Genomic DNA, 71287 nt, shown 5'->3' with positions numbered 1-71287 from the left:
TATGTGGTAGCATGTTCGCCGTTAGCATGTTAGCATTTAAGCTAATTTGCTCATGTCTAAAGGCAAATACACACATGGCATGATGTAGGGAGGTTATAGGACAACCTTGGCACTTTCTAAACTTGGGACTCTCTTGCTAGGTGCTAGCATGATGGCTGTTAGCATGTTAGCATTTAAGCTAATTTGCTAATGTTTAAAGGCAAATACACACATGCATGATGCAGGGACATTATAGGACATCCTTGGCAGTTTCTAAACTTGAGGCTGTCTTGCTAGGTGCTAGCATGTTCGCCGTTAGCATGTTAGCATTTAAGCTAATTTACTCATGTCTAAAGGCAAATACACACATGGCATGATGTAGGGAGTTTATAGGACAACCTTGGCACTTTCTAAACTTGAGGGCCTCTTGCTAGTTGCTAGCATTGTAGCCGTTAGCATGTTAGCATTTAAGTTAATTTACTTATGTCCTTAGGCAAATTCACACATGCATGATGCGGGGACGTTATAGGACATCCTTGGCACTTTCTAAACTTGAGGCTTTCTTGCTAGGTGCTAGCATAATGACTGTTAGCATGTTAGCATTTATGCTAATTTACTCACATTTAAAGGCAAATACACACATGGCATGATGTAGGGAGGTTATAGGACAACCTTGGCACTTTCTAAACTTGAGGCTCTCTTGCTAGGTGCTAGCATGGTAGCCGTTAGCATGTTAGCATTTAAGCTAATTTACTCATGTCTAAAGGCAAATACACACATGGCATGATGTAGGGAGGTTATAAGACAACCTTGGCACTTTCTAAACTTGAGGCTCTCTTGCTAGGTGCTAGCATGATAACTGTTAGCATGTTAAGATTTAAGCTAATTTACTCATGCCTAAAGGCTACTAAGCACATCTCATGATGTGGGGAGGTTATAGGACAACCTTGGTACTTTCTAAACTTGAGGCCCTCTTGCTAGGTGCTAGCAAGATGACTGTTAGCATGTTAGCATTTTACCTAATTTACTCATGTCTAAAGGAAAATACACACATGGCATGATGTGGGGACACTGTAGGACTGCCCCAAACTTTTCAGGACCTGAGGCTGTTTTGCTACGTGTTAGCACGGTAGCTGTTATCATGTTAGCATTTTAGCATTTTAGCTAATTTACTCAAGTTTAAAGGCAAATACACACTTGGCATGATGTGGGGACACTATGGGACTGCATCAACCTTTTCCGTACTTGAGGCTTTCTTGCTAGGTGCTACCGCGGTAGCCGTTGGCACACCGGGCCCGAGGTTCACAGCACAGGTGGCCAGTCCATCAAAATTTCCGCGGGAATTTTCTAGTTATGGACTGGCTCAGTAGCCAGCCCATAGACTGCTACTTGCAGTAGCAGTCTATGGGCTGGCTACTGAGCCAGCCCATATTGTTATTGCTGTTTAGTTATTATTCCGTATATCTTAATCTTCCACTTTTTGCGCGCGTAATGCGGCCAAAACCGCAAGAAGGACCCCCACACATGTTACACCGCCGGAAACGTGGCGCTCGGGACTACAGCGGTATTTAATTTTTGGAAAGTTTTGTGTAACCATGGCGACGCTATTAACGAAAACGTTAAAAAATGGGCCACTTGATTAGGGAATCGCTGTTCTATTTTTAGAACAGCACATAGAAAACGAGAATTTACACACTTTTCACAGCCTTTTAGCTCAGCCATACGGCCACGTAGAAACGTGATTGATGGCTCATTTTTGAGATAAACGTCTGAACTCTCTCTGTGGCTAAATGCTAATTGCTAGCATGTTAGCATGTTAGCATTTAAGCTAATTTACTCATGTCTAAAGGCAAATACACACATGGCATGATGTAGGGAGGTCATAGGACAACCTTGGCAGTTTCTAAACTTGAGGCTCTCTTGCTAGGTGCTAGCATGTTAGCCGTTAGCATGTTAGCATTTAAGCTAATTTACTCATGTCTAAAGGCAAATACACACATGGCATGATGTAGGGAGGTTATAGGACAACCTTGGCACTTTCTAAACTTGAGGCTCTCTTGCTAGGTGCTAGCATGATAACTGTTAGCATGTTAGCCTTTAAGCTAATTTACTCACGTTTAAAGGCAAATACACACATGGCATGATATAGGGAGGTTATAGGACAACCTTGGCACTTTCTAAACTTGAAACCCTCTTGCTAGGTGCTAACATGGTAGCCGTTAGCATGTTAGCATTTAAGCTAATTTACTCATGTCTTCAGGCAAATACACATATGGCATGGTGTAGGGAGGTTATAGGACAACCTTGGCACTTTCTAAACTTGAGGCTGTCTTGCTAGGTGCTAGCATAATGATTGTTAGCATGTTAGCATTTAAGCTAATTTACTCACGTTTAAAGGTAAATATACACATGACATGATGTGGGGAGGTTATAGTACAACCTTGGTAGTTTCTAAACTTGAGGCTGTCTTGCTAGGTGCTAGCATGTTAGCCGTTAGCATGTTAGCATTTAAGCTAATTTACTCATGTCTAAAGGCAAATACACACATGGCATGATGTAGGGAGGTTATAGGACAACCTTGGCACTTTCTAAACTTGGGACTCTCTTGCTAGGTGCTAGCATGATGACTGTTAGCATGTTAGCATTTAAGCTAATTTGCTCATGTTTAAAGGCAAATACACATATGCATGATGCAGGGACATTATAGGACATCCTTGGCAGTTTCTAAACTTGAGGCTGTCTTGCTAGGTGCTAGCATGTTAGCCGTTAGCATGTTAGCATTTAAGCTAATTTACTCATGTCTAAAGGCAAATACACACATGGCATGATGTAGGGAGGTTATAGGACAACCTTGGCACTTTCTAAACTTGAGGCCCTCTTGCTAGGTGCTAGCATGATAACTGTTAGCATGTTAGCATTTAAGCTAATTTACTCACGTTTAAAGGCATATACACACATGGCATGATGTAGGGAGGTTATAGGACAACCTTGGCACTTTCTAAACTTGAGGCTCTCTTGCTAGGTGCTAGCATAATGATTGTTAGCATGTTAGCATTTAAGCTAATTTATTCACGTTTAAAGGCAAATACACACATGCATGATGCAGGGACGTCATAGGACATCCTTGGCAGTTTCTAAACTTAAGGCTGTCTTGCTAGGTGCTAGCATGTTAGCAATTAAGCTAATTTACTCATGTCTAAAGGCAAATACACAAATGGCATGATGTAGGGAGGTTATAGGACAACCTTGGCACTTTCTAAACTTGAGGCTCTCTTGCTAGGTGCTAGCATGATAACTGTTAGCATGTTAGCATTTAAGCTAATTTACTCATGTTTAAAGGCAAATACACACATGGCATGATGTAGGGAGGTTATAGGACAACCTTGGCACTTTCTCAACTTGATGCTGTCTTGCTAGGTGCTAGCATGGTAGCCGTTAGCATGTTAGCATTTTAGCTAATTTACTTATATCTTCAGGCAAAAACACATATGGCATGGTGTAGGGAGGTTATAGGACAACCTTGGCACTTTCTAAACTTGAGGCTCTCTTGCTAGGTGCTAGCATAATGATTGTTAGCATGTTAGCATTTAAGCTAATTTACTCACGTTTAAAGGTAAATACACACATGGCAAGATATAGGGAGGTTATAGGACAACCTTGACACTTTCTAAACTTGAAACCCTCTTGCTAGGTGCTAGCATATTAGCCGTTAGCATGTTAGCATTTAACCTAATTTACTCATGTCTAAAGGCAAATACACACATGGCATGATGTAGGGAGGTTATAGGACAACCTTGGCACTTTCTAAACTTGGGACTCTCTTGCTAGGTGCTAGCATGATGACTGTTAGCATGTTATCATTTAAGCTAATTTGCTCATGTTTAAAGGCAAATTAACACATGCATGATGCAGGGACGTTATAGGACATCCTTGGCAGTTTCTAAACTTGAGGCTGTCTTGCTAGGTGCTAGTATGTTAGCCGTTAGCATGTTAGCATTTAAGCTAATTTACTCATGTCTAAAGGCAAATACACACATGGCATGATGTAGGGAGGTTATAGGACAACCTTGGCACTTTCTAAACTTGAGGGTCTCTTGCTAGGTGCTAGCATGATAACTTTTAGCATGTTAGCATTTAAGCTAATTTACTCACGTTTAAAGGCAAATACACACATGGCATGATGTAGGGAGGTTATAGGACAACCTTGGCACTTTCTAAATTTGAAACCCTCTTGCTAGGTGCTAACATGGTAGCCGTTAGCGTGTTAGCATTTAAGCTAATTTACTCATGTCTAAAGGCAAATACACACATGGCATGATGTAGGGAGGTTATAGGACAACCTTGGCACTTTCTCAACTTGATGCTCTCTTGCTAGGTGCTAAAATGTTAGCCGTTAGCATGTTAGCATTTAAGCTAATTTACTCATGTCTTCAGGCAAATACACATATGGCATGGTGTAGGGAGGTTATAGGACAACCTTGGTACTTTCTAAACTTGAGGCTGTCTTGCTAGGTGCTAGCATAATGATTGTGAGCATGTTAGCATTTAAGCTAATTTACTCACGTTTAAAGGCAAATACACACTTGGCATGATGTGGGGACACTATGGGACTGCATCAACCTTTTCCGTACTTGAGGCTTTCTTGCTAGGTGCTACCGCGGTAGCCGTTGGCGCACCGGGCCAGAGGTTCACAGCACAGGTGGCCAGTCCATCAAAATTTCCGCGGGAATTTTCTAGTTATGGGCTGGCTACTGAGCCAGCCCATATTGTTATTGCTGTTTAGTTATTATTCCGTATATCTTAATCTTCCACTTTTTGCGCGCGTAATGCGGCCAAAACCGCAAGAAGGACCCCCACACATGTTACACCGCCGGAAACGTGGCGCTCGGGACTACAGCGGTATTTAATTTTTGGAAAGTTTTGTGTAACCATGGCGACGCTATTAACGAAAACGTTAAAAAATGGGCCACTTGATTAGGGAATCGCTGTTCTATTTTTAGAACAGCACATAGAAAACGAGAATTTACAGACTTTTCACAGCCTTTTAGCTCAGCCATACGGTCACGTAGAAACGTGATTGATGGCTCATTTTTGAGATAAACGTCTGAACTCTCTCTGTGGCTAAATGCTAATTGCTAGCATGTTAGCATGTTAGCATTTAAGCTAATTTACTCATGTCTAAAGGCAAATACACACATGGCATGATGTAGGGAGGTCATAGGACAACCTTGGCAGTTTCTAAACTTGAGGCTCTCTTGCTAGGTGCTAGCATGATGACTGTTAGCATGTTAGCATTTAAGCTAATTTGGTCATGTTTAAAGGCAAATACACACATGCATGACGCAGGGACGTTATAGGATATCCTTGGCACTTTCTAAACTTGAGGCTCTCTTGCTAGCTGCTAGCATAATGACTGTTAGCGTGTTAGCATATAAGCTAATTTACTCACGTTTAAAGGCAAATACACACATGGCATGATGTGGGGAGGTTATAGGACAACCTTGGCAGTTTCTAAACTTAAGGCCCTCTTGCTAGGTGCTAGCATGGTAGCCGTTAGCATGTTAGCATTTAAGCTAATTTACTCATGTCTACAGGCAAATGCACACATGGCATGATGTAGGGAGGTTATAGGACAACCTTGGCAGTTTCTGAACTTGAGGCCCTCTTGCTAGGTGCTAGCATGATATTTGTTAGCATGTTAGCATGTAAGCTAATTTACTCACATTTAAAGGCAAATACACACATGGCATGATGTAGGGAGGTTATTGGACAACCTTGGCACTTTCTAAACTTGAGGCTCTCTTGCTAGGTGCTAGAATGACGACTGTTAGCATGTTAGCATTTAAGCTAATTTATTCATGTTTAAAGGCAAATACACACATGACATGATGTGGGGAGGTTATAGGACAACCTTGGTAGTTTATAAACTTGGGGCTGTCTTGCTAGGTGCTAGCATGTTATCCGTTAGCATGTTAGCATTTAAGCTAATTTACTCACGTTTAAAGGCAAATACACACATGACATGATGTGGGGAGGTTATAGGACAACCTTGGCACTTTCTAAACTTGGGACTCTCTTGCTAGGTGCTAGCATGATGACTGTTAGCATGTTAGCATTTAAGCTAATTTACTCACGTTTAAAGGCAAATACACACATGGCATGATGTAGGGAGGTGTTAGGACAACCTTGGCACTTTCTAAACTTGGGACTCTCTTGCTAGGTGCTAGCATGATGACTGTTAGCATGTTAGCATTTAAGCTATTTTGCTCACGTTTAAAGGCAAATACACACATGCATGATGCAGGGACGTCATAGGACATCCTTGGCAGTTTCTAAACTTAAGGCTGTCTTGCTAGGTGCTAGCATGTTAACATTTAAGCTAATTTACTCATGTCTAAAGGCAAATACACACATGGCATGATGTAGGGAGGTTATAGGACAACCTTGGCACTTTCTAAACTTGAGGCTCTCTTGCTAGGTGCTACCATGATAACTGTTAGCATGTTAGCCTTTAAGCTAATTTACTCACGTTTAAAGGCAAATACACACATGGCGTGATATAGGGAGGTTATAGGACAACCTTGGCACTTTCTAAACTTGAAACCCTCTTGCTAGGTGCTAACATGGTAGCCGTTAGCATGTTAGCATTTAAGCTAATTTACTCATGTCTAAAGGCAAATACACACATGGCATGATGTAAGGAGGTTATAGGACAACCTTGGCACTTTCTCAACTTGATGCTCCCTTGCTAGGTGCTAGCATGGTAGCCGTTAGCATGTTAGCATTTAAGCTAATTTACTCATGTCTTCAGGCAAATACACATATGGCACGGTGTAGGGAGGTTATAGGACAACCTTGGCACTTTCTAAACTTGAGGCTGTCTTGCTAGGTGCTAGCATAATGATTGTTAGCATGTTAGCATTTAAGCTAATTTACTCACGTTTAAAGGCAAATATACACATGACATGATGTGGGGAGGTTATAGGACAACCTTGGTAGTTTCTAAACTTGAGGCTGTCTTGCTAGGTGCTAGCATGTTAGCCGTTAGCATGTTAGCATTTAAGCTAATTTACTCATGTCTAAAGGCAAATACTCACATGGCAGGATGTAGGGAGGTTATAGGAAAACCTTGGCACTTTCTCAACTTGATGCTCTCTTGCTAGGTGCTAGCATGATGACTGTTAGCATGTTAGCATTTAAGCTAATTTACTCATGTCTAAAGGCAAATACACACATGGCATGATGTAGGGAGGTTATAGGACAACCTTGGCACTTTCTAAACTTGAGGTTCTCTTGCTAGGTGCTAGCATGTTAGCCGTTAGCATGTTAGCATTTAAGCTAATTTACTCATGTCTAAAGGCAAATACACACATGGCATGATGTAGGGAGGTTATAGGACAACCTTGGCACTTTCTAAACTTGAGGCTCTCTTGCTAGGTGCTAGCATGATAACTGTTAGCATTTTAGCATTTAAGCTAATTTACTCACGTTTAAAGGCAAATACACACATGGCATGATATAGGGAGGTTATAGGACAACCTTGGCACTTTCTAAACTTGAAACCCTCTTGCTAGGTGATAACATGGTAGCCGTTAGCATGTTAGCATTTAAGCTAATTTACTCATGTCTAAAGGCAAATACACACATGGCATGATGTAGGGAGGTTATAGGACAACCTTGGCACTTTCTCAACTTGATGCTCTCTTGCTAGGTGCTATCATGGTAGCCGTTAGCATGTTAGCATTTAAGCTAATTTACTCATGTCTTCAGGCAAATACACATATGGCACGGTGTAGGGAGGTTATAGGACAACCTTGGCAATTTCTAAACTTGAGGCTGTCTTGCTAGGTGCTAGCATAATGATTGTTAGCATGTTAGCATTTAAGCTAATTTACTCACGTTTAAAGGCAAATATACACATGACATGATGTGGGGAGGTTATAGGACAACCTTGGTAGTTTCTAAACTTGAGGCTGTCTTGCTAGGTGCTAGCATGTTAGCCGTTAGCATGTTAGCATTTAAGCTAATTTACTCATGTCTAAAGGCAAATACACACATGGCATGATGTAGGGATGTTATAGGACAACCTTGGCACTTTCTAAACTTGGGACTCTCTTGCTAGGTTCTAGCATGATGACTGTTAGCATGTTAGCATTTAAGCTAATTTGCTCATGTTTAAAGGCAAATACACATATGCATGATGCAGGGACGTTATAGGACATCCTTGGCAGTTTCTAAAATTGAGGCTGTCTTGCTAGGTGCTAGCATGTTAGCCGTTAGCATGTTAGCATTTAAGCTAATTTACTCATGTCTAAAGGCAAATACACACATGGCATGATGTAGGGAGGTTATAGGACAACCTTGGCACTTTCTAAACTTGAGGGTCTCTTGCTAGGTGCTAGCATGATAACTGTTAGCATGTTAGCATTTAAGCTAATTTACTCACGTTTAAAGGCATATACACACATGGCATGATATAGGGAGGTTGAAAGACAACCTTGGCACTTTGTAAACTTGAAACTCTCTTGCTAGGTAATAGCATGTTAGCCGTTAGCATGTTAGCATTTAAGCTAATTTACTCATGTCTAAAGGCAAATACACACATGGCATGATGTAGGGAGGTTATAGGACACCCTTGGCACTTTCTAAACTTGGGACTCTCTTGGTAGGTGCTAGCATGATGACTGTTAGCATGTTAGCATTTAAGCTAATTTGCTCATGTTTAAAGGCAAATACACACATGCATGATGCAGGGACGTTATAGGACATCCTTGGCACTTTCTAAACTTGAGGCTCTCTTGCTAGGTGCTAGCATAATGACTGTTAGCGTGTTAGCATATAAGCTAATTTACTCACGTTTAAAGGCAAATACACACATGGCATGATGTGGGGAGGTTATAGGACAACCTTGGCAGTTTCTAAACTTAAGGCCCTCTTGCTAGGTGCTAGCATGGTAGCCGTTAGCATGTTAGCATTTAAGCTACTTTACTCATGTCTACAGGCAAATGCACACATGACATGATGTAGGGAGGTTATAGGACAACCTTGGCACTTTCTAAACTTGAGGCCCTCTTGCTAGGTGCTAGCATGGTAGCCGTTAGCACGTTAGCATTTAAGCTAATTTACTCATGTCTAAAGGCAAATACACACATGGCATGATGTAGGGAGGTTATAGGACAACCTTTGCACTTTCTAAACTTGAGGCTCTCTTGCTAGGTGCTAGCATAAGGATTGTTAGCATGTTAGCATTTAAGCTAATTTATTCACGTTTAAAGGCAAATACACACATGCATGATGCAGGGACGTCATAGGACATCCTTGGCAGTTTCTAAACTTAAGGCTGTCTTGCTAGGTGCTAGCATGTTAGCAATTAAGCTAATTTACTCATGTCTAAAGGCAAATACACAAATGGCATGATGTAGGGAGGTTATAGGACAACCTTGGCACTTTCTAAACTTGAGGCTCTCTTGCTAGGTGCTAGCATGATAACTGTTAGCATGTTAGCATTTAAGCTAATTTACTCATGTTTAAAGGCAAATACACACATGGCATAATGTAGGGAGGTTATAGGACAACCTTGGCACTTTCTAAACTTGAGGCTCTCTTGCTAGGTGCTAGCATAATGATTGTTAGCATGTTAGCATTTAAGCTAATTTACTCAAGTTTAAAGGCAATTACACACTTGGCATGATGTGGGGACACTATGGGACTGCATCAACTTTTTCCGTACTTGAGGCTTTCTTGCTAGGTGCTACCGCGGTAGCCGTTGGCGCACCGGGCCCGAGGTTCACAGCACAGGTGGCCAGTCCATCAAAATTTCCGCGGGAATTTTCTAGTTATGGACTGGCCCAGTAGCCAGCCCATAGACTGCTACTTGCAGTAGCAGTCTATGGGCTGGCTACTGAGCCAGCCCATATTGTTATTGCTTGTGGTGTTTAGTTATTTTTCTTCTTATTATATCTTAATCTTCCCATTTTTGCGCGCGTAATGCGGCCAAAACCGCAAGAAGGACCCCCACACATGTTACACCGTCGGAATCGTGACGCTCGGGACTACAGCGGTATTTATTTTTTGGAACGTTTCGTGTAACCATGGCGACGCTATTCGCGATAGAAAAAAAAATCGGCCACTAGATTAGGTACACCATTCTATTTTTAGAACATCCGCATTCCAGAGAAAACGAGAATTTACAGACTTTTCACAGCCTTGTAACTCAGCCATACGGCCACGTAGAAACGTGATTGATGGCTCATTTTTTAGATAAACTTCTGAACTCTCTCTGTGGCTAAATGCTAGTTGCTAGCATGTTAGCATGTTAGCATTTAAGCTAATTTACTCACGTTTAAAGGCAAATACACACATGGCATGATATAGGGAGGTTATAGGACGACCTTGGCACTTTCTAAACTTGAGGCTCTCTTGCTAGGTGCTAGCATGATAACTGTTTGCATGTTAGCATTTAAGCTAATTTACTCACGTTTAAAGGCAAATACACACATGCATGATATAGGGAGGTTATAGGACAACCTTGGAACTTTCTAAACTTGAAACCCTCTTGCTAGGTGCTAGCATGGTAGCCGTTAGCATGTTAGCATTGAAGCTAATTTACTCATGTCTAAAGGCAAATACACACATGGCATGATGTAGGGAGGTTATAGGACAACCTTGGCACTTTCTCAACTTGATGCTCTCTTGCTAGGTGCTAGCATGATGACTGTTAGCATGTGAGCATTTAAGCTAATTTACTCATGTCTAAAGGCAAATACACATATGGCATGGTGTAGGGAGGTTATAGGACAACCTTGGCACTTTCTAAACTTGAGGCTGTCTTGCTAGGTGCTAGCATAATGATTGTTAGCATGTTAGCATTTAAGCTAATTTACTCACGTTTAAAGGCAAATATACACATGACATGATGTGGGGAGGTTATAGGACAACCTTGGTAGTTTCTAAACTTGAGGCTGTCTTGCTAGGTGCTAGCATGTTAGTCGTTAGCATGTTAGCATTTAAGCTAATTTACTCATGTCTAAATGCAAATACACACATGGCATGATGTAGGGATGTTATAGGACAACCTTGGCACTTTCTAAACTTGGGACTCTCTTGCTAGGTGCTAGCATGATGACTGTTAGCATGTTAGCATTTAAGCTACTTTGCTCATGTTTAAAGGCAAATACACACATGCATGATGCTGGGACGTTATAGGGCATCCTTGGCAGTTTCTAAACTTGAGGCTGTCTTGCTAGGTGCTAGCATGTTAGCCGTTAGCATGTTAGCATTTAGGCTAATTTACTCATGTCTGAAGGCAAATACACACATGGCATGATGTAGGGAGGTTATAGGACAACCTTGGCACGTTCTAAACTTGAGGCTCTCTTGCTAGGTGCTAGCATGACGACTGTTAGCATGTTAGAATTTAAGCTAATTTACTCACATTGAAGGCAAATACACACATGGCATGATATAGGGAGGTTATAGGACAACATTGGCACTTTCTAAACTTGAGGCTCTCTTGCTAGGTGCTAGCAAGATGACTGTTAGCATGTTAGCATTTAAGCTAATTTACTCACATTTAAAGGCAAATACACACATGGCATGATGTAGGGAGGTTATAGGACAACCTTGGCACTTTCTAAACTTGAGGCTCTCTTGCTAGGTGCTAGCATGGTAGCCGTTAGCATATTATCATTTAAGCTAATTTACTCATGTCTAAAGGCAAATACACACATGGCATGATGTCGGGGGGTTATAGGACAACCTTGGCACTTTCTAAACTTGAGGCTCTCTTGCTCGGTGCTAGCATGACGACTGTTTGCATGTTTACATTTAAGCTAATTTACTCACATTTATAGGCAAATACACACATGGCATGATGTAGGGAGGTTATAGGACAACCTTGGCACTTTCTAAACTTGAGGCTCTCTTGCTAGGTGCTAGCATGATAACTGTTAGCATGTTAGCATTTAAGCTAAATTACTCACATTTAAAGGCAAATACACACATGGCATGATATAGGGAGGTTATAGGACAACCTTGGCACTTTTAAACTTGAGGCTCTCTTGCTAGGTGCTAGCATAATGATTGTTAGCATGTTAGCATTTAAGCTAATTACTCACGTTTAAAGGCAAATACACACATGACATGATGTAAGGAGGTTATAGGACAACCTTGGCACTTTCTCAAGTTGATGCTCTCTTGCTAGGTGCTAGCATGGTAGCCGTTAGCATGTTAGCATTTGAGCTAATTTACTCATGTCTTCAGGCAAATACACATATGGCATGGTGTAGGGAGGTTATAGGACAACCTTGCTAGGTGCTAGCATGTTAGCCGTTAGCATGTTAGCATTTAAGCTAATTTACTCATGTCTAAAGGCAAATACACACATGGCATGATGTAGGGATGTTATAGGACAACCTTGGCACTTTCTAAACTTGACGCTCTCTTGCTAGGTGCTAGCATGTAGCCATTAGCATGTTAGCATTTAAGCTAATTTACTCAAGTTTAAAGGCAATTACACACTTGGCATGATGTGGGGACACTATGGGACTGCATCAACTTTTTCCGTACTTGAGGCTTTCTTGCTAGGTGCTACCGCGGTAGCCGTTGGCGCACCGGGCCCGAGGTTCACAGCACAGGTGGCCAGTCCATCAAAATTTCCGCGGGAATTTTCTAGTTATGGACTGGCTCAGTAGCCAGCCCATAGACTGCTACTTGCAGTAGCAGTCTATGGGCTGGCTACTGAGCCAGCCCATATTGTTATTGCTGTTTAGTTATTATTATTTTTTTTATTCTTATATCTTAATCTTCCACTTTTTGCGCGCGTAATGCGGCCAAAACCGCAAGAAGGACCCCCACACATGTTACACCGCCGGAAACGTGGCGCTCGGGACTACAGCGGTATTTCATTTTTGGAAAGTTTTGTGTAACCATGGCGACGCTATTAACGAAAACGTTAAAAAATGGGCCACTTGATTAGGGAATCGCTGTTCTATTTTTAGAACAGCACATAGAAAACGAGAATTTACAGACTTTTCACAGCCTTTTAGCTCAGCCATACGGCCACGTAGAAACGTGATTGATGGCTCATTTTTGAGATAAACGTCTGAACTCTCTCTGTGGCTAAATGCTAATTGCTAGCATGTTAGCATGTTAGCATTTAAGCTAATTTACTCATGTCTAAAGGCAAATACACACATGGCATGATGTAGGGAGGTCATAGGACAACCTTGGCAGGTTCTAAACTTGAGGCTCTCTTGCTAGGTGCTAGCATGTTAGCCGTTAGCATGTTAGCATTTAAGCTAATTTACTCATGTCTAAAGGCAAATACACACATGGCATGATGTAGGGAGGTTATAGGACAACCTTGGCACTTTCTAAACTTGAGGCTCTCTTGCTAGGTGCTAGCATGATAACTGTTAGCATGTTAGCCTTTAAGCTAATTTACTCACGTTTAAAGGCAAATACACACATGGCATGATATAGGGAGGTTATAGGACAACCTTGGCACTTTCTAAACTTGAAACCCTCTTGCTAGGTGCTAACATGGTAGCCGTTAGCATGTTAGCATTTAAGCTAATTTACTCATGTCTAAAGGCAAATACACACATGGCATGATGTAAGGAGGTTATAGGACAACCTTGGCACTTTCTAAACTTGGGACTCTCTTGCTAGGTGCTAGCATTGTAGCCGTTAGCATGTTAGTATTTAAGCTAATTTACTCATGTCTTCAGGCAAATACACATATGGTATGGTGTAGGGAGGTTATAGGACAACCTTGGCACTTTCTAAACTTGAGGCTGGCTTGCTAGGTGCTAGCATAATGATTGTTAGCATGTTAGCATTTAAGCTAATTTACTCACGTTTAAAGGCAAATATACACATGACATGATGTGGGGAGGTTATAGGACAACCTTGGTAGTTTCTAAACTTGAGGCTGTCTTGCTAGGTGCTAGCATGTTAGCCGTTAGCATGTTAGCATTTAAGCTAATTTACTCATGTCTAAAGGCAAATACACACATGGCATGATGTAGGGATGTTATAGGACAACCTTGGCACTTTCTAAACTTGGGACTCTCTTGCTAGGTGCTAGCATGATGACTGTTAGCATGTTAGCATTTAAGCTAATTCGCTCATGTTTAAAGGCAAATACACACATGCATGATGCAGGGACGTTATAGGACATCCTTGGCAGTTTCTAAACTTGAGGCTCTCTTGCTAGGTGCTAGCATGTTAGCCGTTAGCATGTTAGCATTTAAGCTAATTTACTCACGTTTAAAGGCATATACACACATGGCATGATATAGGGAGGTTGAAGGACAACCTTGGCACTTTGTAAACTTGAAACTGTCTTGCTAGGTGCTAGCATGTTAGCCGTTAGCATGTTAGCATTTAAGCTAATTTACTCATGTCTAAAGGCAAATACACACATGGCATGATGTAGGGAGGTTATAGGACACCCTTGGCACTTTCTAAACTTGGGACTCTCTTGCTAGGTGCTAGCATGATGACTGTTAGCATGTTAGCATTTAAGCTAATTTGCTCATGTTTAAAGGCAAATACACACATGCATGATGCAGGGACGTTATAGGACATCCTTGGCACTTTCTAAACTTGAGGCTCTCTTGCTAGGTGCTAGCATAATGACTGTTAGCGTGTTAGCATATAAGCTAATTTACTCACGTTTAAAGGCAAATACACACATGGCATGATGTGGGGAGGTTATAGGACAACCTTGGCAGTTTCTAAACTTAAGGCCCTCTTGCTAGGTGCTAGCATGGTAGCCGTTAGCATGTTAGCATTTAAGCTAATTTACTCATGTCTACAGGCAAATGCACACATGACATGATGTAGGGAGGTTATAGGACAACCATGGCACTTTCTAAACTTGAGGCCCTCTTGCTAGGTGCTAGCATGGTAGCCGTTAGCACGTTAGCATTTAAGCTAATTTACTCATGTCTAAAGGCAAATACACACATGGCTTGATGTAGGGAGGTTATAGGACAACCTTGGCACTTTCTAAACTTGAGGCTCTCTTGCTAGGTGCTAGCATGACGACTGTTAGCATGTTAGCATTTAAGCTAATTTACCCACATTTGAAGGCAAATACACACATGGCATGATACAGGGAGGTTATAGGACAACCTTGGCACTTTCTAAACTTGAGGCTCTCTTGCTAGGTGCTAGCAGGGTAGCCATTAGCATGTTAGCATTTAAGCTAATTTACTCAAGTTTAAAGGCAAATACACACTTGGCATGATGTGGGGACACTATGGGACTGCATCAACCTTTTCCGTACTTGAGGCTTTCTTGCTAGGTGATACCGCGGTAGCCGTTGGCGCACCAGGCCCGAGGTTCACAGCGCAGGTGGCCAGTCCATCAAAATTTCCGCGGGAATTTTCTAGTTATGGACTGGCTCAGTAGCCAGCCCATAGACTGCTACTTGCAGTAGCAGTCTATGGGCTGGCTACTGAGCCAGCCCATATTGTTATTGCTGTTTAGTTATTATTCCGTATATCTTAATCTTCCACTTTTTGCGCGCGTAATGCGGCCAAAACCGCAAGAAGGACCCCCACACATGTTACACCGCCGGAAACGTGGCGCTCGGGACTACAGCGGTATTTAATTTTTGGAAAGTTTTGTGTAACCATGGTGACGCTATTAACGAAAACGTTAAAAAATGGGCCACTTGATTAGGGAATTTCTTGTTCTATTTTTAGAACAGCACATAGGAAACGAGAATTTACAGACTTTTCACAGCCTTGTAGCTCAGCCATACGGCAACGTAGAAACGTGATTGATGGCTCATTTTTGAGATAAACGTCTGAACTCTCTCTGTGGCTAAATGCTAATTGCTAGCATGTTAGCATGTTAGCATTTAAGCTAATTTACTCATGTCTAAAGGCAAATACACACATGGCATGATGTAGGGAGGTTATAGGACAACCTTGGCACTTTCTCAACTTGATGCTCTCTTGCTAGGTGCTAGCATGGTAGCCGTTAGCATGTTAGCATTTAAGCTAATTTACTCATGTCTTCAGGCAAATACACATATGGCATGGTGTAGGGAGGTTATAGGACAACCTTGGCACTTTCTAAACTTGATGCTCTCTTGCTAGGTGCTAGCATGGTAGCCGTTAGCATGTTAGCAATTAAGCTAATTTACTCATGTCTAAAGGCAAATACAAACATGGCATGATGTCGGGAGGTTATAGGACAACCTTGGCGCTTTCTAAACTTGAGGCTCTCTTGCTAGGTGCTAGCATGATAACTGTTAGCATGTTAGCATCTAAGCTAATTTACTCACGTTTAAAGGCAAATACACACATGGCATGATGTAGGAAGGTTATAGGACTACCTTAGCAGTTTCTAAACTTGAGGCTCTCTTGCTAGGTGCTAGCATGGTAGCCGTTAGCATGTTAGCATTTAAGCTAATTTACTCATGTCTAAAGGCAAATACACATATGGCATGGTGTAGGGAGGTTATAGGACAACCTTGGCACTTTCTAAACTTGAGGCTCTCTTGCTAGGTGCTAGCATAATGAATGTTAGCATGTTAGCATTTAAGCTAATTTACTCACGTTTAAAGGCAAATACACAAATGGCATGATGTAGGGAGGTGATAGGACAACCTTGGCACTTTCTAAACTTGGGACTCTCTTGCTAGGTGCTAGCATGATGACTGTTAGCATGTTAGCATTTAAGCTAATTTACTCACGTCTAAAGGCAAATACACACATGGCATGATGTAGGGAGGTTATAGGACAACCTTGGCAGTTTCTAAACTTGAGGCTGTCTTGCTAGGTGCTAGCATGTTAGCCGTTAGCATGTTAGCATTTAAGCTAATTTACTCATGTCTAAAGGCAAATACACACATGGCATGATGTAGGGAGGTTATAGGACAACCTTGGCACTTTTTAAACTTGAGGCTCTCTTGCTAGGTGCTAGCATAATGATTGTTAGCATGTTAGCATTTAAGCTAATTTATTCACGTTTAAAGGCAAATACACACATGCATGATGCAGGGACGTCATAGGACATCCTTGGCAGTTTATAAACTTAAGGCTGTCTTGCTAGGTGCTAGCATGTTAGCAATTAAGCTAATTTACTCATGTCTAAAGGCAAATACACAAATGGCATAATGTAGGGAGGTTATAGGACAACCTTGGCACTTTCTAAACTTGAGGCTCTCTTGCTAGGTGCTAGCATGATAACTGTTAGCATGTTAGCATTTAAGCTAATTTACTCACATTTAAAGGCAAATACACACATGGCATGATATAGGGACGTTATAGGACAACCTTGGCACTTTCTGAACTTGAAACCCTCTTGCAAGGTGCTAGCATGGTAGCCGTTAGCATGTTAGCATTTAAGCTAATTTACTCATGTCTAAAGGCAAATACACACATGGCATGATGTCGGGAGGTTATAGGACAACCTTGGCGCTTTCTAAACTTGAGGCTCTCTTGCTAAGTGCTAGCATGATAACTGTTAGCATGTTAGCATTTAAGCTAATTTAGTCACGTTTAAAGGCAAATACACACATGGCATCATATAGGGAGGTTATAGGACAACCTTGGCTCTTTGTAAACTTGAAACCCTCTTGCTAGGTGCTAGCATGGTAGCCGTTAGCATGTTAGCATTTAAGCTAATTTACTCATGTCTAAAGGCAAATATACACATGGCATGATGTAGGGAGGTTATAGGACAACCTTGGCACTTTCTAAACTTGATGCTCTTTTGCTAGGTGCTAGCATGGTAGCCGTTAGCATGTTAGCATTTAAGCTAATTTACTCATGTCTTCAGGCAAATACACACATGGCATGGTGTAGGGAGGTTATAGGACAACCTTGGCGCTTTCTAAACTTGAGGCTCTCTTGCTAGGTGCTAGCATGGTAACTGTTAGCATGTTAGCATCTAAGCTAATTTACTCACGTTTAAAGGCAAATACACACATGGCATGATATAGGGAGGTTATAGGACAACCTTGGCATTTTGTAAACTTGAAACCCTCTTGGTAGGTGCTAGCATGGTAGCCGTTAGCATGTTAGCATTTAAGCTAATTTACTCATGTCTAAAGGCAAATACACACATGGCATGATGTAGGGAGGTGATAGGACAACCTTGGCACTTTCTCAACTTGAGGCTCTCTTGCTAGGTGCTAGCATGGTAACTGTTAGCATGTTAGCATCTAAGCTAATTTACTCACGTTTAAAGGCAAATACACACATGGCATGATATAGGGAGGTTATAGGACAACCTTGGCATTTTGTAAACTTGAAACCCTCTTGGTAGGTGCTAGCATGGTAGCCGTTAGCATGTTAGCATTTAAGCTAATTTACTCATGTCTAAAGGCAAATACACACATGGCATGATGTAGGGAGGTGATAGGACAACCTTGGCACTTTCTCAACTTGATGCTCTCTTGCTAGGTGCTAGCATGGTAGCCGTTAGCATGTTAGCATTTAAGCTAATTTACTCATGTTTAAAGGCAAATACACACATGGCATGATGTAGGGAGGTAATAGGGCAACCTTGGCACTTTCTAAACTTGAGGCTCTCTTGCTAGGTGCTAGCATGTTAGCATTCAAGCTAATTTACTCATGTCTAAAGGCAAATACACACATGGCATGATGTAGGGAGGTTATAGGACAACCTTGGCACTTTCTAAACTTGAGGCTCTCTTGCTAGGTGCTAGCATGATAACTGTTAGCATTTTAGCATTTAAGCTAATTTACTCATGTTTAAAGGCAAATACACACATGGCATGATGTAGGGAGGTAATAGGGCAACCTTGGCACTTTCTAAACTTGAGGCTCTCTTGCTAGGTGCTAGCATAATGATTGTTAGCATGTTAGCATTTAAGCTAATTTACTCAAGTTTAAAGGCAATTACACACTTGGCATGATGTGGGGACACTATGGGACTGCATCAACTTTTTCCGTACTTGAGGCTTTCTTGCTAGGTGCTACCGCGGTAGCCGTTGGCGCACCGGGCCCGAGGTTCACAGCACAGGTGGCCAGTCCATCAAAATTTCCGCGGGAATTTTCTAGTTATTATTATATCTTAATCTTCCCTTTTTTGCGCGCGTAATGCGGCCAAAACCGCAAGAAGGACCCCCACACATGTTACACCGTCGGAATCGTGACGCTCGGGACTACAGCGGTATTTATTTTTTGGAACGTTTTGTGTAACCATGGCGACGCTATTAACCGAAACGTTCAAAAATGGGCCAGTTGATTAGGTACAGAATTCTATTTTTAGAACAGCCGCATTCCAGAGAAAACGAGAATTTACAGACATTTCACAGCCTTGTAGCTCAGCCATACGGCCACGTAGAAACGTGGTTGATGGCTCATTTTTTAGATGAACTTCTGAACTCTCTCTGTGGCTAAATGCTAATTGTTAGCATGTTAGCATGTTAGCATTTAAGCTAATTTACTCATGTTTAAAGGCAAATACACCCATGGCATGATGCATGGAGGTTCTAGGACAACCTTTGCAGTTTCTAAACTTGAGGCTCTCTTGCTAGGTGCTAGCATGGACCCGTTAGCATGTTAGCATTTAAGCTAATTTTCTCACGTTTAAAGGCAATTGCACACATGGCATGATGTAGGGAGGTTATAGGACAACCTTAGCAGTTTCTAAACTTGAGGCTCTCTTGGTAGGTGCTGGCATGGTAGCCGTTAGCATGTTACCATTTAAGCTAATTTACTCATGTCTAAAGGCAAATACACATATGAAATGGTGTAGGGAGGTTATAGGACAACCTTGGCACTTCTAAACTTGAGGCTCTCTTGCTAGGTGCTAGCATAATGATTGTTAGCATGTTAGCATTTAAGCTAATTTACTCACGTTTAAAGGCAAATACACACATGACATGATGTGGGGAGGTTATAGGACAACCTTGGTAGTTTCTAAACTTGAGGCTGTCTTGCTAGGTGCTAGCATGTTAGCCGTTAGCATGTTAGCATTTAAGCTAATTTACTCATGTCTAAAGGCAAATACACACATGGCATGATGTAGGGAGGTTATAGGACAACCTTGGCACTTTCTAAACTTGAGGGTCTCTTGCTAGGTGCTAGCATGATAACTGTTAGCATGTTAGCATTTAAGCTAATTTACTCACGTTTAAAGGCAAATACACACATGGCATGATATAGGGAGGTTGAAGGACAACCTTGGCACTTTGTAAACTTGAAACTCTCTTGCTAGGTGCTAGCATGTTAGCCGTTAGCGTGTTAGCATTTAAGCTAATTTACTCATGTCTAAATGCAAATACACACATGACATGATGTAGGGAGGTTATAGGACAACCTTGGCACTTTCTAAACTTGAGGGTCTCTTGCTAGGTGCTAGCATGATGACTTTTAGCATGTTAGCATTTAAGCTAATTTGCTCATGTTTAAAGGCAAATACACACATGCATGATGCAGGGACGTTATAGGACATCCTTGGCACTTTCTAAACTTGAGGCTCTCTTGCTAGGTGCTAGCATAATGACTGTTAGCATGTTAGCATATAAGCTAATTTACTCACGTTTAAAGGCAAATACACAAATGGCATGATGTGGGGAGGTTATAGGACAACCTTGGCAGTTTCTAAACTTAAGGCCCTCTTGCTAGGTGCTAGCATGGTAGCCGTTAGCATGTTAGCATTTAAGCTAATTTACTCATGTCTACAGGCAAATGCACACATGACATGATGTAGGGAGGTTATAGGACAACCTTGGCACTTTCTAAACTTGAGGCTCTCTTGCTAGGTGCTAGCATAATGACTGTTAGCGTGTTAGCATTTAAGCTAATTTACTCATGTCTAAAGGCAAATACACACATGGCATGATGTAGGGAGGTTATAGGACAACCTTGGCACTTTCTAAACTTGAGGCTCTCTTGCTAGGTGCTAGCATGACGACTGTTAGCATGTTAGCATTTAAGCTAATTTACTCACATTTGAAGGCGAATACACACATGGCATGATATAGGGAGGTTATAGGACAACCTTGGCACTTTCTAAACTTGAGGCTCTCTTGCTAGGTGCTAGCATGATGACTGTTAGCATGTTAGCATTTAAGCTAATTTACTCACATTTAAAGGCAAATACACACATGGCATGATGTCGGGAGGTTATAGGACAACCTTGGCACTTTCTAAACTTGAGGCTCTCTTGCTAGGTGCTAGCATGATGACTGTTAGCATGTGAGCATTTAAGCTAATTTACTCACATTTAAAGGCAAATACACACATGGCATGATGTGGGGAGGTTATAGGACAACCTTGGCAGTTTCTAAACTTAAGGCCCTCTTGCTAGGTGCTAGCATGGTAGCCGTTAGCATGTTAGCATTTAAGCTAATTTACTCATGTCTACAGGCAAATGCACACATGACATGATGTAGGGAGGTTATAGGACAACCTTGGCACTTTCTCAACTTGAGGCCCTCTTGCTAGGTGCTAGCATGGTAGCCGTTAGCACGTTAGCATTTAAGCTAATTTACTTATGTCTAAAGGCAAATACACACATGGCATGATGTAGGGAGGTTATAGGACAACCTTGGCACTTTCTCAACTTGAGGCTCTCTTGCTAGGTGCTAGCATGACGATTGTTAGCATGTTAGCATTTAAGCTAATTTACTCACGTTTAAAGGCAAATACACACATGACATGATGTGGGGAGGTTATAGGACAACCTTGGTAGTTTCTAAACTTGAGGCTGTCTTGCTAGGTGCGAGCATGATAACTGTTAGCATGTTAGCCTTTAAGCTAATTTACTCACGTTTAAAGGCAAATACACACATGGCATGATATGGGGAGGTTATAGGACAACCTTGGCACTTTCTAAACTTGAAACCCTCTTGCTAGGTGCTAACATGGTAGCCGTTAGCATGTTAGCATTTAAGCTAATTTACTCATGTCTAAAGGCAAATACACACATGGCATGATGTAGGGAGGTTATAGGACAACCTTGGCACTTTCTCAACTTGATGCTCTCTTGCTAGGTGCTAGCATGGTAGCCGTTAGCATGTTAGCATTTTAGCTAATTTACTTATGTCTTCAGGCAAAAACACATATGGCATGGTGTAGGGAGGTTATAGGACAACCTTGGCACTTTCTAAACTTGAGGCTCTGTTGCTAGGTGCTAGCATAATGATTGTTAGCATGTTAGCATTTAAGCTAATTTACTCACGTTTAAAGGCAAATACACACATGACATGATGTGGGGAGGCTATAGGACAACCTTGGTAGTTTCTAAACTTGAGGCTGTCTTGCTAGGTGCTAGCATATTAGCCGTTAGCATGTTAGCATTTAACCTAATTTACTCATGTCTAAAGGCAAATACACACATGGCATGATGTAGGGAGGTTATAGGACAACCTTGGCACTTTCTAAACTTGGGACTCTCTTGCTAGGTGCTAGCATGATGACTGTTAGCATGTTAGCATTTAAGCTAATTTGCTCATGTTTAAAGGCAAATTAACACATGCATGATGCAGGGACGTTATAGGACATCCTTGGCAGTTTCTAAACTTGAGGCTGTCTTGCTAGGTGCTAGTATGTTAGCCGTTAGCATGTTAGCATTTAAGCTAATTTACTCATGTCTAAAGGCAAATACACACATGGCATGATGTAGGGAGGTTATAGGACAACCTTGGCACTTTCTAAACTTGAGGGTCTCTTGCTAGGTGCTAGCATGATAACTGTTAGCATGTTAGCATTTAAGCTAATTTACTCACGTTTAAAGGCAAATACACACATGGCATGATGTAGGGAGGTTATAGGACAACCTTGGCACTTTCTAAACTTGAAACCCTCTTGCTAGGTGCTAACATGGTAGCCGTTAGCGTGTTAGCATTTAAGCTAATTTACTCATGTCTAAAGGCAAATACACACATGGCATGATGTAGGGAGGTTATAGGACAACCTTGGCACTTTCTCAACTTGATGCTCTCTTGCTAGGTGCTAAAATGTTAGCCGTTAGCATGTTAGCATTTAAGCTAATTTACTCATGTCTTCAGGCAAATACACATATGGCATGGTGTAGGGAGGTTATAGGACAACCTTGGCACTTTCTAAACTTGAGGCTGTCTTGCTAGGTGCTAGCATAATGATTGTTAGCATGTTAGCATTTAAGCTAATTTACTCACGTTTAAAGGCAAATACACACTTGGCATGATGTGGGGACACTATGGGACTGCATCAAACTTTTCCGTACTTGAGGCTTTCTTGCTAGGTGCTACCGCGGTAGCCGTTGGCGCACCGGGCCCGAGGTTCACAGCACAGGTGGCCAGTCCATCAAAATTTCCGCGGGAATTTTCTAGTTATTCTTATATCTTAATCTTCCCACTTTTGTGCGCGTAATGCGGCCAAAACCGCAGGAAGGATCCCCACACATGTTACACCGCCGGAAACGTGGCACTCGGGACTACAGCGGTATTTATTTTTTGGAACGTTTTGTGTAACCATGGCGACGCTATTCGCGTTTGAAAAACGCAAAAATCAATGGTTCAAAAAATTAGGGACATTTGGGCTATTTTTAGAACAGCTCATGCCAGTGAAAAGAATGAGAATTTACAGACTTTTCACAGCCTTGTAGCTCAGCCATACGGCCACGTAGAAACGTGATTGATGGCTAATTTTTGAGATAAACTTCTGAAGTCTCTCTGTGGCTAAATGCTAATTGCTAGCATGTTAGCATGTTAGCATTTAAGCTAATTTACTCACATCTAAAGGCAAATACACACATGGCATGATGTCGGGAGGTTATAGGACAACCTTGGCACTTTCTAAACTTGGGACTCTCTTGCTAGGTGCTAGCATGATGACTGTTAGCATGTTAGCATTTAAGCTAATTTACTCATGTCTAAAGGCAAATACACACATGGCATGATTTAGGGAGGTTATAGGACAACCTTGGCACTTTCTAAACTTGAGGCTCTCTTGTTAGGTGCTAGCATGATAACTGTTAGCATGTTAGCATTTAAGCTAATTTACTCAGGTCTAAAGGCAAATACACATATGGCATGATGTAGGGAGGTTATAGGACAACCTTGGCACTTTCTTAACTTGATGCTCTATTGCTAGGTGCTAGCATGGTAGCCGTTTGCATGTTAGCATTTAAGCTAATTTACTCATGTCTTCAGGCAAATACACATATGGCATGGTGTAGGGAGGTTATAAGACAACCTTGGCACTTTCTAAACTTGAGGCTCTCTTGCTAGGTGCTAGCATAATCATTGTTAGCACGTTAGCATTTAAGCTAATTTACTCATGTCTAAAGGCAAATACACACATGGCATGATGTAGGGAGGTTATAGGACAACCTTGGCACTTTCTAAACTTGAGGCTCTCTTGCTAGGTGCTAGCATGATAACTGTTAGCATGTTAACATTTAAGCTAATTTACTCACGTTTAAAGGCAAATACACACATGGCATGATATAGGGAGGTTATAGGACAACCTTTGTAGTTTCTAAACTTGAGTTCATCTTGCTAGGTGCTAGCAGGGTAGCCGTTAGCATGTTAGCATTTTAGCTAATTTACTCAAGTTTAAAGGCAAATACACACTTGGCATGATGTGGGGACACTAGGGGACTGCATCAACCTTTTCCGTACTTGAGGCTTTCTTGCTAGGTGCTACCGCGGTAGCCGTTGGCGCACCGGGCCCGAGGTTCACAGCACAGGTGGCCAGTCCATCAAAATTTCCGCGGGAATTTTCTAGTTATTCCGTATATCTTAATCTTCCACTTTTTGCGCGCGTAATGCGGCCAAAACCGCAAGAAGGACCCCCACACATGTTACACCGCCGGAAACGTGGCGCTCGGGACTACAGCGGTATTTAATTTTTTCAAAGTTTTGTGTAACCATGGCGACGCTATTAACGAAAACGTTAAAAAAAGGGCCACTTGATTAGGGAATCGCTGTTCTATTTTTAGAACAGCACATAGAAAACGAGAATTTACAGACTTTTCACAGCCTCTTAGCTCAGCCATACAGCCACGTAGAAACGTGATTGATGGCTCATTTTTGAGATAAACGTCTGAACTCTCTCTGTGGCTAAATGCTAATTGCTAGCATGTTAGCATGTTAGCATTTAAGCTAATTTACTCATGTCTAAAGGCAAATACACACATGGCATGATGTAGGGACGTCATAGGACAACCTTGGCAGTTTCTAAACTTGAGGCTCTCTTGCTAGGTGCTAGCATGTTAGCCGTTAGCATGTTAGCATTTAAGCTAATTTACTCATGTCTAAAGGCAAATACACACATGGCATGGTGTAGGGATGTTATAGGACAACCTTGGCACTTTCTAAACTTGAGGCTCTCTTGCTAGGTGCTAGCATGATAACTGTTAGCATGTTAGCCTTTAAGCTAATTTACTCACGTTTAAAGGCAAATACACACATGGCATGATATAGGGAGGTTATAGGACAACCTTGGCACTTTCTAAACTTGAAACCCTCTTGCTAGGTGCTAACATGGTAGCCGTTAGCATGTTAGCATTTAAGCTAATTTACTCATGTCTTCAGGCAAATACACATATGGCATGGTGTAGGGAGGTTATAGGACAACCTTGGCACTTTCTAAACTTGAGGCTGTCTTGCTAGGTGCTAGCATAATGATTGTTAGCATGTTAGCATTTAAGCTAATTTACTCACGTTTAAAGGCAAATATACACATGACATGATGTGGGGAGGTTATAGGACAACCTTGGTAGTTTCTAAACCTGAGGCTGTCTTGCTAGGTGCTAGCATGTTAGCCGTTAGCATGTTAGCATTTAAGCTAATTTACTCATGTCTAAAGGCAAATACACACATGGCATGATGTAGGGATGTTATAGGACAACCTTGGCACTTTCTAAACTTGGGACTCTCTTGCTAGGTGCTAGCATGATGACTGTTAGCATGTTAGCATTTAAGCTAATTTGCTCATGTTTAAAGGCAAATACACATATGCATGATGCAGGGACGTTATAGGACATCCTTGGCAGTTTCTAAACTTGAGGCTGTCTTGCTAGGTGCTAGCATGTTAGCCGTTAGCATGTTAGCATTTAAGCTAATTTACTCATGTCTAAAGGCAAATGCACACATGGCATGATGTAGGGAGGTTATAGGACAACCTTGGCACTTTCTAAACTTGAGGGTCTCTTGCTAGGTGCTAGCATGATAACTGTTAGCATGTTAGCATTTAAGCTAATTTACTCACGTTTAAAGGCATATACACACATGGCATGATATAGGGAGGTTGAAGGACAACCTTGGCACTTTGTAAACTTGAAACTCTCTTGCTAGGTGATAGCATGTTAGCCGTTAGCATGTTAGCATTTAAACTAATTTACTCATGTCTAAAGGCAAATACACACATGGCATGATGTAGGGAGGTTATAGGACACCCTTGGCACTTTCTAAACTTGGGACTCTCTTGCTAGGTGCTAGCATAATGACTGTTAGCGTGTTAGCATTTAAGCTACTTTACTCATGTCTACAGGCAAATGCACACATGACATGATGTAGGGAGGTTATAGGACAACCTTGGCACTTTCTAAACTTGAGGCCCTCTTGCTAGGTGCCAGCATGGTAGCCGTTAGCACGTTAGCATTTAAGCTAATTTACTCATGTCTAAAGGCAAATACACACATGGCATGATGTAGGGAGGTTATAGGATAACCGTGGCACTTCCTAAACTTGAGGCTCTCTTGCTAGGTGCTAGCATAATGATTGTTAGCATGTTAGCATTTAAGCTAATTTATTCACGTTTAAAGGCAAATACACACATGCATGATGCAGGGACGTCATAGGACATCCTTGGCAGTTTCTAAACTTAAGGCTGTCTTGCTAGGTGCTAGCATGTTAGCAATTAAGCTAATTTACTCATGTCTAAAGGCAAATACACAAATGGCATGATGTAGGGAGGTTATAGGACAACCTTGGCACTTTCTAAACTTGAGGCTCTCTTGCTAGGTGCTAGCATGGTAGCCGTTAGCATGTTAGCATTTAAGCTAATTTACTCATGTCTAAAGGCAAATACACACATGACATGATGTGGGGAGGTTGTAGGACAACCTTGGCACTTTCTCAACTTGATGCTCTCTTGCTAGGTGCTAGCATGGTAGCCGTTAGCATGTTAGCATTTAAGCTAATGTAATCATGTCTAAAGGCAAATACACACATGGCATGATGTAGGGAGGTTATAGGACAACCCTGGCACTTTCTAAACTTGAGGCTCTCTTGCTAGGTGCTAGCATAATGATTGTTAGCATGTTAGCATTTAAGCTAATTTACTCATGTTTAAAGGCAAATACACACATGACATGATGTGGGGAGGTTATAGGACAACCTTGGCACTTTCGAAACTTGAGGGTCTCTTGCTAGGTGCTAGCATGATGACTGTTAGCATGTTAGCATTTAAGCTAATTTGCTCATGTTTAAAGGCAAATACACACATGCATGATGCAGGGACGTTATAGGACATCCTTGGCACTTTCTAAACTTGAGGCTCTCTTGCTAGGTGCTAGCATGTTAGCCGTTAGCATGTTAGCATTTAAGCTAATTTACTCATGTCTAAAGGCAAATACACACATGGCATGATGTAGGGAGGTTATAGGACAACCTTGGCACTTTCTCAACTTGATGCTCTCTTGCTAGGTGCTAGCATGGTAGCCGTTAGCATGTTAGCCTTTAAGCTAATTTACTCACGTTTAAAGGCAAATACACACATGGCATGATATAGGGAGGTTATAGGACAACCTTGGCACTTTCTAAACTTGAAACCCTCTTGCTAGGTGCTAACATGGTAGCCGTTAGCATGTTAGCATTTAAGCTAATTTACTCATGTCTTCAGGCAAATACACATATGGCATGGTGTAGGGAGGTTATAGGACAACCTTGGCACTTTCTAAACTTGAGGCTGTCTTGCTAGGTGCTAGCATAATGATTGTTAGCATGTTAGCATTTAAGCTAATTTACTCACGTTTAAAGGCAAATATACACATGACATGATGTGGGGAGGTTATAGGACAACCTTGGTAGTTTCTAAACTTGAGGCTGTCTTGCTAGGTGCTAGTATGTTAGCCGTTAGCATGTTAGCATTTAAGCTAATTTACTCATGTCTAAAGGCAAATACACACATGGCATGATGTAGGGATGTTATAGGACAACCTTGGCACTTTCTAAACTTGGGACTCTCTTGCTAGGTGCTAGCATGATGACTGTTAGCATGTTAGCATTTAAGCTAATTTGCTCATGTTTAAAGGCAAATACACATATGCATGATGCAGGGACGTTATAGGACATCCTTGGCAGTTTCTAAACTTGAGGCTGTCTTGCTAGGTGCTAGCATGTTAGCCGTTAGCATGTTAGCATTTAAGCTAATTTACTCATGTCTAAAGGCAAATGCACACATGGCATGATGTAGGGAGGTTATAGGACAACCTTGGCACTTTCTAAACTTGAGGGTCTCTTGCTAGGTGCTAGCATGATAACTGTTAGCATGTTAGCATTTAAGCTAATTTACTCACGTTTAAAGGCATATACACACATGGCATGATATAGGGAGGTTGAAGGACAACCTTGGCACTTTGTAAACTTGAAACTCTCTTGCTAGGTGATAGCATGTTAGCCGTTAGCATGTTAGCATTTAAACTAATTTACTCATGTCTAAAGGCAAATACACACATGGCATGATGTAGGGAGGTTATAGGACACCCTTGGCACTTTCTAAACTTGGGACTCTCTTGCTAGGTGCTAGCATAATGACTGTTAGCGTGTTAGCATTTAAGCTACTTTACTCATGTCTACAGGCAAATGCACACATGACATGATGTAGGGAGGTTATAGGACAACCTTGGCACTTTCTAAACTTGAGGCCCTCTTGCTAGGTGCCAGCATGGTAGCCGTTAGCACGTTAGCATTTAAGCTAATTTACTCATGTCTAAAGGCAAATACACACATGGCTTGATGTAGGGAGGTTATAGGATAACCGTGGCACTTCCTAAACTTGAGGCTCTCTTGCTAGGTGCTAGCATAATGATTGTTAGCATGTTAGCATTTAAGCTAATTTATTCACGTTTAAAGGCTAATACACACATGCATGATGCAGGGACGTCATAGGACATCCTTGGCAGTTTCTAAACTTAAGGCTGTCTTGCTAGGTGCTAGCATGTTAGCAATTAAGCTAATTTACTCATGTCTAAAGGCAAATACACAAATGGCATGATGTAGGGAGGTTATAGGACAACCTTGGCACTTTCTAAACTTGAGGCTCTCTTGCTAGGTGCTAGCATGGTAGCCGTTAGCATGTTAGCATTTAAGCTAATTTACTCATGTCTAAAGGCAAATACACACATGACATGATGTGGGGAGGTTGTAGGACAACCTTGGCACTTTCTCAACTTGATGCTCTCTTGCTAGGTGCTAGCATGGTAGCCGTTAGCATGTTAGCATTTAAGCTAATGTAATCATGTCTAAAGGCAAATACACACATGGCATGATGTAGGGAGGTTATAGGACAACCCTGGCACTTTCTAAACTTGAGGCTCTCTTGCTAGGTGCTAGCATAATGATTGTTAGCATGTTAGCATTTAAGCTAATTTACTCATGTTTAAAGGCAAATACACACATGACATGATGTGGGGAGGTTATAGGACAACCTTGGCACTTTCGAAACTTGAGGGTCTCTTGCTAGGTGCTAGCATGATGACTGTTAGCATGTTAGCATTTAAGCTAATTTGCTCATGTTTAAAGGCAAATACACACATGCATGATGCAGGGACGTTATAGGACATCCTTGGCACTTTCTAAACTTGAGGCTCTCTTGCTAGGTGCTAGCATGTTAGCCGTTAGCATGTTAGCATTTAAGCTAATTTACTCATGTCTAAAGGCAAATACACACATGGCATGATGTAGGGAGGTTATAGGACAACCTTGGCACTTTCTCAACTTGATGCTCTCTTGCTAGGTGCTAGCATGGTAGCCGTTAGCATGTTAGCATTTAAGCTAATTTACTCATGTCTTCAGGCAAATACACATATGGCATGGTGTAGGGAGGTTATAGGACAACCTTGGCACTTTCTAAACTTGAGGCTCTCTTGCTAGGTGCTAGCATAATGATTGTTAGCATGTTAACATTTAAGCTAATTTACTCACGTTTAAAGGCAAATACACACATGACATGATGTGGGGAGGTTATAGGACAACCTTGGCACTTTCTCATCTTGATGCTATCTTGCTAGGTGCTAGCATGGTAGCCGTTAGCATGTTAGCATTTAAGCTAATTTACTCATGTCTTCAGGCAAATACACATATGGCATGGTGTAGGGAGGTTATAGGACAACCTTGGCACTTTCTAAACTTGAGGCTCTCTTGCTAGGTGCTAGCTTAATGATTGTTAGCATGTTAGCATTTAAGCTAATTTACTCACGTTTAAAGGCAAATACACACATGACATGATGTGGGGAGGTTATAGGACAACCTTGGCACTTTCTCAATTTGATGCTCTCTTGCTAGGTGCTAGCATGGTAGCCGTTAGCATGTTAGCATTTAAGCTAATTTACTCATGTCTTCAGGCAAATACACATTTGGCATGGTGTAGGGAGGTTATAGGACAACCTTGGCACTTTCTAAACTTGAGGCTCTCTTGCTAGGTGCTAGCATGACGACTGTTAGCATGTTAACATTTAAGCTAATTTACTCATATTTAAAGGCAAATACACACATGGCATGATGTAGGGAGGTTATAGGACAACCTTGGCACTTTCTAAACTTGAGGCTCTCTTGCTAGGTGCTAGCATAATGATTGTTAGCATGTTAGCATTTAAGCTAATTTACTCATGTCTAAAGGCAAATACACACATGGCATGATGTAGGGAGGTTATAGGACAACCTTGGCACTTTCTAAACTTGAGGGTCTCTTGCTAGGTGCTAGCATGATAACTGTTAGCATGTTAGCATTTAAGCTAATTTACTCACGTTTAAAGGCAAATACACACATGGCATGATGTAGGGAGGTTATCGGACAACCTTGGCACTTTCTAAACTTGAGGCTCTCTTGCTAGGTGCTGGCATAATGATTGTTAGCATTTAAGCTAATTTACTCAAGTTTAAAGGCAATTACACACTTGGCATGATGTGGGGACACTATGGGACTGCATCAACTTTTTCCGTACTTGAGGCTTTCTTGCTAGTTGCTATCGCGGTAGCCGTTGGCCCACCGGGCCCGAGTTTCACAGCACAGGTGGCCAGTCCATCAAAATTTCCGCGGGAATTTTCTAGTTACTTTTATTGTTTTATGAGTTCTTATCTTGACACATTCTTGCAGGATTAACAGAAACATCTGCAGGCAGGGTTGCTGTTGGCGCATCCAGGCACCTTCAGGACCTGGGGGTCACTGGGGGTCTGAGATCAGGGTCACAGGAACATTCCCTCTTCAGCACAGTCAAACACTTTCTATTGTCTAAGCAAATGGATATGAGGGTGATAACTGACATTATATTAATTCTATCTACATTTTATTCTAACAAAAGGAAAACGTGCATGACAGCCTTTTCAATTGATTTGAGTCTAAAATTCAAGCTTTGCTCACAGATAAATTTGAAGCAGCTGGAATGAGCAATCTGCACCTCCGAATCTGAGTTTATGGTTCTTGCCCAGAAAAGCATAGCTCACAGCCGTAACGGTATCGTGGTTCGTACTCTGTGTTGTGGCCGCAGCAACCCTGGTCGAATCAGGGTCATGGCAGGTGTGTGTTGCTTTTGGAATTGTATTGTCTGTCCACTTGTGTGGTGATATACAAATACACTAGTTTTGACCACACCTGTATCACATCAGTAAACATCATTAGTAGTGATGAGGTGCCAGGGCTTCGAAGTGTGTGTCGAAAAATCGAGTGGGCACTTCTACAAAGCGTGTACCAAGGCTTGATTCATTTGAGGGAGGGGCCAGAATTGTACCACATGACCTTCACCCATCCATGGTAAGGTTAATAGTACTACATTATAATAGTAACATATTACAGTATAAACAACACAACCATGATGAAGCTAGCCATATCACATGATACATGGCATTTATGGACAAGAAAACATTCAGTATTTTATATATACTGTATATTTTATCTTACACTTTGTAGATTAATCATTCGGTTATACATTTTTTTGTGGTACATAATTTCCAAGAGCCAAAACAGATGAGCATTCAATGCATCACACATGAAGATACATCCGCCTGTAATTCGATCCACGGCCAGCAGGTGGTTTCGTGTGCACATGAAGATTCAAGAAATGAATCCATTCTCTAACCAGTTGACTAAAATGGTTCCAAGCCTCATGGGGCTGCATTGCTGATGCTAATGATTCATTAGCATGCTGTAAGATTTTAGTTTTTAAAATGGCCTCTTACGAGCCCAGGATAGCCATAGCCTCTGAAGCGCACCCCAGACCAGACAGTCCAACAGTATTTTCCCCAGCACACACACAACAGGCCTTCCACCCAGCAATTCACCAGCCCCTTTTACCCGTGAAGGGCCAACCATAATTCCCCAATGAGAGGGTGAGGCAATTTATCTAAAAGGTACCATATTTACAATTTCAACACTTTTCTTTTATGTTCCAAAAGCCTTTCAATATTAGCACACTTAAGTTCCACTTTCTGGATACATTTTAAGCACTAGACTACATTTAACTACATTTACCCAGAAACTATACAGTTAACCCCCCCACCCCCTCCTCCAGGTGACACTTGGGAGAGTCCAATCAAGGTGATCAGCCTCTAGCCTGCACTCCCATGGGCGCACCTCCATGCTTGTGCCCCGATCAATCACCTTCTCGTAAGAAAGGAGAAACTGATGAGAAATTAGGAACCAAACCAATGACTTCTAAATGAAAACTAACTAAGGTGGCAATGAAACAACTTAAATGGCAAACAAATATAATTAAAGTACTAACCAGGATGTATGTGTAAATAACAAAAGCCAGCTATATACACAAATAAGTAAACATGGCCGTGTGTAGGTGGGGCATACACCTGATCAAAGAGGGATGATTGGCAGCTCCCTCACACATGCAATCAATCAAAGTATAAGGTACGATGTCGGAGATTAAGAACGCTTTTGTTGGCAAGAAAAAGCCATAACATACCACTTGGAGAATACAGGTATCAAACCCACTATCTCCTGCATGTAAAGCAAGAGCTCTGTCCTTTGAGTTCATTCCCGCCGGTGCACAAGAAGGCTGCGACAGTTTCTGCAACACCAAAACACTAATTAAGACTCATTTGGAGTCAGCCCCAATCTGCCCCCACTTCGGACACATCGTTGTGTTTCATTGTTTGACAACTGCTTTGTGACTTCACCAGTCCCCTTAAAAGCCCCTTCCTTCAGGTTTCCATAGTGTAGTGGTTATCACGTTTGCCTCACACGCAAAAGGTCCCCAGTTCAAAACTGGTTGGAAACATGGCCTTTCAAGACCTCCTTTTACAAAAAAATCAAGATGACAAATAAGAACAAGGATATGTGCTTGATGTCTGAAGGTGTGTACACAAGCATCCATCCCCAGTTTGGACACACAATCCATATTTCCCGGATGACTGATGGGCTAGGAATACATAACAGGTCGGTGTTGGAGGACCTGATGGACCGCGAGGGTTCATCACGTAAAAGAAATTCAGAAAAATAAGAAGGCCCACAACCCCTAAGGCATTTAAAAACCATTAAGAGAACCTTCAAATGGATCCTGAAACATACAGGGAAAGATATCTTTCAGATGTATCAATAAAAATGCTGAATCCCCAATATGGGGCTCTAACCCACGACCATGAGATTAAGAGTCTCATACTCTACGGCTGAGCTAATCAGGCCTTTTACAGCTCTAGATATAATTTTTTGTTCTGTTTTTATTGATGTGGCCATCCTGATGTTTGATCAATTCCACAGCTGACCTAGTTTCTCAGGGAACAGAAGGAGCGAGACCTGTAGGGTCAGGATGGCCGAGTGGTCGAAGGCGCTGCATTCAGGTTGCAGTCTCTAATGAGGCGTGTGTTCAAATCCCACTTCTGACAGTGCGGGGCCGCAAGTCTTTCCAGTTCCAGTTAAAAGCCTGGCTCCTCATGTAGTTTCCATAAAGTACCAAGGTATTGTCCTGTTGCCCTTGTATTTTGAGGGCAAAAGGAGGCGTTTGCAAGAGGACCTCAGACCTGGTCACCTGAAGAGGGACTTGAATCCGGGACACTCAGATCAAAAGTTTCATGTTCGGGACCAAATGGTCCTTCGAGCCGAATATCTTCCCAGTGACCTGCAAGATCCAGAGGGAGGCAGGGATGTTCTGTGCCTCCATTGTCGAGGCGGCAGTGGCCCTAAGGTGGTCAGGGCCTGTCGTGGCGGTAATCCTAGAACCCGTTGGTGGATACCGTTGGTGAGGGATGCCGTCAAGCTGAAGGAGTTCTATTGGGCCTTTTTGGCTCATGGGACTTCAGCTGACAGGAACCGACAGACCAAGCGGTCCGCGGCTTTGGCATTCGCTGAGGCAAAAACTCTGACATGGGAGGAGTTTGGAGAAGCCATGGAGAAGGACTTCCGGACGGCTTCGAAGAGATTCTGGACCACCATCCGGCGTCTCAGGAAAGGAAAGCAGTACACAGTGAAGACGCTGTCAAACACTTGGCTGTACTCATTTGCCTCAAAACAACAAGACCTTCGATAGCTCATTCGGAAGAGCGGAGGACTGTAGTGGTTCAAGCTGGCATCCTTAGGTCGCTGGTTCAAGTCGGGCTCGAAGGACAAGCTGTTTCTTATGTTATGTCTGCCAGGAAAGAATGGCAATACCTTCTTGTCTGAAGGACCTCCGCTTCCCTGTCAATGGAGTTGGACTTGAGTCTTTGTCACGCAGTCTGAAATTGGCAAACGGAGTAATTCTGATTGAGTGATCATTTGAGTGTCTATTTGAATACGTTTCATCTCAACTCCTGTTGGAAAAGGACAGCCATTTCCGTGAGAGCACAAGACCCCTGGATTGTACCCGAAAATACTTTGCACTCATCAGAGAGTAAAGTTGTTGTCCTGGTTTGCAAAGCCTCCATTGTTACGCCAGAAGGTGCCAGTCACATCCAAAACAAAGGGTTCCATGGTGTAATGGTTAGCACTCTGGACTCTGAATCCAGTGGTCCAAGTTCAAGTCTTGGTGGAACCTACTTGCCCTGCAGCAATTGAGTGTTTGGACTGAGTCTTCCTGTAAGAGTATGATGACTTATTTACTTACTCTACAAATAAGTGGTAACTGTGGATCAGGATGAGGTCCCCAAAACGACGCCAATGTCTGTGACAGCTGATGTCAAGCTGATCAGAAGATACTTGGTTTGTGTGCGGGGCCACAAGTCTTTCCAGTTCCAGTTAAAAGCCAGTCTCCTCATGTAGTTTCCGTAGAGTACCAAGGGATTATCCTGTTGCCCTCGTAGTTTGAGGGCAAAAAGGAGGCGTTTGCAAGTGGACTTCAGACCTGGTCACCTGAACAGGGACTTGAATCCAGTTTCAGGTTCAGGTGACTGGCTCAACCTTTGTCTTGTCTGACCATGAACAAGATATTTGGCTTGTCCATGTGGGCTGTTTAAGACCTCAGTCCATCTTGGAGGTGGAAATTTCGGGACCAGGGCTTCTTCATCTCAACAAGGACAAGTCTAGAGAACACGGCCAGGATTAGGTTTGGGGTATTTGTCTGACGCTGAAGGATAGATCCTGGACTCAATTCTGATCCCAACATCTCTTCGACAAAAAATGTATTACGGAAAAGGATTCCTATGAGAATGCAGGTATCAATTCTGCTACTTCTCACATGCTAAGCGAGCGCTCTACCATTTGAGCTAATTCCCTTGCTGTTGCAGCGTTGGCAGAGAAGGTCCAGTCTCAGAACTATTTTGGTTCCTTTGCTGGACTACGTCAAAGCGACACAGTCTCTGCCTTTCAGAGTGCTCCCATAAAGCAGTCCCTGGTGGTCTAGTGGCTAGGATTCGCAGCTCTCACCGCCGCGGCATTGGTTCGATTCCTGGTCAAAGAATTGAGATTTGGATAGGTTTTGACTGGAGATAGAGTTGCCAGATGGTCAACCTCCCACCTGGAGGCAGACTCGTCAACCACATTACTGAGGCCACATCGGCGATGACGACAGGACTTGGCACAGACATAGCTTCACCCTTCCCCCACTTTTGGCACTAACTGAAAAAGCAAGAACCAAAAACTCTGACTTGGAGGTGCTGATTGCTGCTCCCAGTTGCTTCCTATTCGTCTGTGAGCAACACTTGAATTTTAGAGTCAGGTTCATTGAAAAGGTTTGCAAGCTAGCCAGGACCAGCGGCATCCACCTGCAGGAGGATTTGGTGGTCCTTCTCCAACTGGACAACATCTGCCACTGTCCAGGGCGGTGGCAACTTCTGATTGGCCGGCCTATGCCGCATCTGCACAATCTGAAATATGTCAAAACAACTAGGCAGGAAGAGAAGGGGGCTTTTTGCAGCTGCGCCGTTCTAAGACGCGCTTAAAATGGTAGACCAACAGGGAGTATGATAATTAATCTCAAGTCTATAATTTATTGATATGTTTTATTCGTATTTCTGTCGTCAGTCGCTTCAGGATGACAGCAGTTCGCAGATAGCGCTTAAAGATGACCCTAACCGTTCGACCGAGGACCAACCCAAATTCTCCACTCAAAACCTGTCCAAATGTCAGTTTCCTGACCGGGAATCGAACGTTATGGCTGCACTCTGAGAGACTGTGTCACTTTGACGTACTCCAGCAAAGGAACCAAAATAGTTGTTAGACTGGACCTTCTCTGCCAACGCTGCTCCAGCAGGGGAATTAGCTCAAATGGTAAAGCGCTCGCTTAACATGTGAAAGGTAGTGGGATCAATGCATTCTACATAATCTCTTTTGTTTTTTGCGATGAAATTTTCCCAAGTAGCGCTTGCTTAGCATGTGAGAGGTAGGGGGATCAATGCCCACAGTCTCCAAGGAGTTATTTGCCCTTTGTAGAAGAGAAGTTGGGATTGGATCTACATCCGACAAATACCTTAAACCAGAACAAAATTCTCAGCGATGACTGAACATCTTGCTCCTTCTGTTCCCTGAGAAACTAGGACAGCTGAGGAATTGATCAAACATCAGGAAGGCAACATCAATAACAACAAAAAAAAAAATGATGTTCAGGGCATAAAAAGGCCCGACAAGCTCAGTCGGTAGAGAATGAGACTCTTAATCTCAGTGTCGTTTGTTCGAGCCCCACATTGGGCGATTCAGCACTCTTATTGATACATCTTGAAGGTGATTATTCATTATATTGTTTTAATTTATTATACTCATCTCACAGTTTGTCTTGATACACCCACATGCCCGCATGGCTGTACTCTGAAAGGCAGAGACTGTGTCGCTTTGATGTACTCCAGCAAAGGAACCAAAATAGTTATGAGACTGGACCTTCCCTGCCAACAGCAGCGGAATTAGCTCAAATGGTAGAGTGCTCGCTTAGCATGTGAGAGGTTGCGGGATCAATGCCCGCATTCTCCATAGTCTCTTCTGTTTTTGGTGATTAAATGTTCCAAGTACCGAACACTAATCTGGGCCCCAATCCCCATATCTAGGCCAAATACAGCCATAGGTATCACCCTAAACCCAGTCCTAACTGCATTCTCCAGTCTAGCACCTTGTCTTGTCTTGTTTTGGGATCAATGCCCGCAGTCTCCTAGGAGTTCTTTGCCTTTTGTAGAATAGATGTTGGGATTGGATCTACCCCTTAGCATTCGACAAATACCCCAAACCCGGGGAATTGCCTCAAATGGTAAAGTGCTTGCTTAGCATGCGAGAAGTAGCAGAATCGATACCCGCATTCTCCAAGGAATCCTTTGTATTTTGTAAAAGAGATGTCGGGATCGGAAATGAGTCCACGATCGATCCCTCAGCATCAGACAAATACCCCAAACCTAATCCTGGCCATGTTCTGTAGACTAGTCTCTTGTCATGGCATAATGAAGAATCCCAGTCCGTGATTTATTGTTCTCAAGTAGCGCTTCAAGGTGACCCCAACCATTCCACCGAGGCCGAAGACAAATCCTATCTCCAGGAAAAACCAATCCAGCCGCAGCAGTGAGAGCACCGAATCCTAGCCACTAGACCACCAGGGACTGCTTTTGGTCTGCACTCAGAAAGGCAGAGACTGTGTCGCTTCTCTTTGGCCTTTTCGGTGTTGAGGGAGCAGAAGTCTTCTGGCATTCTGGACTTGACCACAGGAGGAAGATAAAAGAGATTGGTTTCACATTTAAAACTTCTCCTCACTGCCTGAACAAGGACTTGAACCCTGGACCCTCAGATTAAAAGTCTGATGCTCTACCATGCTCTAGCTATCCAGCTAGCCCTTGATAAACGAGGACAACTCAATGAAGACAAAATCTTCTGGCATACTGTACTTGTCCTTGCAGAGATGAAGAAGCCCCGGTCCCGAAATGTCCACCTCCAAGATGGACAGAGGTCTTAAACTGCCCACATGGACAAGCCAAATATCTTTTGGACAAAAAGAGTTCATGGTCAGACAAGACAAAGGTTGAGCCTGTCACCTCAACATGAAACGTTTGATCTGAGTGTCCGGGATTCAAGTCCATGTTCAGGTACCAGGTCTGAGGTCCACTTGCAAACGCCTCCGTTTTGCCCTCAAAATACGAGGGCAACAGGACAATCCCTTGGTACTTTATGGAAACTACATGAGTGGCCTGGCTTTTAACTGGAACTGGAAAGACTTGTGGCCCTGCACACAAACCAAGTATCTTCTGATCAGCTGATCCTTGACATCAGCTGTCACAGACATTGGCGTCGTTTGGGGACCTCATCCTGATCCATGGTTACCACTGATTTGTAGAGTAAATCAATAAGTCATCATATTCTTACTGTTAAGGATGACACAGTCCAAACACTCGATTGCTGCAGGGCAAGTCGGTTCCACCAAGACTTGAACTTGGATCACTGGATTCAGAGTCCAGAGTGCTAACCATTATACCATGGAACCCTTTGTTTTGGATGACTGGCACCTTCTGGCATAACAATGGACGCATTGCAAACCAGGACACCAACTTTACTCTTTGATGAGCGCAAAGTATTTTGGGGTACAATCCAGGGGTCTTGTGCTCTTATGGAAATAGCTGCCCTTTTCCAACAGGAGTTGAGATGAAACGTATTCAAATAGACAAACTGCATTGGCCACTCATTCAGAATTTCTCGGTTTGCCAATTTCAGACTGTGTGACAAAGACTCAAGTCCAACTCCATTGACAGGGAAGGTGAGGTCCTTCAGAAAAGACGGTATTGCCATTCTTTCCAGACACAACATAAGCAAAAGGCTTGTCTTTCGAGACGGACTTGAACCAGCGACCTAAGGATGCCAGCTAGAACCACTACAGTCTTCCGCTCTTCCAACTGACCTATGGAAGGTCTTGTTGTTTTGGGGCGAGTGAGTACAGCCGGGCGTTCGACGATGTCTCATTGAGGTTCTCTAACGCGCTGTGGCTGGGAATGCCACTATGGACAGGATTTGGATTAGATAATCAAGTATTGTGGTGGAGAGTCTGAGGTGGAAAGTCTCAGGTGGAGACTTTCTGATCGAATTCAGAGGTCATCAGTTGGTCCCGAAAACTGTCTGGGCACTTTTTTCACGATGAAAGGTATGAAAACAGCCCTGCTGCATTGGCCAGGAATCAGACCCGGGTCTCCCACGTGGATCGATCGTGGATTCATTTCCGGTCCCAACATCTCCTCTACAAAAGGCAAAGAACTCCCAGGAGACTGCGGACATTGATCCCACAACAAGACAAGACAAGGTGCTAGACAGGAGAATGCTAGACAGGACAATGCTAGACAGGACTGGGTTTAGGGTGATACCTATAGCTGTATTTGGCCTCGATATCGGGATTGGGGCCCGGATTAGTGTTCGGTACTTGGGAACATTTAATCACAAAAAAGAAAAGTGCTTTTTGAGAATGCGGGCATTGATCCCGCTACCTCTCACATGCTAAGCAAGCGCTCTACCCTGCTGATGCATTGTTGGCAGAGAAGGTCCAGTCTCATTCCTATTTTGGTTCCTTTGCTGGAGTACGTCAACGCGACACAGTCTCTGCCTTTCTGACTGCAGCCACGATGCAGTCCCTGGTGCTCTAGTGGCGGATTTGGGTTGGTCCTTGGTCGAACAGTTCGGGTAATCTTGAAGCGCTATCTGTGAACTGCTGTCATCCTGAGGCGACTGAATAAAACATCAATAAATGATGGACTTGAGTTTCTGGTAAGTACTACACAACAAGATAAGGTGCTGGACTGGAGAAGGCAGTTAGGACTGGGTTTAGGGTTAGGCCTAAGGCTGTATTTGGCATAGAAATTGGTATTGGGGCTCAGATTATTGTTTGGTACATGGGAACAATAAATCACGGACTGGGTTTCTTCACTATTACATGACAAGAGACTGGTCTAGAGAACACGGCCAGGATTAGGTTTGGGGTATTTGTCTGATGCTGATGGATAGATCCTGAAATCAATTCTGTCATCTCTTCTACAAAAAACAGATTTCGGAAAAGGATTCCTTGGCGAATGCGGGTATCAATTCTGTAGGGTTACGATTCGGGTAGAGCAAACGCGTCTCACTAGAACAAGCACCCCTGGTTTACGCCACTTCAAGATTGGAGTCAATGGTTTGGCTTGTAACCTCCTCTAACCTTGTCTGGGTGCATATAAGTACTAGCATAGAAGTGTTTCAAATGTACTTCTTCCCTGAGATCATATTTCTCCTCTCTTGTAGAGAAGTATTGGATGACATTTTTAGCTAATTGCTTATTTTTAGCCTTATGCATTGAGTTTCTGGTAAGTACTACACAACAAGATAAGGTGCTCGACTGGAGAAGGCAGTTAGGACTGGGTTTAGGGTTAGACCTAAGGCTTTTTTGGCATAGAAATCGGGACTTGGGATCAGATTAGTGTTTGGTACTTGGGAACAATAAATCACAGACTGGGTTTATTCACGATTGCATTACAAGAGACTCGTCTAGAGAACACGGCCAGGTGGACTCAACGTGTGCCCTTGAGGTCACTGGTTTGTCTTGTAACCTCATCTCTGGCCTTGTGAAGAATGAAGCCAGCCAATAAGCCTTTTCAAACTGTTTGCCAAGTCGCAACATGAACAGGGATTGTGCTGAATCCCAGGCTTGAATCAGGGACCTTCAGAACGTCAGTCTAACACTCTCCCAAGTGAGTATTTCAGCTTTTAAGGTGGCGTTCTGCTTTTTCAGTCATTTGCTAAAAGTGGGGGCAATGGGAAGCTGTGTCTGTGCCATGTATGTTGCTGTGTACCTGGTCCAGTGTGTTCTCAACTTGGGTTGGAATGTCCCCATGCTGGTAACGGGTGGGGAATACAGTCCGTTGATGAGGATACAGAAAAGGTACAGAAAATGGATGGTTTTCATTGGTTGACGTCCCCAGATATATAGTGTAGTGGACAGTATCACCCCCTGTCACGTGGAAAGCTGGTGCACAATTCCCAGACATGGAGTTCCTGTTTTGTATGTCACAATGTGACATATAACCTTCAGTAGGGTTACGATTCGGGTAGAGCAAACCCGAAGACCTCTCTCAATCTTTTTCTCCAAGTGCTCAGCTGTGTTGTACAATCTGACAGTCCTTTGATGCCAAGTCATTCCAGTCGTGGATAATGGACCTGACCAGGAAAATGCCAGCTGTGGGATTTCAACCAGTGATACAACTAATTTAACTAATTGATGTCCCTGCGAGAACAGCCACCTACATTCAGTGGACACTCAGCAGAGGAGGGGAAAAGATAGTTGGTCAAATTACAAGCCTAGCAAAGAGGGGCTTGTTTGTTCAATTCCTGCAGTCCTCTTCTGGTATTTCCATGACTCTGGTTTTCATACTTTTCATCCGAGGTCATGTTGAAGTACAAAGAGTGTTTTCCGGAGAAACGCAAGACCCCAGGATGCAATAGGTCTGCTTTGTACACTTTTCAGCAGCGGTCATGTTGAAAAGCACCCCTGGTTTACTGGGTGACGCCACTTCAAGATGCAAGAAGCTGTCAGAAGTGGGATTCGAACCCACGCCTCATTAGAGACTGCAACCTGAATGCAGCGCCTTCGACCGCTCGGCCATCCTGACCTTCCAGGTTTTGCTCCTTCTCTCCCCTGAGAAACTAGGTCAGTTGTGGAATTGATCAAACATCAGGATGGCCACATCAATAAAAACAGAACAAAAAATGATATCTAGAGCAGAAAAAGGCCCGGTTAGCTCAGTCAGTAGAGCATGAGACTCTTAATCTCATGGTAGTTGGTTGGAGCCCCACATTGGGTGATTCAGCACTTTTACATCTGAAAGATATCTTTCCTGTTGAAAACTGTTCAACATGCAGAAAACATTTCATTCCAAATACACAAAAACAAGTCCTTTGACCAAAGGCCTGGGGGCTCACTTCGTAGGGCATCAGACTTTAAATCTGAGTGTCAAGAGTTCAAGTCCCTTCAGAGATCAAGCACAAGTCCTTGTTCCTATTTGTCACCTTAACTTTTTTTGTAAAAGAAGGACTTGAATGGCCATGTTTCCACCCAGTTTCGAACTGGGGACCTTTTGCGTGTTAGGCAAACGTGATAACCGCTACACTATGGAAACCTGAAGGAAGGGGCTTTTAAGGGGACTGAGCTCAATTTTATTCCACACATTAAAAATGTTACAAAAACAGGATTTTATTTTTCATTTAAAGAATACAGCCGGAGTCCGCCCGTTCCTCTTTCGGGCAAATAGAGAGATGCTGATGCATGCTTTTATTTCCAGTCGTATTGACTATTGCAATGCCCTGCTTTCTGGTCTTCCTAAAAGAAACATCACAAGTCTACAACTTTTACAGAACAACTTTTGCTGCACGTGTGCTGACGAGGACCAGAAGGCAGGCGCATATTACACCGCTTCTAAAATCACTGCATTGGCTCCCTGTATGTTTCAGGATCCATTTGAAGGTTCTCTTAATGGTTTTTAAATGCCTTGGGGGTTGTGGGCCTTCTTATTTTTTCTGAATTTCTTTTACGTGATGAACCCTCGCGGTCCATCAGGTCCTCCAACACCGACCTGTTATGTATTCCCAGCCCATCAGTCATCCGGGAAATATGGATTGTGTGTCCAAACTGGGGATGGATGCTCGTGTACACACCTTCAGACATCAAGCACATATCCTTGTTCCCATTTGTCATCTTGATTTTTTAGTAAAAGGAGGTCTTGAAAGGCCATGTTTCCACCCAGTTTTGAACTGGGGACCTTTTGCGTGTGAGGCAAACGTGATAACCACTACACTATGGAAACCTGAAGGACGGGGCTTTTAAGGGGGCTGGTGAAGTCACAGAGCAGTTGCCAAACAATGAAACACGACGATGTGTCCAAAGTGGGGGCAGATTGACAATTGTCCAAATGGATAAAGATTTCTCCTTTGTAGGGAAAATTGTTCCAGAAATAATGGGCTTTTCTTCAACAAAACAAGACATCACAATCGCGGCTTGAAAGAAACACCTTAGCCACCCTCGGGGTCACTTTCATATCTTGGTGGACTCAACTTGTGCCCTTGGAGTCAATGGTTTGTAAATAGGCTTGTAACCTCCTCTAACCTTGTCTGGATGGCTGGATGTCTGGCCTTTTGAAGAATGAAGCTAAGGTCCTTTCAGCCAGCCAATAAGCCTTTTCAAACTATTTGCCAAGTCACAACATAAACAGGGATTTTTCTGAAAACCGGTCTTGAACCAGGGACCTTTAGAACTTCAGTCTAATGTTCTCCCAAGTGAGTATTTCAGCTTCTAAGGTGGTGTTCTGCTTTTTCAGTCGTGGGTAAAAGTGGGGGCAGGGTGAAGCTGTGTCTGTGCCACGTGTGTTGCTGTGTACCTGGTCCAGTGTGTTCTCAACTTGGGTTGGAATGTCCCCATGCCGGTAACGGGTGGGCAATACGGTCCGTTGATGAGGATAAGAGCTACAGAAAATTGGAAGGATTTCACTGGTTGAAGTCTCCAGCTACCATAAAAACGGTCATGGGCCACAAGCCTGTTCTGAATTCCGCTTTGGCCAATCGACACTACATCAACTCAGCAGCAGTCCTTGTTAGTATAGTGGCCAGTATCTCCGCCTGTCACATGGAAGATTACGCGGTTCGATTCCCAGACGTGGAGTTCCTGTTTTGTGTGTCACGTTGAACCTTGAGCAGGGTTGCGGTTGCAACAACCAGTCCAGGAGAACAAGACCTCTATTCATCTTCTTCTCCAAGTGCTCAGCTGTGTTGTACAATCTGACAGTCCTTTGCTACCAAATCATTCCAGTCGTGGATAATGGAGCTGACAAGGAAAATGACAGCTGTGGGATTTCAACCAGTGGCTCCTGAGCGAAAGGAGCCTTAATCTGGTGCTTCAGACCACTCATCCACCCAACCCAAAACGGTGCCCTGATCAGGAAAAAACTGTGACCTTGTGAGGTTCGCTGACAACGGAGGACACTGAAATGGAGCCGCACAAAGGAGGGTACCTGCACTGTTTACGTGTCCGTCGACCAGGTAGACCGGGATTCGATTGGCGGACTTGGAATTGTTTTCATGTGCAGTGACAGCAGTTCACAGACAGCGCTGAAAGATGACCCGAACCGTTCGGCCGAGGACCAAGACAAATCCTATCTCCAGTCAAAACCTAACCAAATGTCAGTTCCCTGACCGGGAATCGAACAACGGCCGCGGTGGTGAGAGCACCAAGTCCCAGCCACTAGACAACCAGGGACTGCATCATGTCTGCACTCTGAAAGGCAGAGACTGTGTCGCTTTGACGTACTCCAGCAAAGGAACCAAAATAGTTCTGAGACTGGACCTTCTCTGCCAACACTGCATCAGCAGGGGAATTAGCTCAAATGGTAGAGCGCTCGCTTAGCATGTGAGCGGTAGCGGGATCAACGCCCGCATTCTCCATAAACTCCTTTGTTTTTTGATGAAATGTTCCCAAGTAGCGAATACTAATCCGGGCCCCAATCCCGATATCTAGGCCAAATACAGCCATAGGTATCACCCTAAACTGGATTCAGAGTCCAGAGTGCTAACCATTACACCATGGAACCCTTTGTTTTGGATGTGACTGGCACCTTCTGGCGTAACAATGGAGGCTTTGCAAACCAGGACAACAACTTTACTCTCTGATGAGCGCAAAGTATTTTCGGGTACAATCCAGGGGTCTTGTGCTCTCACGGAAATGGCTGTCCTTTTCCAACAGGAGTTGAGATGAAACGTATTCAAATAGACACTCAAATGATCACTCAATCAGAATTACTCCGTTTGCCAATTTCAGACTGCGTGACAAAGACTCAAGTCCAACTCCATTGACAGGGAAGCGGAGGTCCTTCAGACAAGACGGTATTGCCATTCTTTGCCGGCAGACATAACACAAGAAACAGCTTGTCCTTCGAGCCGGACTTGAACCAGCGACCTAAGGATGCCAGCTTGAACCACTACAGTCCTCCGCTCTTCCAACTGAGCTATCGAAGGTCTTGTTGCTTTGGTGCGAATGAGTACAGCCAAGCGTTTGACAGCGTCTTCACTGTGTACTGCTTTCCTTTCCTGAGACGCCGGATCCAGAATCTCTTCGAAGCCGTCCGGAAGTCCTTCTCCATGGCTTCTCCAAACTCCTCCCATGTCAGAGTTTTTGGCTCAGCGAATGCCAAAGCCGCGGACCGCTTGGCCTGTCGGTTCCTGTCAGCTGAAGTCCCATGAGCCAAAAAGGCCCAATAGAACTCCTTCAGCTTGACGGCATCCCTCACCAACGGGTTCTAGGATTACCGCCACGACAGGCCCTGACCACCTTAGGGCCACTGCCGCCTCGACAATGGAGGCACAGAACATCCCTGCCTCCCTCTGGATCTTGCAGGTCACTGGGAAGATATTCGGCTCGAAGGACCATTTGGTCCCGAACATGAAACTTTTGATCTGAGTGTCCCGGATTCAAGTCCCTGTTCAGGTGACCAGGTCTGAGGTCCTCTTGCAAACGCCTCCTTTGCCCTCAAAATACAAGGACAACAGGACAATACCTTGGTACTTTATGGAAACTACATGAGGAGCCGGGCTTTTAACTGGAACTGGAAAGACTTGCGGCCGCGCACTGTCAGAAGTGGGATTTGAACCCACGCCTCATTAGAGACTGCAACCTGAATGCAGCGCCTTCGACCGCTCGTCCATCCTGACCCTCCAGGTCTCGCTCCTTCTGTTCCCTGAGAAACTAGGTCAGCTGTGGAATTGATCAAACATCAGGATGGCCACATCAATAAAAACAGAACAAAAAATGATATCTAGAGCAGCAAAAGACCTGATTAGCTCAGTCGGCAGAGCATGAGACTCTTAATCTGATGGTCGTGGGTTCGAGCCCCATATTGGGCGATTCAGCACTTTTATTGATACATCTGAAAGATATCTTTCCTGTTGAAAACTGTTCAACATGCAGAAAACATTTCATTCCAAATACACAAAAACAAGTCTTTTGACCAATGCCCTGGGGGCTCACTTCGTAGGGCATCAGACTTTAAATCTGAGTGTCAAGAGTTCAAGTCCCTTCAGAGATCAAGCACAAGTCCTTGTTCCTATTTGTCACCTTAACTTTTTTTGTAAAAGAAGGACTTGAATGGCCATGTTTCCACCCAGTTTCGAACTGGGGACCTTTTGCGTGTTAGGCAAACGTGATAACCGCTACACTATTGTTAGGGTTAAACCCAAAACATTATCACCCACTGTGAAAGAAGACACAAAGACGTGAGATATAGGCTTGCAAGGAGAGTGATCAGAGACTGTTCAGTAACATTCATCCAACCTACTCTGAAAACAGTCTCTGCTCTCCTTCTTTTTATGAATTAGAGTTTAGGTGTGCCCTATTACATAGGTCTCAATCGTCTAAGGGAGGGGGAACAGTTCACACGGTTGAGACTGGTTTCAACATCAAGCATATTTTGAGAAAGCCAAGACAGATAGGAGACATCAAGCTTATTTTGAGAAAGCAGAATGTCTCAAGGAGACATCCTGTTATTGAGTGTCTAAAGGAATGTGATGAGTTATGCAAACGTGTGATCTATGTGCATGTAATAGTAACTTGGATAATATGAAGTAAGCTTATTGAATGTGCTTTATTCCAACAATATGTGTTTCAAAAACATTGTGCATTTGGACATTTGCGGGGCTAAGAAAACAGACCACATTAGCAAAACAAAAGAGGTTCGGGTCTAACATTTAAGGGAAGCGCTCTACTATCTGAGGTAATTCCCCTGCTGCTGCAATGTTGGCAGAGAAGGTCCAGTCACAGAACTATTTTGGTTCCTTTGCTGGAGTACGTCAAAGTGACACTGTCTCTGCCTTGCTGAGTGCAGACATAAAGCAGTCCCTGGTGGTCTAGTGGCTAGGATTCGGCGCTCTCACCGCCGCGGCCGGGGTTCGATTCCCGGTCAGGGAATTGACATTTGGGTAGGTTTTGACTGGAGATAGGATTTGTCTTCGGCCTCGGTCGAATGGTCGGGGTCATCTTGAAGCACAAACCGTTGTCATCCTGAAGCGACTGACAACAGAAATATAAACAAAACATGGACACACAATGGACAACACAATAAGACAAGGTCCTCGACTGAGAATGCTGTCAGGACTGGGTTTAGGGTGAGACAGAGCATTTGTCGGATGCTCAGGGATAGATCCTTGTTAGAATAAAATGTAGATAGAATGAATATAGCATCAGTTATCACCCTTATATCCATTTGCTTAGACAATAGAAAGAGTGTTTGAATGTGCTGAAGAAGAAATGTTCCTGTGACCCTGATCAGAGACCCCCAGCAACCCCCAGGTCCTGGATGTGCCTGTATGCGCCAACCGCAACCCTGCAGATGTTCACGTTAATCCTGCAAGAACGTGTCAAGATAAGAACTCATAAAACAATAAAAGTAATACACACACATACACACACATACACATAGAGAAACAAATACAGCTCGTGCAACTGCCACCACTAGAGTTGCATGACCATGTAGTAGGGACCCCCAAAAGAGAATAAATAAAGAGGAGTTTGAACTGCATACTCAGTGGAGCGGCATGTCACTGGGTATGTGGTTTCACTCTCCTCGCTGCGAGTAACTTTGAATATTGTTGTCTGTCTCTTCTGTATTTCTGCATTTAAGTGTTTTTACAAGTGTCACAGGAGTTTGAACCTGACAACCCACTGACTCACAACGACCTTGCACATCTACACGTGTCAGGGTTCAACATATTGGCCTCTCATGTTACATGGTGTGACTAGGGACGTTGAGTCAGTACTTCAGTCTCCGCATTGAACGTCTGCAGCAACTGCCCTAAGCCACTTGCTGCTGCTGCCTTTGCTCAGAATGAAGTCACAAGAGTGCCATACAGACTGACTCCTTGAGATAACCAGAGTCATGTCTCTGAATTTGGACACAGGTCAAGTGGCTGGGCTTGTTGTGGGCGACCTGATGAGACCACCACTCAGCATGTGGCATGTGCGAGAGACTAGTCCGGGCGGGACCGGTGCAACTCATACTTACCTGCCAGGGGAGATACCATGATAAGAAGGTGGTTCACCCAGGGCGAGGCTCAGCCATTGCACATGGGTTGAGCTGACCTCTGCGAATTCCCCAAATGCGGGAATCTCGACTGCATAATTTGTGGTAGTGGGGGACTGCGTTCGCGCTCTCCCCTTATCCCGTGTTTAAAACAAGAGGCAGGTGCAGCACCGCGCCAAGCTCCTTGGCTTGCGAGTGCAGCCAGACCGAGCAAGAAACGACCAGCCCAGCACTACCAATGCTTGCTGGAAAGGTCTGCCCGTCCACGGGAGACAACCAACCAGCCGTGAGGCCGATCTGCTCTCAGTCAGGAAACCTCAATGAGAAACGGCAACAAGACAGAGAAAGAGCGTCGGCAACCATTTCGATTGATCTGAGTCTAAAGTTCAAGGTTTGCTCGCAGGCAAATTTGAAGCAGCGAGAATGAGCAATCCGCACCTCTGAGTAAGAGTTCATGGTTCTCACCCAAAAAACGATAGCTTGTAGCCGTAATCGTGTTGTTGTTTGTATTCTGTGTTTTGTCTGAGTCACGGCTGGTGTGTGTTGCTTTTTGCTGTTTTCTTGCCTGAAAGGACTTCTCGCTCAGCCAAAGCAAAGCCAGGTAAAAACGTAATCATTTGTCCCTTTGTTGGAATAGTTGCATCTTGTGCCTGTAGTGACACTGCCTGCAGAGATGGTTATTTAACCACCACCACCTGCTCATACCCCGTTGGAGCAGCAGCAACCACCTCCTGTGTCAAAAAACTCAAACAAAAACCATGTCTGTGCTGTGGCCAACCAAAATGAAAATATCAAGTGGATGGGACATCAACCACGACGTTCATCAACAAGGCCCTGTCAGATAATCTTATTGCTGCAGAAGGTCTGACAGACCCGAAGATGCCATTTAAAGATTTCAGTCAAACAGACTTCTTCCAGCGAGAGGTGGATGAGACAAGAAAAAGGGTGGAGGAAAAACAGCAGAAGAAGAGAAAGAGGGAGGAATCTCCTCCACCCCCTGTCCGAAAGTGCCTCTGCAGGATGCAGCTGAAGCAGGGCCGGAAAAGCCCCCGCATCCACACTGGCTTCAGAGAAGTACATCTACTGTCCTGCCAAAGTGTTCTCCATCTATAGAGAGCACAGGATGGGAAAAGAGATGAGCTGGAGGGAGTTCCAGGCCTCTCCGTTTTATGAAAAGGAGAAACAAAGGCGGCAAAATAAATGAACAATGTGTATATTCATTATTCATAACTGCTTACATGTAGATTTTTTTTATTATTATTGAGAGGGTTCTTGAGTGTGGCAACCTGATAAATAAATATTCTTTGTGACATTGCATTGATTTTGTATTTTATTTCAAGCACTGGTATCAATATAAGCCTGATAGGAATAATTTGTAATTATATAGGGATTAATTGGAAAAAAATAATATTGTGGAGAAGAAAACTGTGACTTGACTGCTGGCTTAGACGGGATTCAAATACCTGACTTCATTTCTCCAAAGTCTCTCTGCTTGTCTGACATCTGTCTCGCATCCTGATTGGCTGGCAGCAAATGTCAACAACACAAGCGCGGCCCGGCCAACGCTCTGACCAATTGCACAGAGACTACATCAGCATCAATGCAGTAAGGTTTCAATAAGTTTCTACTTCTGACAGAAATGTGCAAATACTCAAGTGCTGTCCACCTTAACTGTCAGGTGGTCCGTTCTCTTACTTTTCAGGTGTCATTCTGAGTTCTGCCCTTTCGCAGGAAAAAGAGCCTTTGTACTTTTTCACATGAACTCTAAAGAAAGGTACAAGCTGAGATACACTGCATTGGCTGAGAATTGGACCCAGGGCTCCCGCTTGGCAAGCGAGAACTCTACCACTGAACCAACAATGCCACATGTCGGAGAAAAGTGGCTGAGCCTATGCAAAGTGGCACTGAATGACAAAACATCACAATGTCATACTCTTTGGATTTAGCTCCTTCTGGCGTAATGGGATCCACAACAATCATGTCAGGTTTGGATGCACCGTAGACTCGTTTTTGAAGGGCAAGTGACAAAAAGAGGTACGTGGATCAAAATTCAGCTGCCAAAGTTTCACGGACCAAGCACCCAGGTACGGCTGGGATTTGAACCCAGGATCTCCTGTTTATTAGACAGGCACTTTCACCAGCTAAGCCATAGTGCCAGCTGAGCATGTCAACCTGGCAATGCTGCCTTTACTCTTCTAGACAGTAACTGCTTGCAACGTTGAGACGACGCCATTTGTCGTGTGTCATTCGGTCAGCAGGTGGGGAATCCCGTATATATTTGGCACCGATACAAAGGGTTTACCTATTGGGAAGAATGCAAGGGCTCTCCAAAAGAGTCCAACACAAGTGTCATACGAGGGTCTGGAAATGGTCCCTGGGACTGACACAAATAACTAGGCTGTTAATCTGGACTAACATAACATAATACCCACATGGGAAACAAAACGCAGAGTGTGTGAATGCCTTTTAAAAAGGCCTCTGGAGGGTCAGGGTGGCCGAGTGGTCGAAGGCACTGCCTTCAGGGTGCAGTCTCGAATGAGGCGTGGGTTCGAATCCCACTCCTGACAGCTTCTTGCATCTTGAAGTGGCGTCACCCTTCATTCCAGAGTGGCCGAGGCTGTTACTCCTGGGCAGTAAACCAGGGGTGCTTTTCAAAATGTCTGCTGCTGAAAAGTGTGCAAAGAAGACCTGTTGTATCCCGGGGTCTTGCATTTCTCCTGAAAACAGGCTTTGTATCTCAAAATGACCTCTGATAAAAAAGTATGGAAATACCAGTAGAGGACTGCTGGAATTGGAACCAATGAGCCCCTCTTTGCTAGACATGTAATTTGACCAACTAAAGCATCGTGCCTGTGAAGCATGCAAACTTGACTTGAATGGTGCCTTTAGTAGAAAAGGAAATCCTGTGCATCTGGCACGGACACAAAAACAGCTCACCAATGGGGAAACATGTTCCTACAAGGGAGGGAGACCAAAGTGTCAATTGTCACCAGTGAAACACCCTCGAGAGGTAAACAAAACAGCATGTCAAAGCAGAGCGTCAACAATCCTCTCAGTCACCAAGACTGCAAGGAGCAGATCAATGGGGGCAGTGGACCCCATTATCCTCTACCCAAAATTTAGACCACGAGTGCAGAGAATGCGGACCGTGAAGGAACAACAAAAGCCCCCGTCGACAACACCCTGCCCCTCATAACCCCCCGGCCCCATAACCAACAGCGCAGAACCCAGTGAACTGCGAAACACCCCCATCAAGGCAACCAACCGACCAGGTAAAGGTAAAGAAAACAGCATGGCACGGAGAATGCGGTCTGTTAAGGATGAGTTAGTCGATTTTAGCTGGAAACATTTGATGCAATGGTGTCCTGTGGTCGATTAGCTCAGTTGATCAGAGCGTGGTGCTAATAAAGCCACGGTCATGGGTTCACCCCCGTACTGACCACTCTTCTTTATCTGCTCCAGGAACAACAAAAGCCCACGGCAAAAACCCATCGGGCCCCATAACCAACAGCGCACAACCCAATCAACTGCGAAACACCCCCATCAAGGCCGCTAACTGACCGGGGAAAGGTCAAGAAAACAGCATGGCAAAGCAGAGCGGTGGCAAACCTCTCGCGCACCGTGACTGCATGAAGCAGATCAATGGGGGCGGCCACCCCATTGTCCTCTACCCAAAATTTAGACCCCGAGTGCAAAGAACGTAGACCGTGAAGGAACAACAAAAGCCCACGTCGACAACACCCCGCCCTCATAACCAACAGGGCCCCGTTTCACAAAGCAGCTTAAGTGAAAACTCGGAGTATGTTAACCCTGAAATGAGGGAAACTCTGAGTTTTCCGTTTCAAAAAGGGAGGTAAGTCAAACCAGAGACAGAGGAGTAACTCCAGCCTGTTTCACAGAGAGAGGTAACTTAACCTCGGTGTCAGTTACTATGGCAACAGACTCTGTGAACATAACCTGGTCGGGACCAGGTTTTCTTCAATGAACCTCGAGTTTCTTTCTGTCTCCGCCCTCTTACGCTACACACGGTGTGATTCATTCATTGCCGTGCGTGTTTAAAGCCAGTTTGGATCACCATCACCAACAGCAGTAAAATAAACAGAAAGACAAAAAATTTTTTATTTGGTCTTCTTTATTTCCTACAAATAAGAAAAAAAAATGGTTTCTTACTTTTTAATTGTTACAATCATCAACACAATTCACCTATGACCATGCACCCACCTCTAACTTGTGTTTTAATAATTCAATTTCCAGATCCGTTTTAGTTATCTGGCGGTCCAGCAGCACCATTTCGTTTTCTGTTTTTTGTACTGTTTTTAATAAATGCACTTTGTAGATTTCTTTTAGTGGTAGCTGGGAACACATAAGGATGACATTATACAGTTGCACATGAATTCCACTGAATTAACCTCTGGAATTTACTGAATATCTCACTGTGTCAATCTGTGCTGTGGAGGTTGAGGGACCCTCTTCCTGCTGCCCAGCCATGCTCTGTTAAAATGGATAAGAATCCGTTAATACTTCAGTGTAGGCTAAAAGTCACTATAATCCACAAAAGCATGTAAAGACATGTGAATGGAGAGGAAATCAGTAACATCAAGATTTTACCTCTGTAGGCCTCTCTGGCTCCCTCTCAGACACCACAGAGAAGGCAGCAGACATTGTGGTCCCATCATCTTCATCATCCTGTTTAGAGTGTTGTGTTTCACTATGCTATACTTTAAATATGGCATAATCTCTGGACTATTGGCTACTTACAGTTAAAGTGGCACATGGATCCACTAGACCAAGTACGCCTTCAGAATCTGTTGAGACAAAAGAAAAACACATGAAAGGGAAATTAACATTGAAATATAGGCCCCAAAAAAGTTTGAGGCCTAGGCCTATTACATCTTATCAAGGCTGGTGGCTCCTGTGTAATCATGTCCGAGGATGAGGTCCCTCCAGGGATCCCCTCTGCGACTGGCCTCCCGACAGTCTGACTCATGGCCTGCTCCTCTGCCTCGGTCAGACGTGGTGGGGGTGGTCCTCCGCCAGTTTTGCGGGCAGATGCCCGCTTTCTGTTGGCTGAGTAGAAGTTAGATGTTGCTTTTCATATGTCTGATTTAACTGTATACAGGTGAGGACATTTATGTGTGTGAAAACAATATTATGTTGGAGTTAATGCACACTGAAACAGCTGCTGAATGATATTTAGTGGTAAACATGATTAAAAAGAGGCACCCTGACTGTTATGCTGAGGGCTTACCTGTTTGAACAATGTTTTTATATTTCATCTTCAGCTGCTTCCACGTTCTTTTTTCGCCGGTGGGATTACATCTAAGTGACATAAATTGTAGCTATAACACCATTCTACTTGTTTGCATCTGTAGCCTAATATTATTGTGATTGCATAAATGTATATAATAAATTTAAACTTACGCATTGACTCGAGCAGTAATCTTCTCCCACGCCGACTCGCGTTCTTTCGCTGCTGCAGCCGTGTTGCTTTCAAATTCGCCGTATGACCGCATTAATATATCCAGTTCCAGAGGACTGAAATATGACGATCTTTTCTTATCACTCGTTGCCATGGTGAATCGAGGGAACGGGGCTCCATTGATCAGGGCTTTTTAAAGTCGTGGTGCACGCGCTTAACTCAGAGTGAACAAACTCTGTGTTGATTGAACCAATTGAAATCACCTGTTCTGAAACCCGTAACTCAGAGTTTCCTGTCTCAGAGTAGATCAACTCAGAGTTCAGGGTTAGACTCCAGAGTTGGTTGAACCTGCTTCGAGAAACGGGGCCCAGAACACCAGGAAAACCTATCCAAGGGTCAATGTACGTCAGGTTGGAAGCGTCGAACCAGGGTGAGGTTGACACACCTTGTCTGGTCCTCAGGGCGTCCGTGGCATGAGGTGAGACCCTACGGAAGTAGCACTATGCACTAGGCGCTCCGCATCAATTGACAATACTGTTATTGGAGGAAGGAAAGAAATCAGGGCACAAACACCAGTCATGTTCTCGGTCGGTAACCTATCACTCACGTCGGGTCCACCGCACCACTACCAGAGGTCAGCCCTGAGGAGCGACCAGAAGAAGGCATCCACCAGTAAGGTAGAATTACACTAAGAGGTATTAATGCCGGGTTGTACAAATCGGGAACCTGTGGAAACGGTAATGCACATAAATTTACCTTTCGCCACTGTGCTGCTGAATATGGGCTTACCTTTGACCTCTGTAACCTCGGGGTGCGCGAATGGCCTACAATTAGCCAATAAAACAAAGGATTCCTTGTAGAATTTAGGCAATCAATCCCGCTACCTCTCACATGCAAAGCAAGCGCTATACCATTTGAGCTAATTCCCCTGCTTTTCCTGGCAGAGAAGGTCCAGTCTCAGAACTATATTGGTTCTTGAATTAACTCAGAGCAAATGACTACTGGATCGTGGGAGGGAGCAAAGCAGTGGCTCAACATATTTGACAGTGCATCCCATGCCGGAAAGCTCGATGAGCCACAGAGGAACAAAAGATGGCTGACTTACCTCAAGACCACATTGAGCCTTCTCCACCAATTACCTATGGTGGCATGGATTGTTTTGGCCCCTTTCACACAAAACAAGGGCGTAAAGAACAAAAACAGTACAGTCTACTATTCACTTGTCTATGTTCTGGAGGTGTTCACATAGAGATGCTGGAGGACTTGACCACTGACTCATTCATCAATGCCCCAAGATGCTTCATTGCCATCAGAGGTGCTGTTTGGCACATCCGATCAGATCAGGGAACATACTTAGTTTGAACTAAAAATGAAATGGAAAAGTCTCTAAAGGAAATAAACACAGAAAGAGTAACAGAATACCTGGCAGACAAGCAATGCAACTTTGTCATAAATGCAAGCCATATGGGAGGTGTTTGGGAGCGCCAGATCAGAACCATCAAAAGCGTGCTCATTTCAGTCCTAGCAAACAGTGCTGGCAGGTTGAGTGACAGTTCCTTGAGAACCTTTCTTTAGGAAGCCATGTCTGTTGTGAATAATCACCCTCTTACTGTGGACAATGTAAACAACCCATGTGTCTGGAACCACTGACACCTAACCACCTGATTACCATGTAGTCATTCATTCCCATGCCACCACGTGTTTCCAAAATGGCGCTGCGGACGGCTGCCTTGGTGTGTTGGTCCTCCAGCACCTGGACTCCGCAGGAACCTATGCTAGGATCCTGTTTGTGGACTTCAGCTCCGCCTTCAACACCATCCTCCCAACTCTGCTCCAGGAGAAGTTCTCCCAGGTGAGCGTGCCTGACTCCACCTGCAGGTGGATTACAGACATCCTGTCTGACAGGAAACAGTGCGTGAAGCTGGGGAAACACATCTCAGATACAAAAACCGTCAGCACCTGATCCCCCCAGGGCTGCGTTCTTTCTCCTCTGCTCTTCTCCCTGTACACAAACAGTTGCACCTCCAGTCACCAGTCTGTCAAGCTCCCGAAGTCTGCGGACGACACCACCCTCATCGGACTCATCTCTGACGGCGACAAGTTTGCCTACAGGTGAGAGGTTGACCATCTGGTGACTTGGTGCAACCTGAACAACCTGGAGCTCAACGCCCTAAAAACAGTGGTGATGGTTGTGGACAACAGGAAGAACTCAGCCTCTCCTGTCCCCATCACCCTCTGTGACTCTACGATTGACATTGTGGAGTCCTTCCGCATCCTGGGTACCATCATCTCCCAGGACCTCCAGTGGGAGCCGAACATCAGCTCCCTCATCAAGAAGGCACAGCAGAGGATGTACTTCCTACGTTCCTATGGCAGCTGAAGAAATTCATCCTGCAAAAAGACAATGTTGGTGCACTTCTACAGCTCCATCATTGAGTCCATCCTCACCTCCTGCAATCTCCCGTCCCTCCAGGATCTGTACGCCTCCAGGACCCTAAGGCGTGCAGAAAAGGATTGTGGCCGATCCTTCTCAACCCGGACACAGTCTCTTTGAGAGGAGGCTGCGGTCCATCAGGACCAAAACCTCACGCCACAAGAACAGTTTCTTCCCGTCTGCTGTCAGCCTCATCAACAAGTCCCGGAACCCCCCCCCCCCCCCCGACACTGTTCACACCCCACCTCTGCCTCATCCTGCCACTTTGACACTCTATATGCGTTAAATTAACGCTCAGTTTGGACTCTTAGGAAAAACAATCAGACTGCAGTTCCGGAACAACAAACAAAAAACAGACTGTGTACATATATTTATACTGTATACTGTATATTTTGTATTTTCATTTTTTAATAGATGTGTCTGCACCTACTTCACCAAAACAAATCCCCAGTCGAGGTCAGCAGGCCCCGTCTCCACTGTAAACAGTGTGGACTGGGCAATGCTTCCCTTTTCGGAGGGTCCGGACGGTTTGCCAGAACCCCTTCGAGGCCGACCAAAAGTCGTGCTCCATGGCCTCACCGAATTCCTCCCACACCCGAGTTTTTGCCTCGACAACCGCCGAAGCCGCGAACCGTTTGGCCTGACAGTACCTGTCAGCTGCTTCCGGAGTCCCACAAGCCATCAATGCTCGATAGGACTCCCTGACCTCTGGTGTCCACCATCGGGTTCGCGGCCTGCCGCCACGACTGCACCGACCGCCTTGCGGCCGCAGCTCCGGTCAACCGCCTCAGCAATGGAGGCACGGAATATGGCCCATGTCCTCCCCCGGGATGCAGGCGAAGCTCTGCCAGAGGTGAGCGTTGAAGACTCGACGAACGGGAGACTCTGCCAGACGTTGCCAGCACACCCTCACTACTCGTTTGGGTCTACCAGGTCTGTCCAGCATCCTCCCCCGCCATCTAATCCAACTCATCACCAGGTGGTGATCAGTTGACAGCTCAGCCCCTCTCTTCACCCGCCTGTCCAGAACATGCGGACGCAGGTCTGATGACACGACTGCAAAGTCGATCATAGACCTGCAGCCAAGGGTGTCCTGGTGCCAAGTGCACTTATGGACATCCCAGAATTTCTAGGCGCAGCCAAGGTGTTGAGGGAATCTGTTTCAGGGGCCTTAGAATCTCATCTCTGCTATTTGCAGATGATGTGGTTCTTATGGCCTCTACGGGCTGTGACCTTCAGCGCTTACTGGGACGGTTTGCATCTGAGTGCGAAGTGTCTGGGATGAGACTCAGTACCTCCAAATCAGAGGCCGTGGTTCTCAGTCGTAAAAGGGTGGAGTGCTCCCTCCGGGTTGGGAATGAGGTCCTACCCCAGGTGGAGGAGTTTAGGTATCTTAGGTATGGTCACGAGTGAGGGAAAGTGGGAGCGTGAGGTCGACAGACGGATCGGCGCAGCCTCGGCAGTAATGCGGTCGCTGTAACGGACCGTCGTGGTTAAAAAAGCTTTCAATTTACCGGTCGATCTACGTATGTTCCCACCCTCACCTATGGTCATGAGCTTTGGGTCATGACCGAAAGAATGACATCTCGGATACAGGCGGCTGAAATGAGTTTCCTCCGTAGGGTAGCTGGACTCACCCTAAGAGATAGGGTCATCCGGGAGGGCTCAGAGTAGAGCCGCTTCTCCTTCACATCGAGAGGAGTCAGTTGAGGTGGCTCGGGCATCTAGTCCGGATGCCTCCCGGACGCCTCCCTGGTGAGGTGTTCCGGGCATACCCAGCCGGGAAAAGGGCCGGGGCAGACCTAGGACACGCTGGAGGGATTATGTCTCACAGCTGGCCTGGGAACACCTTGGTGTCCTCCCGGTGGAGATGGAGGAGGTGGCCGGGGACCGGGAAATCTGGGCTTCCCTACTAAGACTGCTGCCCCCCGCGACCTGGACCTGGATAAGCGGAGGAAAATGGATGGATGGATGGACTTGTATACTAAAATGAGATGGAGATAATTGCAATATTTGTCGGAATAGTTCTGGAACAAATGGTGGAAGGAGTATCTGACCAACACTGCTCTGAGACAAAGATGGCATACGCCAAGAAGAAACATGCAAGTTGGAGATGTGGTGATCGTCAAAGAGGAGGAGGTTCCCCGAAACGAATGTAAACTGGCTGGGATTTTTCAAGTCCATAAGAGTGACAATGGACTAGTGAGGACAGTTACGGTGTTTCACGATGCTTCAATGTCCCGCAATGGCGTGTGAATGCACTCAAGAGCAATAAATGCATCGAGAACAGCAGTAAAGGAAGCGTGAACTCTTTACTGGACCAGGTCAGCTAAGTAACAAAGACCATACATCTGCAAGCTCTTCAAAGGACACGTAAAGAGTACAGCCATAGCAGAGGATGGTTTCGATCCATCGACCTCTGGGTTATGGGCCCAGCACGCTACCGCTGCGCCACTCTGCTGCTGACATCTGTACAAGTACCCAGCTTTGTGCGGCTCCTTTTGAGTGTCCTCTGTTGTCAGTGAACCTCACAAGGTCACAGTTTTTTTTCCTGATCAGGGCACCGTTTTAGGTTGGGTGGATGAGTGATCCAAAGCGCCAGATTAAGGTTCCTTACGCTCAGGAGGCACTGGTTGAAATCCCACAGCTGGCATTTTCCTGGTCAGCTCCATTATCCACGACTGGAATGATTTGGCAGCAAAAGACTGTCAGATTGTACAAGACACCTGAACACCTTGAGAAGAAGATTAAGAGAGGTTTTGTTCTAATGAGAAGGGTTTGTTTGTTGACATTGTGACATACAAAAGAAGAACTCCCCGTCGGGGAATCGAACCCCGGTCTCCGGCGAGCAGGCCTTTTTCTGCTTAACCTGGCCTTTTTGATCAAATCCACAGCTGACCGAGTTTCTCTGGGAAGACAAGAAGCGAGAGGTTCAGTCATCACTGGGAACTTTGGAAGTGTAGTCACCTTAAGTCAGGTCTGCTTTGGTGAACTTCAGAGGCATCATGACCAGTCTGCATCAAAACATTATCTGAAATCCTGTTGCAGGTTTCTGGCATTGATTCTTAATTCACTTGCCATCCCTGATCGATGGTAATGGTAATGGTAATCATGCCCGCGTGGCAGGCGAGTCTCTTTACTTGTCTGACGTCTGTGTCGCATCCTGATTGGCTGGCAGCAAATGTCAACAAACTGCAAAGTGGCGCTGAGTGACAAAACATCACAATCACAACACACACACGGGATGCCAGGGGAGGCCGAGTACTAACAGAGCTGAGCGAGAGGGCATAAGAAAAAAATTTGTGACCTTGTGGTGGTTACCCGACAGCACCAAGGATATGTTGCGCGTCTGATGCGTAATGCATGCCAGGTGATGTTCATCTAGCGAGCGGACATTCTTGTGGGGGACAAGCTCAACAGTAGGAATGTTGAGAGAACTGACGAGTCCGCTATCAATGAAGTTCTCGTCCGCCCCAGAGTCAATTAATGCTGTGGTAGGAGAAGCTTCCCCCGCCCAGGATATCGTACCTTCCACCTGAAGTCGGCCCACCAAAGCGGATGACGCAGCCGGTGTGGTTGGAGCGGGCAGTGCCAGCAGCTGGGGAATATCCCTGGTGGAGGAAGAGCGTTGGCGTGCTGGGCGAACTGGACAGCGGGAAATTGTGTGTAGGACTCCCACAGTACAGGCACAGCCACTGCTGGAGCAGGGAGGGAGGAGTGGTGCCGGAAGAGCCCCAGGAGGAGGGATTTGGAGCCGACGTGTGGGTCGGAGAGGCTCCGCCCTCTGCTGTGTGCTGCGCTCCCGCAGCCGGTTGTCGAGTCGATTGGATAGCGACAGAGAGCGGCTGGAATGACAAGGCGCTGCGGAGCGCATATCGGGCGAGTGTTAGAATAAAATGTACATACAGGTATTATTTTGTTAGTTATCACCCTTATATCCATTTGCTTAGACAATAGAAAGTGTTTGAATGTGCTGAAGAAAGAATGTTCCCGTGACCCTAATCAGAGACCCTCAGCGACCCCCAGGTCCTGGAGGTGCTTGGATGCACCAACAGTGACTCTGCAGATGCTCATGTTAATCCTGCAAGAATGTGTTAAGATAAGAACTCATAAAACATTAAAAGTAATTGCTCTCACATACACACACTCACATAGACAAACAAATACAGCTCGTGCAACTGTCTTCTCCACCCCCCCCCCCCCCCCCCTTAGAGTTGCACGACCATGTAGTAGGGACCCCCGAAAGAGAATAAAAGGAGAGGAGTGTGAACTGCATATTCAGAGTGGAGCGGCATGTCACTGGGTATGTGGTTTCACTCTCCTCGCTGCAAGTAACTTTGAATATTGTTGTCTGTCTCTTCTGTATTTTTGTATTTAAGTGTTTTTACAAGTGTCACAGGAGTTTGAACCTGACAAATACTCACTTAGGAGAACGTTAGACTGAAGTTCTAAAGGTCCCTGGTTCAAGCCCAGTTTTCAGAACAATCCCTGTTTATTTTGTGACTTGGCAAATAGTTTGAAAAGGCTTATTGGCTGGCTGAAAGGACCTTAACTTCATTCTTCAAAAGGCCAGACATCCAGCCATCCAGACAAGGTTAGAGGAGGTTACAAGCCTATTTACAAACCATTGACTCCAAGGGCACAAGTTGAGTCCATCGAGATATCAAAGTGACCCCGAGGGTGGCTAAGGTGTTTCTTTCAAGCCGCGATTGTGATGTCTTGTTTTGTTGAAGAAAAGCCCATTATTTCTGGAACAATTTTCCCTACAAAGGAGACATCTTTGTCCATTTGGACAATTGTCAATCTGCCCCCACTTTGGACACATCGTCGTGTTTCATTGTTTGGCAACTGCTTTGTGACTTCACCAGTCCCCTTAAAAGCCCCTTCCTTCAGGTTTCCATAGTGTAATGGTTATCACATTTGCCTAACACGCAAACGGTCCCCAGGTCGAAACTGGGTGGAAAGATGGCCTTTCAAGTCCTTCTTTTACAAAAAAAAGTCAAGGTGACAAATAGGAACAAGGACATGTGCTTGATCTCTGAAGGGACTTGAACTCTTGATACTCAGAGTCTGATGCCCTACGAAGTGAGCCCCCAGGCCTTTGGTCAGAAGATTTGTTTTTGTGTATTTGGAATGAAATGTTTTCTGCATGTTGAACAATTTTCAACAGGAAAGATATCTTTCAGATGTATCAATAAAACTGCTGCCTGTCGCTGCCACACTCTTTGCATTTCACAGCTATTTTACAGTCTTTGGCTACATGTTTTGTGGTAGCGCAACAGCGAAAACAGATTGAGTTTTCTTTTAGATAAGCTTTTCTCTCATCTAACGGTTTGACCCTAAACCCACGACATTTTGATAAGGGGTGTGGCTTGGTATGTATTGGGCATTGATCTGCTGGCTCATCTGTTTTCTTTTCTTTAACACTGTTACTTGTAGGTTTTGCTGTTACCTCTGTTTTTCTCACTGAAACTGTTTTGGGATTGTTATATTGTTTTGCATATCTTTCATGTTTTGTCTGAGTTACAGCGCAGTTCGATGAGAACGCAAAACTTGGATCGTTTCGGGTTTTTGCTTGCCTGGATATAAAACTTACAAAGTAAGTGAATGGTGGAAAGGAAACCCTGTGTTCTTCTTTGTACATAGACCTGAGTGATATCCAGCGTTCTTGCAGACCGTAGGGAAGCTTCTCGACAATAGGATTTACACCCCTAGCTGTGTCAAGATAAGCTAGACCAGGCAGATATCCCTCTGCCTTAGCTGCCTGAATCTCCAAAAGAATGTCCCCTAACTCTCTGAGACGCTGATTATCTTTGTTCGAGATTTTAGGGAAGTTCTCTAGTTTTGACAAAAGAGCATTCTCAATGACCTCTGGTGAGCCATAGTTATCATCTAACCTCTCCCACACCAAAGCTACTCCTGCTGTAATGTTGTGAACATGTGCGGACCTGATACGCATAGCCTGTGTGGAAGACTCGGGGCCGAGCCACCTTAACAGTAAATCAAGCTCTTCTCTAGCTGTTAAATTAAGCCCTCTAATCACATCCTGGAAAGAGGTTTTCCAGGCCCAGTAGTTTTCTGGACAGTCATCAAATTTCAAAAGTCCAGAGCTCACAAGTTCTCTTCTAACGAGATGTTTAGTAAGATCAGTCATTTGTGCTGGTTCACAAGGATAGTCTCTGAGGCTAGCTGTGTGAGACACTGGAGCAGGAGGACAATGTGAGGACCTATTTTGATTGTAATCAAACATAACCTCACCATTAACAAAGGTCGTAGGCTGGTTTGTGACGGTGCCGGGGAGCGGATACCACTGGACTGAAGATGGTGGTGCTGGTAATGATGCTCGTGGTGCTGGCGTGGATGTGGTGAGTGGCTGCTGTGGGACCGGAGCTGGCTGCTGAGCGTCGGGTGTCACATAGTGAGCCTTCACATACTCGCTGGTGTGTTGAGCGGTGTCCTCTGGAGGGATCTGTGCCAGGTCTTCGAGAGAGCTGCCTTCCACTGCTGCTGCGCCTTCATAGACTGCTGCTTCAGCTGCGGCTGCCGTGGCACTTCTCTCGATCTTTAGCACATACAGACTGGCCTCCAGTTCTGCTTTGCGTTGTGCTGCTTCAGCCTCTATTTTAGCCTTTGCTTTCATCATTTCTGCTTCTCGGGCTGCATATTTCGCCTCCACCAGGGCTGCTTCGGCACTAGCCCTTGCTTTGGTGGCTGCGGAGCTGGTTGAGGACCTGCTGGACCTTGAAGTCTTTGTTTTTGAGGCGACTGACCTGGTGTCGTAGAGCTTTTGCGGCTGGTCCGACTCGTTTTGCTGCTCCATCTTGTATCGTCTGGACACGTGCTTTAGTAACAGCAGATGGTGTTTTAGCCCGCTGTGTAACAGTCCTTTTACTATTCTGTCCTCACGATGGTGTGACGTCTACCAAGGCTAGACAGATAGCAAACAACCAAAGAAATACTCCGTGGCCATGTATGTTCTTAGAGCTTTACTTGGCTTGCAGGCAGTAATCTCTTGTAACAAGTTGTAAAACTGTAATACACAAATAAAACAGTGTATCAGCAATGTGTACAGGCTTCATCAAAAATGAAAGAAAATGCAAAGTGAAAGTATAAAAAACTCAAAATGAAAACGTTTAGCCTAGCTAACAGTCACATGTGCAAATCTAGCATAGCATTCACATTCAACTGTAGCTCAAAATGCTAGTTTACGTTTTATTAAACACTCATATTTGCAGAAACACATATAAAACTTCAAAACCTACGGACTAAGATACCCCAAGGCTGAAAACTGCAGATGAACCGTCACTGATGTGCACTGTGTGGTGGCTGTGTGCAGACTGAGTAGCTGGAACATGTTTGGGCAAAAACGAAAGCTATCTCAAGTTTGGCCACAAGGGGGCAGCGTGAGAGTGTGTGATTAACTAAGATTTGTCTTGAAAAATGCAAAAATAAATGTGATAACAGTACATTCTTAGTATTTGGGTGTTTTTTCTTTTAATTGTGGTAATTGTTTTTAATTCTGTAAAGCACTTTGTGTTGCATGTATTTGCAGGAAAAGTGCTATACAAATATTGTTGATTTGATTAGTCAAGAGAACATCAACAAAAATCAAAGGATTTCTCGCATGCGAAGCGAGCACACTACCATTTGGGCTAGATCGCTTGCTGTTGCAGCGTTGGCAACAACTATTTTGGTTCCTTTGCTGGAGTGTTGAAGAAAAGCCCATTATTTCTGGAACATGTAAAATGAACTACAATTTTCCCAACAAAGGAGAAATCTTTGTCAATTTGGACAATTGTCAATCTGCCTCCACTTTGGACACATTGTCTTGTTTCATTGTTCGGCAACTGCTTTGTGACTTCGGCAGTCCCTTTCCCCCCGGTTTCCACAGTGTAGTGGTTATCACATAACACGCAAAAGGTCTCCAGTTTGAAACTGGGTGGAGACATGGCCGTTCAATTACTACTTTTACAAAAAAAGCAAGGTGACAAATGGGAATAAGGATATGCAGATGGCAGAAGATGGTTTCGATCCATTGACCTCTGGGTTATGAGCCCAGCACACTTCCTCTGAGGTCCTTCAGACAAGAGCAAACAGCTTGTCCTTCGAGCCGGACTTGAACCAGCAACCTAAGGATGCAAGCTTGAACCACTACAGTCCTCCACTCTTCCAACTGAGCTATCGAAGGGCTTGTTGGTTTGGGGCGAGTGAGTACATCTGAGTGTTCCACGGCGTCTCATTGAGGTTGCGGGCTCCAACACGCTGTGGCTGAGAATGCCACTTTTGACAGAATTTTGGAGATAATCAAGTCTCAGGTAGAGATGATCGACTTTTCTGATCGAATTCAGAGGTCATGTGTTGGTCCCAAAAACGGTCTTGGCACTTTTTTCACCAATGAAAGGTATAATAACAGCCCTGTTGCATTGCCTGGGAATCGGACCCAGGTCGTGGCATGGCAGGCGAGAACTCTACCACTGATCCACCAATGCCTGCATAGGCACAGTGGAATTGTGTTGCAGGTCGAAGTCGAAGGACCATTTGGTTCCTAATTCATGTCCGTCAAAAAAATCACAACAGTGCACAGTGTCTTCTCTAAGAGTCAGAGTAAGATTCCTAGTTTACTTGTAGATTTGAGTTCAAACACATATCAGTGGTAAACGATTCAACTCAACTTGTGCGCTTGGAGTCAATGATTTGGTTTGTAACCTTCTCTAACATTGTCTGAATGGGTGGCCTTTTGAAGAATGAAATTAAGGTCCTTTCAGCCAGCCAATGAGGCTTTTCAAACTATTTGAAAAGTCGCAACAGAAACAGGGATTGTGTTCAAACCTGGGCTTGAACCATGGACCCTTTGAATGTCAGTCAAACGCTTTCCCAAGTGAGCTATTTCAGCTGTAAAGGCGGTGGTCTGCTTTTTCAGTCGGGGCGGTCAGGGTCAAACTGTGTCTGTGCCACGTGTGTTGCTGTGTTCCTGGTCCAGTGTGTTCTCATCTTGGGTTGGAATGTCCCCATGCTGGTAACGGGTGGGGAATACAGCAGGGGGGAATCCCGTACATTTGGCACCGATACAAAGGGTTGCAAATTGGGAAGAATGCAAGGGCTCCAACACAAGTGTCACACTTCTGACAGCTTCTTGCGTCTTGAAGTGGCGTCACCCCCATTCTAAAGTGTCTGAGGCTTCTGCTCCTGGGCAGTAAACCAGGGGTGCTTTTTAACATGTCTGCTGCTGAAAAGTGTACAAAGAAGACCAATCGCACCATGGGGTCTTGCATTTCTCCAGAAAACAGTCTTTGTACCTTAAGATGACCTCTGATAAAAAGTATGAAAACCAGAGTCATGGAAATACCAGTAGAGGACTACTGGACTTGGAACCAACGAGCCCCTCTTTCCTAGGCATGTAATTTAACAACTCAAGCATAGTGCCTGCAAAGCATGCAAACTTGACAATGGTGCCTTTAGTAGAAAAGGAAATCCTGTGTATCTGGCACGGACACAATAATAGTTTGCCAATGGGGAAAAAAAGTTCATAAGTGACCAAATTGGATTTCGAGTCCAACGCCTTAACCGCTCGGCCACCGTGACTGCATGGAAAAGACAAATGGGGGCAGGTGGACCCCATTGTCCTGGAACACAAATTTCGACCATGAGCAACGATCAGTACACCACCACCTGTGGTCGGTTAGCTCAGTTGGTCAGAGTGTGGTGCTAATAACGCCAAGGTTCAACCCCCGTATTGACCACTCTTCTTTATGTGCTCCAGGAACAACAAAAGCTCATGGTGACAACCCACCAGAGAGTGGACCCCATCCACAGGTGGGTGATCACCCACCCACGTGTGAAACACCCTTGACAAGGCTGCAGAAAGACCAGGGAGAGGTAGAGAAAACAGCATGTCAAAACAGAGCGGCAACAAACACCTTGGTCACCAAGACTGCAAGGAGCAGATCAATGGGGGCAGTGGACCCCATTATCCTCTACCCAAAATTTAGACCACAAGTGCAGAGAATGCGGACTGTGAAGGAACAACAAAAGCCCATGTCGACAACACCCCAGCCCTCATTACCAACAGTACACCACCACAAGGAAAACAGCATGGCGGTGACAAAAGCCCAGGCCTAAAACTCCCCGGGCCCCATAACCAACAGCGCACAACCCAGTCAACTGTGAAACACCCCCATCAAGGCTGCCAACTGCCCGGGGAAAGGTAAAAAAAAATAGTACGGCCCCGAAATTGCCACCTCCAAGATCGACTGAGGTCTTATACTGCCTACATGGACAAGCCAAATATCTTCTGGACAAAAAGACTAGTGTACCCCCGTACACAAAACAAGTATCTTCCTCACATGCTGCCAGCTGATCCTTGACATCAGCTGTCACAGACATTCAAGTCATTTGGGGAACTCATCCTGATCCAGGGTTACCACTGATTTGTAGAGTAAGTAAATAAGTCACCATACACTTACTGTTAAAGGAAGACACAGTCCAAACACTCGATTGCTGCAGGGCAAGTAGGTTCCACCAAGACTTGAACTTGGATCACTGGATTCAGAGTGCTAACCATTACACCATGGAACCTGCAAGCGCATTTTAGGGTCCTGAAGTACACACTGTCAGACTACATTAGAGTTGATAGAACTTCACTGTGCACTGCTTTCCTTTCCCGAGACGCCGAATGGTGGTCCAGAATCTCTTCGAAGCCGTCCGGAAGTCATTCTCCATGGCCTCTCCAAACTTCTCCCATGTCAGAGTTTTTGCCTCAGCGAATGCCACGGACCGCTTGGACTGTCGGTTCCTGTCAGCTGAAGTCCCATAAGCCAAAAAGGCCTAATAGAACTCCTTCAGCTTGACGGCATCCCTCACCAATGGTATCCACCAATGGGTTCTAGGATAACCGCCACGACAAGCTCCGACCACCTTACGGACACAGCCACCTCGACAATGGAGGCACAGAACACCCCTGCTTCCCTCTGAACATGGTCGAAGCTCTGCACACAAGGAATACTTTTCTTTCCTACAGTTATAAATAAGCAATGTGACATGGTAGTGTACAGGACGTCTTCAGGCTGGTGCAACACACCCGAGCACCTCATGAAGAGCAGAGCTGTCCTTTCCGGGCGAAATCCATGAACTTGGAGGTGCAGTTTGCCCATTTGCAGGCAAAATTGCATTTTATTTTGGAGAGGTTGCCGAGCGAGCCAGGAGTTGAACCTGGAATCTTCTAATCTGTAGCCGGATGCTTTATCCATTGCACCACTTGCCTACACAATAAGACAAGGTGCTTGGCAGGAGAATGTAATTGGGACTGGGTTTTGATTGATATCTGTGGCTGTTTATGACGCCAAAATTGTGATTGGGACTTGGTAATTTACTCACTGACTGAGGATGCTGAGGGACTGATCCTGGACTCATTTCTGATCCCAACATCTATTCTATTATAAAACAAAGGATTCCTTGGAGAATGCAGGTATCGATCCCACTACCGTTCACATGCAAAGCGAGATCTACCATTTGAGCTAATTCCCCTGCTGTTGTACTGTAGGCAGAGAAGGTCTCATAACTATTTTGGTTCTTTTGATGGACACACTGTCAGGACCTTTCTGAGTGCAGCCAGAATACCGTCCCTGGTGGTCTAGTGGTCGGGAGTCAGTGCTCTCACTGCCGCGGCACAGGTTCCATACCTGTTCAGGGAACTGACTTTGGGCAGGTAATGACTATAGATCGGATTTGTCTTTGGCCTCGGTCGAATAGGTGGAAATATGGCCTTTCAATTCATTAGTTTACAAAAAAAAATCAAGGTGACGAATGGGAACAAGGATATGTGCCTGATCTCTGAAGGTGTGCACACGAGCATCTGTCCCCAGTTTGGACACACAATCCATATTTCCCGGATGACTGATCGGGTGCATTTGCCTTTAGCCATGAATTAATTAGCCGGCTCAGTTCATAGAGCATTAGACTTTTAATCTGAGGGTCCAAGGTTCAAGATCTGTTCAGGCGGTGAGTTGTGGGCCCCTTCCCTTAAATGTTAAACCCCAACCTCTTTGCTCTTGCTAATGTGGTCTATTTTCTTAGCCCCACAAATGTCCAAATTCACAATGGTTTTGCCTTTGAGAGCATTGTAGTACATATGACATGTATACTACATATGACATCAGAAATGATGGGTATTTCTTCAACAGAACAAGACATCTGATTCAAAACATTTACTTGACATGTTGGAGAGAAAAAAACAGCAAAGGAGTCGCAGAAACACCGACAAGGCACTGCTGGGATTTGAACCTAGGGTCTCCTGTTTACAAGACAGGAACTTTGACCAACTAATCCACAGCGTCGGTGAAGGGCTGTCGTCAGTGTTAGGTGAACCACTGCGTGAAGGAAACCACACGAGTGGCCAGGCTTTCAACAGTACTGGTGAAATCATGCCAGTCTAAGCGGACAGAACAGACGATTATTCACCTCCTTGGTCTTCGCTGTGTCGAGGATGAGGATGTTGTTTGCATGCAACGACACCACAGCGGCCACCTCCTTCCTAAAAGCCCCTTCGTGCAGGCCTGTAATGCACCAGATCAGTCATCTGGGAAATATGGATTGTGTGTCCAAACTAGGGACAGATGCTCGTGTACACACCTTCAGAGATCAAGCAGATATCCTTGTTCTCTTGTGCTCTTTGTCACCTTGATTTTTTTGTAAAAGAAGGAATTGAAAGGCCATGTTTCCACCCAGTTTGGATATAGGGACCCTTTGCGTTTGAGGCAAACGTGATAACCACTACACTGTGGAAACCTGAAAGAAGGGGCTTTTAAGGGGACTGGCGAAGTCACAAAGCAGTTACCAAACAATGAAACACGACAATGTGTCCAAATTGGGGGCAGATTGACAATTGTCCAAATTGACAAATATTTCTCCTTTGTAGGGAAAATTGTTGGGGAATAATGGGCTTTTCTTCAACAAAATAAGAAATCACAATTGTGGCTTTAAAGGTTTAAAAGCTAGCTGTGAAACAAACACCTGAGCCACCCTCGGGCTCACCTTGATGTTTCAGTGGACTCATCTTGTGCACTTGGAGTCAATGATTTGGCTTGTCACCGCCTCCAACATTGACTGGATGGGTGGCCTTTTGAAGAATGAAGTTAATGTCCTTTCAGCCAGCCAATGAGCCTTTTCAAACTATTTGCAAAATCGCAACATGGACAGGAATTGTGCTGAAACTCGGGCTTGAAACAAGCACCTTTAAAACTTCAGTCTAACACTCTCCCAAGTAAGCTATTTCAGCTGCAAAGGTGGCGTTCTGCTTTTGTGGTCTGGGCGAAAAGTGGGGGTAGGGGGAAGCTGTTTCTGTGCCACGTCCTATGTTGTTTTATACCTGGCCCAATGTGTTCTCATCTTGGGTTGGAATGTCCCCATGCTGGTAACGGGTGTGGAATACAGTCCATTGATGAGGATAAGCGGTACAGAAAATGGATGGATTTCACTGGTTGAAGTTGTCAGCTACCACAAAAATGGTCATGCGCCACGAGCCTGTTCTGAATTCCCCTTTGGCCAATCGACACCACAACAATTTTCAGAATTGTAGACAGTTGTGTGATTTCCCGACGGGAAGCTCCTGTTTTGTATGTCACAATTTCATGTTGAAACTTGAGCAGGGTTACGATTGCAACAACCAGTAGGGTAAAGCAAACCCGTCTTGATTGTTACGACTGATTGTCCTCTGGTCTTCATGAGGTGCTCGGGTGTGATGCACCAGTCCTGGAAGATGGCAAAGGTGCATGGTCAAAAAGGTTTACTTAAACAAGTTATTCCTTGTGTGCACGGTCAGCTCATTGGCCTTCTCACTGTTGAGGACGAGGGAGCAGAAATCTGCTGGCATACTGTACTTGACCACAGTAGGAGGAAAAAACAGGTTGGCTTGACATTTAAGGGAACATGGACTTGAACCCTGGACCCTCAGATTAAAAGTCTGATGCTCTACCAACTGAGCTATCCAGGCCCTTGATGAAAGAGGAGAACTCACAAGGCAAAATCTGCTAGCATACTGTACTTGACCTTGCAGACATGAATAAACCGTGGTCCTGAAATTGTCACCTCCAAGATCGACTGAGGTCTTAAACTGCCCACATGGACAATCCAAATATCTTCTGGACAAAAAGAGTTCATGGTCAGACAAGACAAAGGTTGAGCCAGTCACCTGAACATTAAACTTTTGATCTGAGCGTCCGGGATTCGAGTCCCTGTTCAGGTGACCAGGTCTGAGGTCCACTTTGCAAATGCCTCATTTTTGCCCTCAAAAAAGGGCAACAGGACAATCCCTTGGTACTTTATGGAAACTACATGAGGAGCCTGGCTTTTAACTGGAACTGGAAAGACTTGTGTAGCCCCGCACACAAACCAAGTGTCTTCCTCACATGCTGCCAGCTGATCCTTGACATCAGCTGTCACAGACATTCACGTCATTTGAGGAACTCATCTTGATCCACAGTCACCACTGATTTGGAGAGTAAGTAAATAAGTCATCATACACTTACTGTTAAAGGAAGACACAGTCCAAACACTCAATTGCTGCAGGGCAAGAAGGTTCTTGGATCACTGGATTCAGAGTCCAGAGTGCTAACCATTACACTACAGAACCTACAAGTGCATTGTAGGGTCCTGAAGTACACACTGTCAGATTACATTAGAGTTGATAGAACTTCACTGGGCAATGCTTTCCTTTCCCGAGACGCCGGATGGTGGTCCAGAATCTCTTCGAAGCCGTCCGGAAGTCATTCTCCATGGCTTCCCCAACCCCCCCCCTGTCAGTTGAAGTCCTATGAGCCAAAAAGATCTTCAGCTTGACGGCATCCCTTACCAATGG

General features: G+C 44.5%; 1 protein-coding gene and 13 non-coding genes across 14 annotated transcripts; 5 read left to right on the top strand and 9 right to left on the bottom strand.

Moving 5' to 3' along the window:
* The first annotated feature begins 33341 nt into the window (after nucleotides 1-33341).
* trnav-cac (transfer RNA valine (anticodon CAC)) lies at nucleotides 33342-33414 on the top strand. The gene has a single exon. It is a non-coding gene; the product is annotated as a tRNA-Val (tRNA).
* A 522-nt stretch (nucleotides 33415-33936) lies between these two features.
* On the top strand, nucleotides 33937-34018 carry trnal-cag (transfer RNA leucine (anticodon CAG)). Its single transcript has one exon. It is a non-coding gene; the product is annotated as a tRNA-Leu (tRNA).
* Nucleotides 34019-35073: 1055 nt separating this feature from the next.
* On the top strand, nucleotides 35074-35145 carry trnaq-cug (transfer RNA glutamine (anticodon CUG)). Its single transcript has one exon. It is a non-coding gene; the product is annotated as a tRNA-Gln (tRNA).
* Nucleotides 35146-38925: 3780 nt separating this feature from the next.
* trnaq-cug (transfer RNA glutamine (anticodon CUG)) lies at nucleotides 38926-38997 on the bottom strand. The gene has a single exon. It is a non-coding gene; the product is annotated as a tRNA-Gln (tRNA).
* Nucleotides 38998-42054: 3057 nt separating this feature from the next.
* Nucleotides 42055-42136, bottom strand: trnal-cag (transfer RNA leucine (anticodon CAG)). Its single transcript has one exon. It is a non-coding gene; the product is annotated as a tRNA-Leu (tRNA).
* A 434-nt stretch (nucleotides 42137-42570) lies between these two features.
* trnav-aac (transfer RNA valine (anticodon AAC)) lies at nucleotides 42571-42643 on the bottom strand. The gene has a single exon. It is a non-coding gene; the product is annotated as a tRNA-Val (tRNA).
* A 611-nt stretch (nucleotides 42644-43254) lies between these two features.
* Nucleotides 43255-43327, bottom strand: trnav-cac (transfer RNA valine (anticodon CAC)). The gene has a single exon. It is a non-coding gene; the product is annotated as a tRNA-Val (tRNA).
* Nucleotides 43328-45440: 2113 nt separating this feature from the next.
* On the bottom strand, nucleotides 45441-45527 carry trnay-gua (transfer RNA tyrosine (anticodon GUA)). Its single transcript is given in 2 exon segments — nucleotides 45441-45476; nucleotides 45491-45527. It is a non-coding gene; the product is annotated as a tRNA-Tyr (tRNA).
* A 1133-nt stretch (nucleotides 45528-46660) lies between these two features.
* On the bottom strand, nucleotides 46661-46730 carry trnav-aac (transfer RNA valine (anticodon AAC)). Its single transcript has one exon. It is a non-coding gene; the product is annotated as a tRNA-Val (tRNA).
* Nucleotides 46731-47400: 670 nt separating this feature from the next.
* Nucleotides 47401-47472, top strand: trnae-cuc (transfer RNA glutamic acid (anticodon CUC)). The gene has a single exon. It is a non-coding gene; the product is annotated as a tRNA-Glu (tRNA).
* Nucleotides 47473-48557: 1085 nt separating this feature from the next.
* LOC131128851 (U1 spliceosomal RNA) lies at nucleotides 48558-48720 on the top strand. The gene has a single exon (XR_009129734.1). It is a non-coding gene; the product is annotated as a U1 spliceosomal RNA (small nuclear RNA).
* Nucleotides 48721-51818: 3098 nt separating this feature from the next.
* Nucleotides 51819-54324, bottom strand: LOC131128287 (uncharacterized). The gene is made up of 7 exons (XM_058070996.1): nucleotides 54005-54324; nucleotides 53832-53902; nucleotides 53474-53650; nucleotides 53342-53388; nucleotides 53192-53269; nucleotides 53018-53074; nucleotides 51819-52936 (listed from the first exon to the last, which is right to left on the bottom strand). Exons 1-7 carry the CDS (start codon nucleotides 54154-54156, stop codon nucleotides 52787-52789), a joined length of 732 nt encoding a protein of 243 aa, XP_057926979.1. The 5' UTR covers nucleotides 54157-54324; the 3' UTR covers nucleotides 51819-52786.
* A 4501-nt stretch (nucleotides 54325-58825) lies between these two features.
* Nucleotides 58826-58897, bottom strand: trnam-cau (transfer RNA methionine (anticodon CAU)). Its single transcript has one exon. It is a non-coding gene; the product is annotated as a tRNA-Met (tRNA).
* Nucleotides 58898-64537: 5640 nt separating this feature from the next.
* Nucleotides 64538-64624, bottom strand: trnay-gua (transfer RNA tyrosine (anticodon GUA)). Its single transcript is given in 2 exon segments — nucleotides 64538-64573; nucleotides 64588-64624. It is a non-coding gene; the product is annotated as a tRNA-Tyr (tRNA).
* Between the last annotated feature and the right edge of the window lie 6663 nt (nucleotides 64625-71287).

This window comes from Doryrhamphus excisus, chromosome 4, assembly GCF_030265055.1.
Source record: "Doryrhamphus excisus isolate RoL2022-K1 chromosome 4, RoL_Dexc_1.0, whole genome shotgun sequence".
NCBI lineage: Eukaryota > Metazoa > Chordata > Actinopteri > Syngnathiformes > Syngnathidae > Doryrhamphus > Doryrhamphus excisus.
The sequence above is the reverse complement of the archived record's forward strand: the minus strand, read 5'-3'. Positions and strand labels throughout refer to the sequence as shown.

Excerpts from the sequence above, each read along its gene's own strand:
- LOC131128287 (XM_058070996.1), bottom strand. The coding sequence starts at position 54,156 with ATGGCAACGAGTGATAAGAAAAGATCGTCATATTTCAGTCCTCTGGAA. Across the intron at positions 53,651-53,831 it reads TAAAAACATTGTTCAAACAG|CCAACAGAAAGCGGGCATCT; the intron begins GTAAGCCCTCAG and ends ACTTCTACTCAG. Across the intron at positions 53,270-53,341 it reads ATCCATGTGCCACTTTAACT|GATGATGAAGATGATGGGAC; the intron begins GTAAGTAGCCAA and ends CACTCTAAACAG.